We start from the raw sequence: 72,089 nt of genomic DNA, 5'->3' as shown, positions 1-72,089 counted from the left end.
TCCCTGTACAAACATCATATATATATATATATATATATATATATATATATATATATATATATATATATATATATATATATATATATATATATATATATATATATATCGATATCATTTCATCACACATTTTCTATGTAATATTTTCAAATAAGACAAATAAAAATAAATAAGCAATGCATGCTCGTTGTTATTGTACATACCCTCACAAAGCAATCATGTAATTGCATTCGTAGCAAAGCAGCAACAAGAGAAGGAGCACGATAAATGTAGTTTGCTGTTGTCCTTTTTACAATAGCTTTAGCTCTGGGACACGTCTTTTGGTAGAACCCTAATTTTAGCGGATAGCCATTGGCGATGTCAAAGACAAGAGCAACAAAGAAAAGTTGTAGAAGAAGTGCAATGTGCTTTTGGATCGCCATATTGCTTAGAGACGCATGCACAGAGGGAGAGATGATTAGGAAGTTGTAGTGTCTTCAATTTATAGCTTTGATGATAACTAAGTCATCTGTGAATGCGTCTATGGATGAGCTGTTTTAGAGTTTATTTAAATCCAAACTTTTTTTGATGACCTTTTAATTTCATAGTCTGTCTTGTTTTACATTGTCAACCTTAGCTCCATTTACCAACTATATTCCAATCAAACAGGGCATGGACCTTCAAACGGTGAATGTGTATTGTATGTGTTGGCACAATATCTTATTATTTTCAAACTCAGTAATTACAAAAGGGCTTCCAAGTAATTACAAAACGAATTCAGCTACAAATTATATAATTATCGCTCTATATGTTTTCCATGGGCAATCTTCATTTACGAAATTATGCTGGTTAATTAAATAATCTTTATAAAAAACCAAAGGGTGTGTGGCTTAGTGATCCCCGAAGTTATTGGACCGATAGGTGTCCTCAGCAGATAGGTTGATGGTTGAGTCCGCTTGAATAGAGGTGTAGATTTCAAGCATATTTAGGTGTGTGTGATTTTTCCTTCAAAAAAAGGATCAAACAAAAGAGAAGAGAGTACTGTTTCTTGTATCTGGCAATTAGAACATTTTCAATATCATAAGATGGAAACTGAACAATGTGGTTGGTTTACATTTTCTGTTGGCCCGTTTGGGTACATCTAATTATGGAGAATCTTAGTCCATTTGACCAATTCTGATGAATAATAGTGAAAACCAAATAAGAGATAATCTATGCAGTCACATGGAGGCACGAAGGCTTCCACTTGGGTTTATTTAACATCTTCATCTGCATATGAATATATAAAAAATAAAAAATAAATAAAAAAACAAGCTGAAAATTAAATATAATTTAAATGATTAACAATCATTTGACTGACTAGTTCTTGTACCTATGTCCTTTTTCCCTAATATAAGGTCATTCGTTGGGTTTATCACGTATATCAACAATCGTACTCTCTGTACTCTCTCTACTTGTAGTGACAAAGAACATGGTTTAGCATGCGGAATTAAATCTTGCACAATTGAACATGATGATTTGTGTGTTTAAGAGATATATTGAATGTATATGGTGTTACACAAAAAAGATCTAGATCTAGACTACATAATTAACACACACTTACACACTCACTTCTACATCTCTCAAAGCACACCTCTACAAGTGGCCAAACCCACTATTTATAGAGGTGTTTACATGTCTCTCTGTCACTCTAATTACCAAATAGGTCTAAAGGCTATTGCACCACATGCAAGTGGCTTTTACAAAAGTCAAACATTTACAAAGTCATGAATGAATAACTTTGCACCCCAACATTCTCCCCCTCAAAGTTAGGAATGAATGACCCACTTCAAATCTTCCAAAATCAAGCACTATGCGGTTCGAGCCTCAAAGGTGACACATGTCAAAACGAACTTCAATCTTCAATTCTTCCATGACTCTTCAATTTGGGCTCTAGGATGTGAGACCATACAATCCGAGCAACAACGAATGATTAAGAGTATTCCAAACTCCAAATAATCACCCAATAGTTGCATATAAAAACACACCCCAAAAATCTTCAATAAATCCAAACCCATTTCGAATACATTACTTCTGAACTTTCAATTGCATCATCTCGTGGCTTCAAAACTTCAAGATCACTTCGGTCTTCAAGTCCGCGTAATATGAAAAATTCAAGTTCAAATTTCCATATACAACTTCTCCCCCTTTTTATAATCGAAATTTGATTATAAAACTCCAAAGGAAAAAGAACGTGCTCGGAATTTTTCGTGTCAAAACTCCCCCTTAACATGTGGCATAAACTTTGTGCTTCAATCCGGAAAACACAAAAAAAATTCAATTTTTATTGCCGTTCACGGATCGCCTTTGACAAAATTTCTCAAAAATGGGTAGAAATTGTCAATTTCAAAATTCTGCAGTGACCCGGTGCGCCCAAAAAAGCAAAATATGCAAAACTCTCCCCCTTTTCCAAAGCTGGGTAGAAAGCGTCAATTTGCACAAATTGTAGGGGCCTGAAATGCATAATCTTCATTTTTCAGCAAAAAATAGTCATTTTTCGAATTTGGGTGAAAACTGCCAAAAATTCGAAGTTTCAGGGACTATCATCGTAAATTATGCCCTTGTGCATCAAACATACGAAACATGCTTTAATTTGCGAAGTGTCAACAATTCGAAGGTTTAGGGGTCTTTTTCGAAACTTTGTCATTTGCACTATTCTTTCGAAGCACGAAGATTCGAAACATACGAAGATTTTTCAGAATTTATACGAAGGCCAATCATACAAAGAGTTTTTTTTTTTTTTTTTTTTTTTCCGCTAAATCCAAAACGCCCCTTCGAATCTTATTCACCAGCACACCCTTCGAATCCTTCAACCATTCGAACATTAAACCCAACAAATCCTTCGACTTCAAATTTCAACACCTTCGTATATTCAAAATCCAAAAACCAAATAACAGATCCTTCGTGTTTGAGACCTTCGACTATCTAACTCAATCCTTCGATGAAATTCTTTATACACCCTTCAAACCAAAATTCTCAATTACATCCTTTGAATTAAAAATCACAAGCAGCCCTTCGAATCAAAATCACAGCCATTGACATCGACTCTAACCTTTCGAAAATCAAAATCAATACTTCGTTCTTTACAATTCAACCATTCGGTTATTCATTCACAACCTAAGGTTCGTTCATCCTCAAATCAAACCTAATTTTGTGCAGTCGACTCCGATTCAACATCCCTTCATTCATAAACATTCCTAGTTAACATACCAATCACAAATCAATAACCCTTAGACAAAATTGCATCCTGCATCCAATAATCACACTTGACTTCAAAGCTTTTGATTCCTTCGTTCCCAATCACACGAATCAGTTAACATAGATTTGAGTCCAAAAAGTCAACTAAAAAAAAATTCGCTTCTATACCAAAAATATATCTCGATCTGAATCCATTCATAACATGTTCGAATTACATAAGAAATTCTAGATGTGAAAACAACTCCAATCTATCAATTTTGATCTTTCTTGCTGTCAAAAGAAACCGACCTCAAGAACTAACGACATAATCAGATATCGACTTTAGTATATACTAAAATCGAACTCAATGAAAGATTGAAATTGAAGAATGAAATCACAAATCGACTTCAAACAATCCTCAATAAATGATTAGTAATCAAAATCGAACATGATTTCAATTAGGTATAAGTTCCAGTTGAAATCAATTTTCTTTAACCATCGATCGATAAGACTCAACCAACAAAGTCTAAACAAACAAAACTTCAATTATGATTTCGATAAACATATCATATGATAGATTCACAATGAGATGAAACAAAATACCAGAACTTGACCTTAAAGAAATTCACGAAGAGATGAAACGTTAAAGCGTATGAATCAATCAACGACTTATATGAATTGGAAGAATTTTATCATCTCTTGGGCTTTGAAATTATGAATAATGAACAGTGATTTAATTGTCAAGTTGGGCTCGTGAACAGTAAATTGAATTTTGATTGGGCTAGACATGAATTTATAATCAAAATCGAATGAACGTATATTAGATTGAATTGGACCTTGATCAACAGAAAAAAAATTATTGGATCACAACAAATGGGTTCTTCAAAGAAAATTTGATCCAACGAGTCAAACGATCACCAATCAAAAACGAAACGCACGAATTCAAAAAAATTATGAGAGATCATAGAGAGAGCCTGACCAAAATTGATCAAATTGTGACAAAAATTGCCAAACCGAGAATCGTTCTTCAAATATCACCTTGATCTTGAAGACCCACTCTGATACCAATTGTAGTGACAAAGAACACGGTTTAGCATGCGGAATTAAAGCTTGCACAATTGAACATGGTGATTTGGGTGTTTAAGAGATATATTGAATGTATATGGTGTTACACAAAAAAGATCTAGATCTAGACTACATAATTAACACACACTTACACACTCACTTCTATGTCTCTCAAAGCACACCTCTACAAGTGGACAAACCCACTATTTATAGAGGTGTTTACATGTCTCTCTCTCACACTAACTACCAAATGGGTCAAAAAGCTATTGCACCACATGCAAGTGGGTTTTACAAAAGTAAAACATTTACAAAGTCATGAATGAATAACTTTGCACCCCAACACTACTGTGTTTAATTGTTTCTCCCTCTATCTTCTCACATGTCCCTCTCTGTAACAAGGTTCCCACACCTAGTGTATGGCAATGAACTACACTTTGTGTGGAATACATCTGCATGGCGAAAGAGTGTTGTTCTTGTGGCACTACTCATTCCATCCTTAGGCCCAGAATTTTGAAGTTAATTAGCGACCGGATGATGCAAAATAAAACCTAATCTAGCATGCACCAAGTAATGATACATAAAAGAAAAGGATATTAAGTAATTTAACATGGGGTGATAATTAATGACACGACACGACAAAAATACAAGACACGAAACAAAAATGAAGGGAAACTGAATTTCGAATTCATGTTCATGTCGTGTTCGTGTCAAATTTAAAAAAAAATGTGTCTTGCTCATGTTCGAAATTCGACACGAAATTGTCACGATTTAATATTTGTTTGTCATCTTTTTCGTATTTGCCATGTTATTTTTGTTGTGTCGTGTTGTGTTTCTCGTTTTTTAATTGGTTCGTTTTCGTGTTATTTAAAAAAAAAGTACACGTCATGTCGTGTCGTGTTCGTGTTACATAAAACATTATCGTGTCGTGTCATGTTAGAAAAAAACACGACACGATGACTCTATTTACCACCCTATATGTAACATATATAAATGAGTTTTTTAAAAGAAAATAAGAGCTTCTATTATGTTTTTGAAAAACAACAATTTTCTTCCGGACTATTGTTCATATTTTGGAGTTATTCTTTCACGCTTTTGCACAATGGTAATTTTACATATGTATAAAAGTGTCATGCATAGTTATAAAAGGTGCGGAAAAACTTGTCCTTACAATGCAATTCAAATGAAAACTATGTTATTACATATTCCTATGTAATTTATCATAACTTTCTAAGTAGCAGTTCCGAAAATCCGATCATCGAATCATGCGATCGAAATCCATTTCTTCACGATCAGATTCAGCTCACTTCTTCCTTTAAACTTCTTCTATTTTTTTTTCAATCCTACAAAACATCAAAATGTAATCTTATCACATCATGTATTAAGAATCTAAAATAGGAACTTAAGAGACATAAATAGTGGATTCTATACCTGAAGTAGAGCCATAAGTCTTGACTCTCCCATCTCTTAGATCTCTCAGGTAGTCAGGACAACTTCATAACCAATTCCCCCTCTTTTGGCAGTACAAACATATGGATTCTTCTGGAATGGTACGCAAGACTATCTCAGACTTAGTCTTTCTCTTGCGAACAAAAAACTATTATGGACTTTCAATGTGGTCATTGCCCATAGAAGGTTGGGATATTGATTTACCAGACAAATTTACTCGATCGGTGCGCCAAATCATTTCTAATTCAATAGTAATAAGCAAATAAGTCAAATCAATGAGAGCCACATCGTGTTCCATCATATACTACTCTCTAACGAACTTACCATATGATTCGGGAAGTGAGTGAAGAACCAAGTCAACAACCAACTTTTCCAAGACACCAACACCCGACATTCCAAATCTATAAATATGCAACTACATATCTAAGACATGAGCACATACTGATTTTCCATCTTTGTGTCTTTTCGCCAATAGGACTTGAGTGACCTTGAACTTATCAAGTCTTCGAACACGTGGGTCAAGAAGAATTATTGGAGGAGGTGGGGGAAGTGAAGAATGATTTCCATTTCCACAATCCAATCGTGGAACATCATCTTCAAGTGGAAAATTTTTTCCAACGGATTCAGAAAGCCCATAATTGTTAGACTTTGAAATCTACAAAACGGGATAAAACTCAAGTTAGTTAATTGAGTCCTTAATAAAACACCCAAATGAGATATTAAGGCTAGGACCCAACACAATATTCTACAATTTGGAAGAGGGATGCTGAAATCTAAATTACATAACATATGAAGGTAGGTAAATGACAATTTACCAATTTCCATCATAAAAAACGAAAATGAAATTTAAGTTTTAAATGAATTGAAACTCCTAGATCTTTTGACATTCATTGAACTTTTCAATTACATGTTTAAATCCTGATTGTGCCCTTCATTTGTGATTGGGATGCCGAGGATCACAAACAAGGTGTGGATAACCAAACAAATTAGCTTGGTACTCTTGATGTTACAAATTACCTAATCAATGTGCCGGTTAATATTAGCTGTGACTATTACTGTTGGTGACCAATTAAGGAAGTATTAGCAATTTAGTTCTACATCTACTAATTATTAATCAATTCATGTAAATCTATTTATGGTCATACAATAGTTAACACATAATCAATTATTAAATAAGATTGGAACTATGAAATATTGATTAATCAAAACACAATTACAGTCATAAAATGAGTTCTCTAACAAAACTTGCTTTAATAATTCAATTACTAATCTAAGATTGGTTTGATCTTAGCTCCGATAAACTAGTGTTCACTATATTATTAGGTATTCAAGTTCATGCAGATTTGTGTTCACTAACTACACAGAACAAGAATTCAAAGCAATCAAATGATTAATTCAAGCATGCTAGCTAAAATCAATCAACACAAGCATATCACCAACAAGTAAAATCCTGTCTAATGCATTAAACCATGAGTTCCAGCTTCATCTAGCTAACAGAAGCAGCTAGATTTAGCTGGACATATTAACAGCTAAACAAACAAATACTATATTCAGAAAACATGTTTAAATGTACCAAACTAAAAAGACAAATTATGAACTCCTCTTTCCTTGGTATTAAAACCATTTTCCAGGGCTTCTTCTCCTCTGAATTTCGTCTCCAGGCATCCTCCTCAGCCAGTCAAAAGTCTTTCTAATCGGAATGGAGAAGTATATATATATATATATATATATATATATATATATATATATATATATATATATATATATATATATATATATATATATTCTCCAAAATCACTATTCACATTGTGGGAATTCAAACCTCACATCGTGAACTCGAAGTTATTGTAATCGCCAAGGATTTCTCTCCCCGGATGCTTATCCTCTATCTTTCTATACTCACGTCGTGAACCATCAACTGTTCACGTCGTGAGTACGTATTTTTTAGGTGGTTTTCTTGTCTTTCAAGCCTTTAACCTCCAAAGTTCCATCCTTTAACGCTTTTAGTCCATTTCTTCAAAATGCCTTCTTTTTTGCTGCAAAATATAATTTAACCTTATAAGTATCATTATTCTATGCAAATGACCAAAATATATGTATGAATGCACTTAAATATTGCCTAAAAATATGTATAAACATGGCAATATCAAAATACCCCACACTTAGGCTTTGCTTGCCGTCAAGCAAATCTACTGATTTAAACTGCAACTTTCATCACTAGCATTTCATAGAACAATCGAATTCCAGCTCTACCATAATGCCAAGACCTCAACGCATGCATTTGTGTCTAGATTTTTCCTAAAGTACCGCCATACTTTAAATACTCACAATCTTCATAAAGACTCGCCCACTTCTTCCGAACAATGCTCATTTTATGCATCCCTCCGAATCCATCCGCAGAAAACCTCCTAACCTCAAGGTATTTTTGGTTGAGCAACCCAAGCATAGATAATCTAGACAATTACAATTTATGATACCACTATGGAGCTCTTTTGAAATTCTTCACTTCTTTGATATTTGATCTTCGATTTTTGGGTATCTTCAACTTTTAAATTTCTTTGGAATTTTGATTTTTGTTCTTCATACTTTGACTTTTATGCTCCAAACATTCCTCAAACTTTTCTTGTAATTCTCTCTTTTTTTAAACATGTAAGTCACTTTTTTTTCCACTCAAAACCCTACATGCTTAAGCATGGGCGCTCAACTTCAACCTTTATTGGTTAAAGATAATAATTTTTCTGGATACATTTCTGCTACACGATGCTAAACATATTGCATCATTCAAAGAAAGCAAGGTTATGTTTTTGTTCCATGATTTCACTAAAATAAGGGAGGCCACAAATGCACTATAATGTGTATTGGCTCAACTAAACATTGAGCTCTTATCGGATCATCCCATATAACACTGGCAACTATAGTTCAAATTATTATTACTAGATTCAATTATTAAAAATTTCAAAATTTTCCATTATCTAGTAATTTACTTTTTCTACCCCATACCCCACACTTATTTCATACAATGCCGTCATTGTATGCCTAAATTAATATAAAATATTAAGATAAGGGAGAAAAAGGAATAGACACCCCTAGGATAGTGGCGTGATCATCTCCAAAAGTGTGGATGGAATGTGCATCTTGAATATAGACTTTGAGAAATATAAACTTGGATCTTGAACACGCGAGATAATTATGTACCGGCAAAATATGGATTCGAGTCTTCAATCTTCAACAAATATGGTGCAGAAAAATGTGCACAAGGGAACAAAACAATGTGGGAAAGCTAACGCCACATTGTTTGGTAGAGAAAATTAGCCAGTATTATCTTCATAATATTCCCAAAAAGAATAGTGGTGAACCACATAAGGAATATTTAAAAATATGATTCTTTTTGTGAAAAGTACATAGTCACGACGTGAGTATGTAAATGTTCACGTCGTGAATTTGATTTGAAGCGGGTTCTGGAAAGTCACCATATACTGACTCACGATGTGAACACCAAAAGAGTCACGACGTGAAAACTGGAATCTCAAAAATGTATTTCGTTCCCACTTGACTCACCCCACACTTAAATTAAATTATGGGTCTCGACTCTCGACTTTAAACACTCCCGGCTAAACACATATGCACTCATATCTTGACATCATTTATATGCGCTCCTAGTAATTCTGAAAAAAAATCAACCAAGAAGAGAAAAGGTAACATAATATCTAAATAGTTTTACAATCCCAAACAAGTAAAAATAAAAACAAGATAAAAATAATAAACGATCAATCATCCTCGTCATCCTCGTTCACCCCGCTAGTGCCCGCTCCATCGCCTCCATATCCTCGATACTCTGTCCACCTCGGGAAAATTGGGTAATGATACCCAAGGTGAGGCGGCTACTCCACATGGAAATGTTAAACCATGCTTTACATAGTACCCCCAATCCAGTTGACGCTCAAGGATGACTGATCAAAATACCTAGCCATATCGTCCCTAATTTGTGATCCTACCATAGGTGCGGGTGGATGCATTGGTTGCCCCCTTTCTCGTCTTCCTCTCATATTCCTGCGTCTCGGATGTGGATGTGGTTGTTGTTCTGGTTGTATATCAGGCTGGTCATCACCCTCATTACCCTCATCATCAGAAGGTACTATTTCCCAATGCGACCCAAAATTCCTGACAACCCGCATGGTCTCCAAATACCCCATGCCAAAATCATGCTCATCCACACAAGTCATGGAACGAGTAATATCAGGCATAACCAAATGATACAAGCGGGCCAAACACGTAATAAATTGCCCTCCACAAATGGAGCTACGAGGGCGAGAACTAGCTGCAGACCCGGCCAGAAAACGTGCCAGAAAATAAGGAATATTGCAACACACTTCAGGCTGCAAGATACACCATAAGAAGAACAAATTTTGTTTTGTTACTTTATTTCCATGCCTCCTATGATTGATGGAGAATGTGATGAAACGGTGGAGTAAGCGATGAATAGGGGACCAACTATTGCTCTTGGGAGACACTCCAGAATTAAACATTCCGAACGCAATATTATGCCAAAAAACATATCTAGTGACACCCTCCGTGTATCCTCTAGCTGCCCCGCTCAAGAACATACCAAATTCGGGAGTCATTGCCTCTTGTTGATCATATAGTCCAACTCTCCAAGCAAATTTAACGAGGTTGCACTCCCGGTACTCACCCCCCAACTGGAACACCAAAGCTTGCGGCCAATGTGGGTCTTGAACAGTCTCCTGGAATGTTACTGTTGAGAAGAACTCAACACAAAATTACTTATATACGCGCTCTTGGATCCGAAACAGGTTGCGCCATCCAGAACAAGTGAATGAATACCCATTTCCAATAAACATTTTCGTCAAAAACGGGGACAACCGGTCCACGATCCTGACTTCCATCAACGTCGTCCAATTAATTGTAGGATCAATAACAATCTTGCAGTTGTAGAGCCACCCTAATATGTTGTTCCATTGAGTCAAGATGTCGCGAGACATTGTCATGGGAAAATTATAAAATGGGTGTAAACCCGCAACTCCAAGGGGTGCCTCCCTTCTAAGACCCATTTCTGCAAAAACAAACAACAAACACACAAAAAAGAAACAACCCACAAACTTAGAAATTAATAGACCTAAAAATGTCCAGTGTCAGTATTCACATCGTGAATTCGCAACATCAGCAAGTAGAATCGCTAAAATCAGGGGCAAAATCAGGTCATAATATTAATGTGGTTTACTCTTATACCACCTCCAGGCAAAAACCATAAACATTCCAAGGCTATTATGGGAATTTTAAGAAGTAAATTCGAAATTTCATCTAACTAACAAACCCTAACCCTAAGTTTAACTATTAAAGAAAAATTAAACTTAAAAATTAAGAATCATTACCTTAGATTGTAGTATGAGGAAAGCAAAAACAAAAATTTAATGTTATCGGCCAAAATTGGAGCAAGGGGGGACCAGATCTTGTGTTTCACTTCGTGGGGAATAAAGAAAAGAGGGTCAAACTGATTCTTATCCCCACAATCTGTGGTCCCGTGTTTTTCAAAACTCACGTCGTGAATCCTTAAGGATTCACGTTGTGAGTCCTGGCTAGGCTTAATGTTGGGCCACGCATTCGTTATCGATAATGGATTAGTTTTAGGCCAATTAGTTTAATAGAAAATGGGCTGATATGCATCATTTTTATAATATCCAGCTTATTCAGAATTTTTTTATTATTAAGTCAAGTATGTCTATTAACTAAATTCTTAATTGTCACCACTTAATTTTTAGGGACCCCTCACTCGGTGAATAAAGAGAATTTGATGATATGATTTATGTATCTAAGACTAAAATGAAAAAAATAAAAAGATAGAAAAAATTGCAAACCAAACTCGGGTTGCCTCCCGAGAAGCGCTTCTTTTTCTTGGAGTCATGAGATGGACTCCGTGCCTCCTACGTTGAGTCCTCTGAAGAATCCACCACTAGGATCTTTTGTTCCTTGAAACGCCTCTTGTAAGTTGGAACTCGTCTTTTGTATGCCTTCTTCGAATTCTCCTTTTTAGCCTTTACCCCTTCTTCATCAAGCTTGCATTTGGTCCCTTTAGTTTCTTCCTTGCACTCCATAGTATTCTTCTCTTCTTTCATCACTGGAGTTGTTACTTTTAAAGTAACCTCCTCTTCATCACTTTGCATCTCATCATCTTCCTTCCTCACCCAAGAAATTAGACTCGTGTAGGCAATGGCTTAAACTAAATAGGGAACAGATGCTCTTGGTTTTGTTCTTTTGACTTGATGAATTGTCTTGATCTCTTCTTCCATGAGCTTCTCTAATTCTTCAAGTTCATTGTCTTCATCAACATTGAACACCTATTCTTGTGCATGATCCTCTTGAAAGCCATTTTCTATCCCAAAAACTTCTTTTTCATTTCCAACACTCAAGGTAAGCTTAGACTCGCGAATATCGACAAGGGCTCTAGCAGTGTTAAGTAACGGGCGACCAAGAATAATCGGTACATCGGGATATTCTATCATATCCAATACCACAAAGTCTATTGGAAAAATGAATTTTCTAATTTTTACTAAAATATCTTCCACAATGCCCCTGGGTTGTGTCACTGAACGGTTCACCATGTGAATAGTCATTGTTGTAGCCTTCAACTTCTAAATATCCAACTTCTGAAAAAATGAATAAGGCATCAAATTTATGCTAGCCCCAGAATCGGTTAAAGCATAAACCTTCGTGTTGTTCCCAAACTCACATGAAAGAGTGAGGCGTCCACTATCACCCATCTTCTTAGGTATGTCACCCAATATAGCCCTTGAACTTTGCTCACTTAAAATAACTTTAGAATTCTTCTTTAATTTCTGACGAGTGTCTATAAAGTCTTGTAAATTTTTTTTTTGTATTCGGGAGTTTTGGATAATGACTCGACAAAGGGAGTATTAATCGGGATACCCTTCACGTGCTTAATAAACTCTATATGCTCTCTTTCTGGTGGGCTAAGGGTAGCTCGGGAAGGAAATGGAAAAGGTGGTTGATAAGCTGAATCAGGGATGGAATTTTTCTGTTCAGACAAATCCCACGACGTGGGCATAGCGGGCGCACGTCGTAAACTCGGTGTTCCAGCAGTTTCTTCATTTTCGAGTCTTGGCTTTTTTGGCTTTGTATCATGCTATTGTGGCTCTACTTCTAATGCTTCTAGGAACTCAGAGATGGCCTCTTCTTCAGTATATATGGCCATTACGTGAGATTGGGTCTTCTTTTCAGGATTTTTCAGGAACATCTTCTCATGAACCAAAGAAGTTAGTTGACCAAGTTGCACTTCAATATTATTGATGGAGGATTCTTGATTTTTTATTAAAGCCTGCTGTTCTATCATTAATGCATGATGATTCTTCATCAAAGTTCTTTGTTCATCAATAGCATAATCAGAAACCTCGTTTCTCTTTTCTTAAGCTTCCATAAAGTTAATTAACATGGTCTCTAGATCGGGTTTCTTCTCAGTTGGTGGTTGTTATTTTTGGTAGAAGCATCTGCCAGTTTGTCTATAATTTTCTTCCTTGTGCTTCTTGTATTCATCACAAGGCAACCACTCTATCTTTGGTTTCCTCCAATCTTCATCATACTTGTTCCCACTCGAATAGAAAACTTGGGCTTTCTTGTTTCCATATCCACCCAAGTTGCAATCTTTTGTCAAATGTGGACCGCTACATCTCTTGCAACCAACTCTAATTGCATGAATTGATTGGTTCATTTGTGTCAATCTCCTCTCCATAATGTTAAGCATTGCCATCACCACATCCATCTCTTCAGGTTGTGCACCCCAACTCCTTTAATGCCTTCATTCCTTGGACTATGATATTCACGAGAGTGTTTTGCGAATTCTTCAATTAATTCCTTGACTTCGCTTGGATTTTTCTTTGTAAGTGGTCCTTGAGAATCAAGGAGTTGTCTTGTCATCACATTTACCCCATCATAAAATATGGACACCTCTTGTTGAATGTTAAGGTCATGTTGAGGACAATTCCTTAACAACCCTTTGTAACGTTCCCAAGCTTCGTAAAGTGACTCTCCGGGGTTTTGCTCAAAATTAGCTATTGCCTTTTTAACTTTAGCAATCTTGGATGGTGGATAGAATTGGTCTAGAAACTGCTCACGCATTTGAGCCCAAGTAGTTACTGTACTGGGTGCGAGTGCTTTTAACCAATCCTTTGCAACTCCTTTAAAGGTAACGGGAAGCATCCTTAGCAAGACGGTGGCTCTGTTAACATTTGGGACATTAAAGTAATCAACAATGTCATTCACTTCATCTAAGTGTTTGAACGCATCCTCATGATCCTTTCCATAGAATGGGATATCGTTTAGTGCGAACAAGATATGTCCCTTCAGCTCGAATGTGGCAGTGGAAGGGATTGCAGGTTGTATTAAGTCTGGACCAACATCATCTCGAATTCTCTTTCTGTAAGCTCCCATGGACATTTCTCCAATATTTTCCATCTCGTTCCTTGGCTCGTTCTCGGTTTCACTCGTATGTTCTTCAAATTCAGGCTTGGTATCGTATTCGGATTCGGTTTGGACGAGTATTTGATCCAAGTGTTCAAGCTTGCTCTTGTTCTTCAAGGATGAACTTGACTCCCCCGTTTTCTTCCCCGATTTCTTTGAGAACACTGATTTGAATTCTTGTAAGGGCGTCTTCTTCTTATGAATTGCAGACTCAGGATCTTCAAGCGGTATCACCAAAAGGGTGTTAGAGCCTTTGGTCATGAACTCCTATAAAAAAAAAGACGTAAAACTGAACTAAGAAAAACAGATTAAATAAGCAAAACTAAGGCAGATAGAATTCACGTCGTGAATCTAAAAGGTTCACGTTGTGAATCATGTAATGCATAAAGTAATAAAAATAAAACAAAAAAGTAACTTCTTGTAGGTTTTACACTATAAAAAGGATCGATTACTTTAAGGCAAACAAACTAATAATTAATTAAGCTGTTCCCCGGCAACGGCACCAAAAACTTGATGTGCACGGAAGTACCCACTAATTTTAATATTTCTAACCTAACAAACTTAGACTATCTATGCACATGTAGGTAATGTACCTACTCAGATTACAGTATAGCTATGGTAAGTCGGGTGTCGATCACAGGGAACAGTGTTATTAAGTAATCTATTCACTACTAAATTACTCTAACTATTAATAAGCTAAAAGGGGTTTTATCTAATTTTGCAAGTTTAGATGAACTTAATTCTTTAACAAAAACTCAATCAGTAAACAAACACTTCTGTTAGTTCGAATCCGCTTTCACTCAATGGTTAAACATTAGCTGTGACTATTACTGTTGGTGACCAATTAAGGAAGTATTAGCAATTTAGTTCTAAATATACTAATTATTAATCAATTCATATAAATCTATTTATGGTCATACAATAGTTAACACATAATCAATTATTAAATAAGATTGGAGCTATGAAAGATTGATTAATCAAAACACAATTACAGTCATAATATGAGTTCTCTAACAAAACTTGCTTTAATAATTCAATTACTAATCTAAGATTTGTTTGATCTTAGCTCCGATAAACTAGTGTTCACTATATTATTAGGTATTCAAGTTTATGCAGATTTGTGTTCACTAACTACACAGAACAAGAATCCAAAGCAATCAAATGATTAATTCAAGCATGGTAGATAAAATCAATCAACACAAGCATATCACCAACAAGTAAAATCCCGTCTAATGCATTAAACCATGAGTTCTAGCTTCATCTAGCTAATAGAAGCAGGTAGATTTAGCTGGACATATTAACAGCTAAACAAACAAATACTATATTCAAAAACATGTTTAAATGTACCAATCTAAAACTACAAATTATGAACTCCTCTTTCCTTGGTATTAAAACCATCTTCCAGGGCTTCTTTTCCTCTGAATTTCGTCTCCAGGTATCCTCCTCAGCCAGTCAAAAGTCTTTCTAATCGTAATGGAGAAGGATATATACATTCTCTAAAATCACTATTCAAATTATGGGAATTCAAACCTCACATCGTGAACTCGAAGTTATTGTAATCGCCAAGGATTTCTCTCCCCGGATGCTTATCCTCTATCTTTCTATACTCACGTCGTGAACCATCAACCGTTCACATCGTGAGTACATCTTTTTTGGGTGTTTTTCTTGTCTTTCAAGCCTTCAACCTCCAAAGTTCAATCCTTTAACGCTTTTAGTCCCTTTCTTCAAAATGCCTTCTTTTTGGTTGCAAAATGTAATTTAACCTTCTAAGTATCATTATTCAATGCAAATGACCAAAATATATGTATGAATGCACTTAAATATTACCTAAAAATATGTATAAATATGGCAATATCACACACACGCTCCACTAATTGACCAACAAGGTGCAATGTGCAACTTCATGGATTAGCACTAATTCCATATTTTTCCTAAAGTAACTAAGATTTGAGAATTTATAAAAGTGTTTAGTTGATTCATATTTCATTATACTTATAATGGAAGGTTGCGTCCTATCCTACCCGTTCGGCTAACGACCCTCTATAGTCAAGAGTGCGGTGGGTAAGAGTGGATATTCATTCAATTGCTATTTTATAGGCAATTTTCCTAAACACCCCTTAAATATCAGCTTCGTGGATGACGCCTACTAACGGTAAGACTGACTCTTTACTCATACATATATAATATTAAACTTTTAATTTTATATATAGTATAAGGGTGTATTTTACACTTTTAAAATACTAGGTGGTCTAATTAAATAAATTATACATTTTAATTTAATTAAATATAAACCATATCATTATTGTTTTATTAACTCTCTTTTCATTATACATTTAATTAACTTAATAAAACCATAAGGGTGTAATTTGAACTTTTCAAACTACTAGGGTTTTAGAAATTAAAATTTTCAAAATTAAACTTTTAATCAAAAAATTTAAATTCCAAAACTTGAGGACAAGTTTTAAAACTTTTCAAAACATTAGGGTTTAGAATTTAAATATTTCAAAATTAACTTTTAATCAAAAAATATAAATTCCCAACCTTGACGACAAGTTTTGAAACTTTTCAAACATATCTTGATCAAATTACAAATAATTCAATTAATTACAAATAATTGGTGATTATCTAAATATGATGTAATTCAATTTCATGCAACATAATCCATCAAATAATTCAAATAAATCAAGTTTATCATATAAGACAATGATTATCTAATTAATTTAACAATTATCTACTATTTTGGTACAGATAATCACATAATATCAATAAAAATCGGATTTTATCAATAAAAAACGTTTATGGTAATTATTCCACAGCCAAAACAGTAAAAATCCCAGAATTTTTCTGTCTGACCCTGGGACTCGTCGAGTCAGCCTGACTCGCTGAGTACATCAACTAACTCGCCGAGTCAGTTAGGCATAGGACCAAAAACTTCGATTTTCAGGCAATGAATGATTAAACAAGCATCAAATATATCAAACAAATAGCCTAGGCTCTAATACCACTGATTGGTTTTGAACACTATATCAATCAATGATGTACATGCAAACCCTAAAGTTTTGGATCTGGTTTATATAATAAACATGCAACAATCATCCAAAACTCATAAACCTAGATCTAGCATACAATAAATGAATTAGGATTTGAATTAGGGTTTAGATCTTACCTTTCAATGGTTACAAGAGTACTTTGATCTTTAAGAAGCTTAGTGTCACAAGTAACACACCTCTAATGGCTCACAAACAACAAGAGCAAGAGAATAATGTAGAGGTGAGAGGATGAAAGGCATAAAAACGTCCAAGAAGCCTTAGGGATTACTTCCACATGTTTTTGCGGCCTTAGGGGTTCCTTATATAGTTAGGCTATTAGGGTTGTCAAACAAGGAAACCCTAATTTGACTACTTAAGCTCCAAGCAAACCATGGACTCTCTTCTTAGAAGCCTTGGACGAATTCTTATGAGTTTCCCCATAGATTTCGTCCACTCTAACTTCCATGGAGTCCATTAGCCCATTTATGCAACTATCTTATAATTACAATTTCAGTCCCCATTATTTAATTAATCTCTTTTAGCCACAGAATTAATTCTTGTTTAATATTAATTAAATTATATGATGTCTCTATTAATATATTATTCATATAATATATTAATAAACCATAATAACATCTCTCTTCATAAATTATCCTATCAAGTTGCTTTGTTGAAGGCAACCCAAAAAAACCCTACACAACTAGGTAAGTACTTACTAAATATAGTTACGGGCTTAGACATTAATCCAACATATATATGAGTGTGTATGTAGGTGTGCATCTTTATAATTTTTGTACAGAAAATAACATTCATTTATACAAATAAAAAAGATAAAAGTTTGAATGATTAATGGGTGCTAATGGTGCATATGGTTGTATGTGCGTTAGTCAAAATCATGTAATCAAAATATAACGATGTTGTAAAAAAATGAAACAAAAAAAAAAAAAAACGATAATTGACCATCGAAAAATAAAAAGTGCAAAAAAGATAGTAGGTAATTTATAGGTAAATACGTATGGATCACCTACAAATATCCATTTACAAATATCCATTATCCGTAGGTAATTGCCTACAAGTTACATATAATAGCTTTTCTATAGTTGTTTTTGAATGATTAAACATTGTTTTTTGGCTTGATTATTTTTCAGAACAATATTACATTTTTTTCTTCAACAAGTTAGACATCATATAAACATACATATAATCTCATATACAATCAAAATTTATGATTCTTTTCATGTTTTGTCAATTTTATATATAGACATGCATAGACATGTCAATACATATATAAAATACAAACACATATACGCATACATTGAAATATATCCACATAAATACACATATATACAATATATATCACAATAATAATAATAATAATATTAATAATAGTAATAAATATTATATAGTATAATACGAAAGGATAAAATAAATAAAATAAAAAAATATTAATTATAAGTGTATCAATAATTATAGTAATAAAAATATAATAATTTATAAATGTAATAATACAAATAAATTAATATTATATTTATAACATCAATAATAACTATAATATATTAAATATTAGTAATAATTTAGATAATAAAAAAGGGAATTCAAAGCTTACTAAGGATTATCTACTAAATACCAACAAAATTATTATATGTTGCAATTTATTAAGTGTTCTGTAGCAAATTACATACCTACACGATTATAATTTATAGCTATCCTATAGGAAATCTATCACTAAATTAGGGCAAACATTTTTTATAGTCAATATTTCGCTATTCTGTATGAATTTTCTACTGGTTCTGTAGGTATCTTTTGTAGCAGCTAAACTAGTTTTCTGTTAGGGTTGCCATTCATTGTTTATGATGTCTTTTAACTATAGCTTTTTGCTATGACATGAACTTAAACGATTGTTTTTTTTTTTTTTCATGGTAGTGTTTGTACAATAAATTATGTACTCCATAATAACGTTAACATCACCCTTTACAGAAAGAATACATTATGTGTCTAAGATAATTGAATTTTACATATCACCAACATTCAAGCAACAATGAATTGGAAACGAAATAAGGTATTTTGTGGAAGTAACAAGGATGACTTACCTCGATATCTCTTATTAAAATCAAATCACTCTTCAATTTAGTAAGTTTTAAGGGAAAACACAATTAATTACTTCAACTCATTTAGTTTATTAGAGCGCAATGTCTTCTGATCTCACCGGCCTTGCCAGTTAGAACTCCAATTTGTCCCATTTTCACCATTGATGCTTGAAAATCTTTAAAGAATGTGTACCCATGAGACTTAGCTTGAAGCTTGACATAAGCACTTGTAGTTTTATCATTTAGAAGTGCAGCATCGGACTGAAACAAGCCTCTCCTTTTCAAAACAACACTGTAGTAATCCTCATCGAATGTTTTTGAACTCCCTGGATCCATTGCAAGGAGTGTGGTTGTGTCGGTTGGAAAGCATATTCTTTTCAGTTCAGGTACATACCTCGGGTCTAGGGATGGATCGGTGTCACCTTTGCCTGTAAAATTGTACAACCTGGTCGCAATGGTAGAGCAGTGTGAAATCCCGATGGTGTGTCCTCCTTTAAACAAATACAATTTCAAAAGTTATATTGGTTAGTCTTTATATAGGGGTGTAAGTCCAGAAAAAAGTTAAAACTCTTAATTTCTAAAGCCAAAATCCGTGTTTTTTTTCCTACCATAGAAAAAGATGCATTTTTCATATATACTGCTCAATTAAAAAAATTATTTATACCAGGTTTGGCAATTGTCTTTTTTCTTACGTATTACAAAAGAGAAACGAAAAGAAAATGCATGGTATTGAAAATAATTTAACAGGAAAATCCGTTTTGTTTGCACTAGTTATTGCAGTTAGAAGTACTGATCAAATACCTGAAAGAACTGCCAGGTCTTTAACGCTGAGACCCTTGGAGACAAATTGTGCTTTGAGTTGAGTAATGTTGGCAAAAGGAGCAGGAAGTGTAAAACTCTCGGATGCTATTGATACTCTTCCATCTCTTCTCCCTAATGGCACTGGCCAATATGGGCCCTTAATCTGAATTAAAAAGAAAAAACAATACGTAGGTTTTTTTAGAAGAATGTAAAAGACATAAACACGCCATCATTAATGTGCCCTAGTGAAGGTCTAGGAGTGAACCTCAGATCTTTGTTTATTATACATAGGAAAAAAAATAGATTTTTTTTTTTCATGCAAGTATTTACTCTGACAATTAAATACCTGGTGGATTGCATCTCGAGCTACCAAAGATAAGATGTCTGCACAAGAGACAACACCAGGACATGCGGCTTCTACAGCAGTTTTTGCAGCGTCAATAACTTGAAATCCTCTGAGGGAAAGATTTGGAATTCCGTCTTTCTCCGCTTGGTTTTTTCTGGTAGAGTTTATCAACACTGAACCATCACATCCCTGTACAAACGTCATATAAAATGTCATATTACACATTTTCTATCTTAAATTACAATTCAGAAGATTAATTAAAATAGATAAGCAATGCACGTTGTTATTGCACATACCCTCACAAAGCAATCATGGAATTGCATTCGTAGCAAAGCAGCAGCAAGAGAAGGAGCACGATAAATGTAGTTTGCTGTTGTCCTTTTTACAATAGCTTCAGCTCTGGGACACGTCTTTTGGTAGAACCCTAATTTTAGCGGATAGCCATTGGCGATGTCAAAGACAAGAGCAACAAGCAAAAATTGTAGAAGAAGTGAAATGTGCTTTTGGACTGCCATATTCCTTAGAGACGCATGCACAGAGGGAGAGATGATTAGGAAGTTGTAGACTCTTCAATTTATAGCTTTGATGATAACTAAGTCACCTGTGAATGCGTCTATGGATGAGCTGTTTTAGAGTTTATTTACATTGTCAACCTTAGCTCCATTTACCAACTATATTCCAATCAATCAAGGCGTGTGACGTATTAAACGGTGAATGTGTATTGTATGTTTGGCACAATATCTTATGTTCTCAAACTCAGTAAGTATATATTCAAAATAAGTATATTTAGGTGTGTGTGATTTATCCTTCAAAAAAAGTATCAAACAGAAGAGAAGAGAGTACTGTTTCTTATATCTGGCGATTAGAACATTTTCAATATCATAAGATGGAAACTGAACAATGTGGTTGGTTTACATTTTCTGTTCGCCCGTTTGGTTACATCTAATTATGGAGAATCTTTGTCCATTTGACCAATTCTGATGAATAATAGGGAAAACCAAATAAGAGATAATCTATGCAGTCACATGGAGGCACGAAGGCTTCCACTTGGGTTTATTTAACATCTTCATCTGCATATGAATATATAAAAAATTTAAAAAAAAAAAAAAAAAAAAAAAAAAAAGAAACTGAAAAATAAATATAATTAAAATGATTAACAATCATTTGACTGACTAGTTCTTGTACCCATGTCCTTTTGCCCTAATATAAGGTCATTCCTTGGGTTTATCATGTCGATGGATACTCTCTCTTTCAATTGTTTCTCCCTCTCTCTTGTCACCTCTCCCTCTCTATAACAAGGTTCCCACACCTATTGTATGGTAAAATAACCACACTTCGAGTGGAAGACACCTATGTGGCAAACGAGTGTGGTTCTTATGGTACTACTCCTTCCATCCATAGGCCAAAAATTTTGAAGTTAATTAGCGACCCGATGCTGCAAAATAAAACCTAATCTAGCATGCACCAACTAATGATACATAAAAGAAAAGGATATTAAGTAATCTAACTTTGGGTGATAATTAATGACACGACACGACAAAAATAAACTATACGAAACAAAATTGGGAGAAAACTGAAATTCGAATTCATGTTCATGTCAAATCTAAAAAAAAAAAATTTGTCTAGTTTGTGTTTGAAATTCGATACGAAATTGTCACGATTTAATATTTGTTTGTTGTGTTTTTCGTATTTGCCGTGTTGTATATAATTAAATATTATTTAAATAAATCAGTTGTTATATTATATTATCTTTGTCGTGTTGTGTCGTGTTTCTCGTTTTTTAATTGTTCATTTTCGTATTAGTTAAAAAAACATGTATCGTGTCGTCTCATGTTCGTGTTACATAAAACATTAACGTGTTGTATCGTATCAGAAAAAACACGACACAATTACTCTATTTGCCACGCTATATCTAACATATATAAATGATTTTTTTTAAGAAAATAAGAACTTCTATTATGTTTTTGAAAAGTAACCACATTCTTCCAAATGTTTTATTCCAGACTGCTGTTCATATTTTGGAGTTATTCTTTACGCTTTTGCACAACGGTAATGTTATATATGTATAAAAGTGTCGTGCGTAGTTTCAAAAGAATGTAATTGGATTTAAGACTATTTGTAGGTAGATAACATGCCCTACAATAAAAATGTCTTAAAAATGATGACATCTTTTTGTAAAATTTGACGATGTTACGAAAGACATAATTGTATCATATTTTGAATAAATCTACAACATATAAAATATATATCATGTTTTAGTGCCAAATCAAAATAAAAAAATTGTGAGATGCTTTATATATTTTTTGTATGTCGATCTTAAAAGTAACAAATTGTTTTGTATTTAATTTCATCGTTTATGGCCACAAGAGTGCATCCCATCGTCGAAAATCACAACCACCATCGCTCCGTGGCTTCGTCCTCTTATGTCAATTGGTTCCTCCGCTAGCCCATGCTCTTCTTTACCATGCTTTCTCTAGAAACTCCTCCTCTTTTCTCGGTCGCTCCCCCATTAGTCGCCATACAAAAGTCGAAATGCCAAGGCCAAAGGAGTCAGAGCTACCAATTCAACTTGGTATGTGTTCATGTTACTCTTCCAATATCATTTCCTCGTTACATCTCCCGTTTCGTAAACCTAAGCCTTAAAGAATTAAATTAAATTTCAGGGATTTTTTCTGGTCTTCTACCTTTATTTTGTATTGATTTGGAACATAGGGTTCATATTTTATGGAATCATATAGGAAATTTTAAATAAGCTTCATTTTATGTTTTGATGGATTTTTAATTTGATTTTTGCAATAACATATATAAGTGTTGTAGGAGTAAATGGTTGTGATGCTTTCATAGGGACAACTTATAATATAAAAGTTTTTCTCTGTTGTTGTTAAATCTGTTTGGGTTTTTAATAGGGGTCTATACTCAAACAATGGTGAAATCCAAAGGGCATTATACAATGAGAAGTATGATGTATACTCAAACAATGGTGAAATCCAAAGGGCATTAAACAATGAGAAGTATGATGTATCAAAAATAGACACTATTCATGCCAAACATTAAGCAAATGTTTTCACTTCATGATATTATAAGTAGATATCCTAATAAAACAAGTCTACTAAGAAGAAAAGACAACTATAATAATATAGTAGTATATGTAGGTGGAAGGAGCCACTGTCTGCTTCGTAGTGGTGGTGGTAGATGGTTTGCTTTGGGCCACAACAATCAAAATCTTTTTAAGTGGATGGTTTTGCTTTGATAAAGATACAAGTAATAAATTGTGTTCTAGTTCTGTTATCTCTAACTCCAGTAATATGTGCATCTTTCCATTACAGTTGTCCGTGATTTAAATGGATGGTAACCACTTCAAAATTCTTATACATACTAATGGTTAAAAGTATGAGCTTTAGGAAAAAAAAACATTAGTACAAATATTATATATGAATATGTCTATATTTTGTCTATATTATTTGTTGAATACATGTCCATCTAAATTCTATGTTCTATGGAGAAGCTTAAACACGATTTGTATACAATCTTACACGAACAACAACATTATTTTTCATGGTCATCTTAGGAGGACTTGATTTTTAAATGTAACATCCTAAAAATACAATTCGAAAATTTCATTTTAAAACATTAATAAAAACCATAATTGTTAATCATAAACATAACTCGTAATATCAAATCAGAGTATCATCTCAAATCATATTTTTTTTTATCAAAGTAAACATCTCAAGCTAAAAATTCTTAGTGTGTGCCATGCAATCATCCCAAGCTCTTCCCTCCGCTACTGGAAGTACCTGAAGCCAAAATTGAAAACAATAAGCACAAAGCTTAGTGAGTTCCCCAAACTTCCAGATACCAAACATAATCACATACTGCAAACATTGGGCCTAGCCCATTGCATCGGGCTTCGCCCGACATCGGATGGATCCGGCATCAGGCCCCGTCTGGCATCAAGCCCCGCTCGGTATACAGATCTGTTTCTACCAAGCCCCGCCCGCTACACATATACAACAATAACATATAAACATGCTAACACAATTAGTATACTATAACTACCAGTCTCAAGGCCCCACCTATTTTGGGCTCCACCCTTATTCTGCTACTAATGAGATACGGAACCCCGTCCACCCTCAGCTAGTGATGAGATAAGATCGAACAGTTAAGTTCGCCTTCATCACCAAGTAAACTAAAGATGATATGTAGGGTTATGTTTCGGTTTCGCATGGAAAAGTTAGTTATATACTTCAAATAAGATTTTTTATGCAGTATTTGATTCAAGAGCTAACTTTTTTGTCACACGTCATATCGACTATTTTTATGATGTGAAGGTCCACAAATATAAGCATATAATGTCTGAAAATCACTTTCTAATGCTTCCTTAGGATAGATATGCTATTTTTTAAGTACTGGAACCATTTTTCTTAGAAAAGAATATTGTATTTGATTTTATTAAAGAAAACGTCGTCATTCGAAATTTTCCAAAAGCCTGTCATCTAGGTTGGAAAAGAAAAAGAATTCTTGTTTAAATCTAAACCATTATATCAAATTCATTTCGGGCCATTGGATTGAGAGGAAACCAACTATAAATTAGAAGGTCCCTTTCCTTAGAAATTCCACGATTTAGCTCCCAAATCCCTCCCTCCCTCCCTCCCTCCCTCATCCATCTCTCTCTCTCTCTCTCTCTCTCTCTCTCTCTCTCTCTCTCTCCGGATCTCTCCTCCTCCCGGCCACTGTCAAAATCGAAGGAAACCACCACCGTCCGCCAATCTTCGTTGCACCGAAAAACTGAGAGCATGTCCGTGGAACAGATACTTCCCTCCATTCTACGATACAGTAGTTGACAAACCCCTTTCCAACCACCAACCTCTGATCAGCCACCTACGACAAGCCAAATGCTACCGAAAGCCGCAACTAGCCGCCGATTATCGTTTCTAGAATATTTTCAGTCAGTATTTAGACAATTTCGGATCAAACTCCATCCAAGTACTATTCACACCAATCAATATCACTATTTATTGGTTAAACTTACTATTCATCGGGCTGTAGAACTGTCATTTTTCAAAAAATCCTAATATCTTATGTTTCTCACATATGTTTCAAACAAGCGAGTGTCACAACCCCAAGTTAAATCTTTTATCGTTTTCCGTGAGTGGGGGGGGGGGGGGGGGGATGGGATTGGATACTTGCAATAAACAATATTACTTATTTAAGACTTATGGAAATCTTAATAAAACTATATCAAAACCGTGTTTAAATTATAGATATGGTGGAGTGATATTATACTAACTCTAAATGAATACCAAATACATAATTAATGTTGTGGAACTTTGCATTAAGGAATAACAGAATATTGTGTATTCGTGTAGAAAAAATCACATTATTCTTTTTACAGTAGGAATAATACTCGAACACTTGTTTCTGAATCTCTAGTTATTAATATGTTTCAAATTCATGTGAGATTTTTTTCATCAAATCGTTATCACTAAACTAAGAAACACTTATGGCTTATAACTGTTAATTCATAATGAGCAGGAGAATTATGTATAGCTCTATATTGCCCACCTATGGTTGCTAGTTGCAACCTTGATGCCCGAGTCATACAAATTGATAATTGTCTTTTATTATTTTGATGTCGTGATGATGCGTGGGAAGAGGCAGATTTGTCTAAACTAGCACGTACAGTTATAGCACCACACAGTAAATATAAAGTATGTATAGGAAACTTGAAATACCTTTATACATACAACAATTTTTTTTATCAAAAACTCAGGTATAGAAACTCAACATGATAAAGAAACATTATATATATATATATATATATATATATATATATATATATATATATATATATATATATATATATATATATATATATATATATGTAGGATATGAAACTATATGCATATCTAAATAATACTTTTCGTTCTCGAATATAGTTATTCTTTTGCGAGAAAGTATATTTTTGTTAAATTATTACAAAGCTATGAACTCACTAACTTTTTAGTTGATACTTCTTTAAAACCCGTATATTCTCAAAGAATTAGAGCGTTCGAAGGCTTGCTAGAAGAATGATAACGGGATTGCAACCGATTTTCGGATTTCAAAATTTCTTTTGTTGCCTGTTGTTAAGGCTTGTTTTGTACTTTTCAGTTTCCTATACCCTAGACTAGGGGATATTGCAATCTACTCTTTTCAATGAATAAAAGTAATATATTTACTACCACGTTATTGTTTGTTGATGTATACTTAATTACAGTGATCCATGATATCATCTCATCGCTGGACGTTTCCACCACCGGATGGTGTGATGACATTCGGTGCTACCATTTCACCTTCACTAAATCCATCACCTTGTTGCTCAGGTTCTTTGTATTTCTATCTAAAATAAGAACCGGTCTCCACACATTGTTCGGGCGTTCATCAACCTGTATGTCATCCAATGAAACTACTATGGAATCATCATGAAACACTATGATTTTCAGCCAATTTTTTTTAGTTTTAAAAGAATTATTTAACATAATACATTAGCGAAAGTATTCTTTTGACTTTTTTGAAAACATCACCAATTTTACATTAATTACCAAAACAAGTTCATCAAAATAAAATTTCTCAAAAAGCCACACCAAAGTATGATCTCAAAGCCAAATGTAATGAAAACTCAACAACATGTCGAAAATGGTATCATCTCTAAATAACACAAATACAACTGCCTCAAAAGATCCTAACCTCCAAGCCATTAAAATCAAGCTACATGTACCAATTTATGCCAAAACAACAAACAAGAAAGAAGTTACAACATCAGCACATTAAGTTATTCCAAATACATGAATAAAAAATAAACATACTTCATACAAATAGTTTAGTCATGCACACAATTCAACATACATCAGTTTTTATTAACATATAATGCATATATTAATTCGGACATTCTTATCATTGCAGTAAATAATAACTATTATATTCATCTCTATAATTACTTTTAATGTCCCTCACAACATGGATCTAATACATAACTAACATCACCTAATGAAAGACCATGTTCGCTACTAACATGACATGGCGATCATGTGCACCAAATGGGGTGCGACTCCCACCTGTAACTCTTCCCTTGGTTATATGTGTTCACTACTCCAAATTTCCATGTATGTACATAATGTTTAGTCATTATAGGGTGGTCAAATGGTACTTCCAAACGCATACCTACACCTAACGTGATGCATGATTCGACATCTCCAAGTAGCCAACATTACTCAGGTTCTCGTACACCAAGTGCACTAGTACCATGTTTCGAAATCGTTACCTAGAAAACCATTCGACATCGACATGTCTTAATCTCTTTTCATCCAATCATATCCTTCCACCGTGATATCCCATAGTGTACGTACCTATGTATAGGTTTGTACCCTCTTACTCCGTTATATGTATTTCTTTTTAATTTTAAATAAATTTAATACTTACCTAATCCAATTACATGGGGAATACACACACCTCACCAATAATCATTATGTAGTCATGCTAGTTTATTATTATTAATTCAATACATATTACATTTATTTTATATATCAAAGGTCCAGTATCAAAAGTACAACATACCATCGAACTGTAGCTTAGTGAAATACACCTTTTAGAAACTGACTTCTAATATGCGTTTCCTAGTTTCATTCAAGTGTGAAAAAAAAAAGAAATATAACAAGAAAAAATCATCACCTTTTAACATCATGAATAACCTCACCACTAAGATGAACCTAAAACTCTCTTTTGTACCAAATAGCAAATTTAATGATTCTCTCATATCAAAAGTTTCCTAAGTCATTTGTTTAGACAATAACCACTTATTTTCAGCTAGCATACATTTCATATAATCAACACATACCATTACTTAAAACCAATTAGAAGAATCATACATACCATAGCTTGAAATTTTTCGTACTTGTGCTTAAACAATTACAAGAAATTGACTCGCCTTTTTCAGAAAACACATTTTCCACACTTCAATTCTAGTAGTACTTGAAATATCAAGTTGTCCCCTAATACAAAACAAATAAGTAGATTACTATAAGTCTACAAGATCAAAGATATCTATCATATACCCAAAACATGTAAACTAGTTATTAGGCTAAATTATCGGATTTTGACCCAAAACAACAGCCTTTTCAAAACCACTTTAGAACAACCAAAGGTTGCAAACGTTATAACCCTCTTTCATATTGTAGTATTTTGGACTCTTTAATTTTTAGAATAGTGCTCACATGTGTACATAGTAATTTTCTAGAATTTTCTACGAATTTTACAAAGGTGCATATTGTGACATCCCCTAATTTCTCGGCTAGAAAATATCGATTTAATTTATGCTTGTTATAAATCAAATCAGAGAAATCTTTATAAAAGATATTGCGGAATTGGTCCCCAAAACAAAATATGATAAAAGTTTGTCAAAACCTTTCTTTAAGAAATATATCATTTCCTTTTATATCAAAACCTCGGGATGTCATGTTCCGATTAAGTTCAAAAGCATAAACAAGACATTATAAGCCTTACGACAGTTATTTGTAACTACTGGCCTAGAATCCAAAATTCCCTCATCATCATCATCCGACTATGCTCGGGGTCCTCTACCTGTAATAAAAACAACTGAGTGGGTCAGGCCTAGAAGCCTAGTGAGCATATAGGGTTTTCAACCCAAAATACATAAATTTATTATGTTTAAACATCAATCAATCAACCGAATTACCCCAAACCCCATTATTTTATTTATTTCTTAAGGGTTTACCCTGAGAATCAACTATCACCCCTTCCTAAGGATTCATCCTAAGGAATAGACACAAAGTCACCTCGTGACCGGGGGTTATACAACGGGCACTAATTCCATAGCTGCCAAGGTTTATTCAACATGTGCTAAGTCCATAGCTCTCATTTATCGATAGGATTATTTACAGATATTCTATCCTGCAAAACATGTCAATGGGTTTTTAGAGTACAACAAATGAACATATAGTTCATTACACATACAGGTTGCGGGCCTGCTAGTGTTCCATAGACTATCTAGAATAGTCCATGGTTGTCATCCATACTATGCGGAATGACGGTAGCCAACATTTTGGGTAAGTGATTCTCTCAAATTTCACCACTCTCCCTCAACTCATGATCAATATTATTGATCATCTCCTTTATCCAACTCACCTTTCATCATATCCATTTATTCATCTACCCATGTGTTACCTAACTTTTTTCGTAGATAAAAATACATATATAGTTTAAATTATTTAAAAACATGTATGAATATTTCCTTCAGCACCCATCTCAAATGAACAAACAATATATATTCACACAACACGTATTTTATGTAAAATACTTCATATCTATGTGTACGGTGGAAGTAACTACACACTCACTTGATTTAATGAAAACTGGGCAGCAATTCGTTTCCTAAAACGATCGTTTCTAATAAAACCGAGAGTTTTATTGAGAAACCAGGCTATGCGAGGGTCAGGCATAAAATACTTCATATCTATGTGTAAGGTGTAAGTAACTACACACTCACTTGATTTAATGAAAACTGGGCAGCAATTCGTTTCCTAAAACGATCGTTTCTAATAAAACCGGGAGTTTTATTGAGAAACCGAGCTCTGCGAGGGTCAGGCTTCGAAACCGAAAAGATAAATTTCCTTGGATTTTCGGGCACTTCGTGGAGTATTCCAAGGCTTATAATTGATACCGGGGCTTTGGGGAATGTTAAGATGAAGAAAATATGGAAAATGGGGTTAAAAGTGGCAAAACTCCAAAACTACCCGAGAAGGCTCGCATACCCATTCTACTATAGGGTACGAAGGTCGGCTAGGGAGGTGGGGTCCGTAAGAGAGGGTGCACAGGTGCTCGTACATGGCTTGCGCGTGCGAAGGCCTCGCTGGAGGCTTCTGATTGGACTGCGGTCTATTGGTCCACATGCGAGGTTCGGAGGATAGGCGGTGCGAGGCTCGCTCCAGCTGCGAGCTTTGGATTGGGCGTCCCTTCCGTCGAACTAGCAGAGGACACAGGCCGACACGGGGCAGTCTCGCATGCGAGGTGACTCATTAGAATTTCGGACACGTGGCAAAAGCGTGAGTATGCGAATTTTCTCGATTGTTGTGCAAAAACTTCTAAAATCCATAACTTTCGCATACCAGCTCCGTTTTTGATGTTCTTTATATGCACGCGTAGCTAAAATTACGCTCTAGAACTTCCGTTTAGACTTCATCGGCTAATTTTGAATTTACTTTTTATATTATTATTTTTAACAGACCGGGATAGGAAATCGGTTAAAAATTCATAACTTCTTCATCTGATGTTCGTTTTCATCAGACTTTTTACCGTTGTGATACTAATGACGAGACCTTCAGTTCTCGTTTAGGTTGTGTCGGCTAAAAATTTCTCGATCTAAAATTCGAGTTTTTAGCTGTCTACTGCTAAGCGGAAACTTCGAAAAATCATAACTTCCTCATACGAAGTCAGATTTGGGCGTTCTTTTTATCGAACTTCTCGGTTTAACAAATACTACGAATTTCGTTTAGATTACTAAGGCTAAAAAGTAGTTTATCAAAAACTCACTTTTTACAACATTCGGCATCGTGCCGGTTTATCGTGAAACTTCTACAGGTCATAACTTCTTCGTTATAACTCGGATTTTGGTATTCTTTATATATCCCCGAAATCCTTGTTTCAACCACTACAACTTTATGTAAAGATATCAACTTTATCTAATATTTATATTTGATGCTTATTTTTATTCTTAATTAATTAAATCCTAATAATTAAGTATAAAACTCATAATTCACATAATTCCTTTTCATTTCTTCTAAATGAGTTAAAAATGTTAACCAAGACCATTATGTAAATATTAATGCCTAGCCTAGAAACACGGGCGTTACAACTCTCCCCCCCCCCCCCTAGGATGATTCCGTCCCCGAAATCACACAACGACAAACAACTACGGGTAGCAACTCATGATGTCACTCTCCGTTTCCCAGGTGGGATTTGGCCCATTTATATGTTTCCAACGTACAGGCACTAAATCGACTATCTTACGTTACAACTTATTAGTCTTACAGTTAACGATTGCGTCAGGTTCTCCAATTAACGTCTTATTCTTGTCCAACCATAATTTAGAAATGGGAATTATGTCGGGTACACCTCCCGTGAACTTTCTCAAATAACACACATGAAAGGTCTTATGAATACTCTCTAGTTCTTCCAGTAATTGTAGCTTGTAAGCTTGATTCCCAATCATCTGAAGAACTTTAAATGGTCCAATAAACCTTGGACTCAACTTTCCCCTTCTATCAAATCTTATAAGTCCCTTCCACGACGAGACTTTAAGTGAAACCAAATCTCCAACTTCAAATGATATTGGTTGTCTTTTCTTGTCAGCATAGCTCTTTTGAGCAGCTAACATCTTTTTCCCTAATCACTTACAACTTTTAAGCAATTTAATGGACTATATCAATTCCCACAAACTGCTTTTCCTCAGCTTCCAGCCAACATGATGTCATCCGACACTTTTCCCCATACAAAGCATGATTAGGTGCCATCTTGACGCTTGAGTGGAAACTATTATTATAGGTGAATTCTACTAGAGATTAGTGTTCATCCCAGTTACCTTGAAATTCTAGGGTACATGCTCTCATCATATCCTCCAAGGTTTGAATCGTTCATTCACTCTGAACATCGGTTTGCGGATGGTAAGCTATATTCAAACACAACTTGGTACTCAATTCCTCTTATAGACTCCTCCAAAACCTTGATGTCAAACGACTGTCACGATCAGATAAAATCGTTAACGAAACACCGTAAAGCCTTACACTTTCCTTCACATAAGAATTCGCAAGTTTATCCATATATAATTTCTCATTGGCTGCTACGAAATGCGCACTCTTAGTGAAGCTATCAACGACCACCCAAATCATGTTGTGATCGTTCCTTGTTCTGGGCAATTTAGTCACAGAATCCATAGTGATACCTTCCCATTTACCCATGGGTATAGGTAAAGGATCTAAACTCCCATATGGTTTCTGATGGTGTGCCTTAACCCTAGCATAAGTTACACACTCAGCCACATACTTTAGAAACTTCGAGCTTCATCGTCGGCTACCAGTAATAGGGTTTTAGATCCCCATACATTTTCGTATTGCCGGGATGAATTGAGTACATGGTCTTGTGAGCTTCTTCTATCAGAAGACCTCTTACTCCTCCCGCCTTAGGTACCCAAATCCTATCTTTGAATACCTCCAGTCCTTGACCGTTTGTATCAAACACCAACGTCTTATCCCAAATGTTCCTTCTTTCGGTCATTTTTCTCTAAAGCTTCCTCTTGAGCTTTCTTTTTGCTTTTTACAATTGTCAAGACAACTTTAATTCTCAACGCTCTTGGCCTTTTTCTTTTCAAGACTTACCTTCCGACTGAGAGCATCAACAACAACATTTGCTTTACCAGGGTGGTAAAGTATCTCACAGTCGTAGTCCTTGAGTAATTCTAGCCAGCATCGTTGCCTCATGTTCAATTCCTTCTGATTAAAGAGATATTGAATACTCTTATAATCAGTGAAAAGTTTGCATTTAGTACCATAAAGTTAGTGCCTCCGTATCTTTAGTGCGAATACTACTGCTGCCAGCTCTTGATCATGAGTGGGGTTGTTCTTTTCATGCTCTTTCAATTGCCTCAATGCACACACTATCACTTTATCCCTTTGGGTCAGAACACAACTTAACCCAACTCCAGAGGCATCACTTTAAACAGTGAAGTCATAAACTCAGTCAGCTGATGAAAGAGTCAGTGCTTCACAGGACGTCTTCTTTAACATCTCAAAGCTTCCTATGCTTCTCATTCCAAGTATAGACAACTCCTTTGTGGGTCAAAGCTGTCAATGGAGTCGCGATTGAAGAAAAGCCTTGGATAAATCAGCGATAATATCCAATTAATTCTAGAAAGCTTCAGATCTTCATAGGATCTTCAATTGTAACCTTTGAGTTACAAAACAAATCCTTATTGAGGAGTCCTTCTTCTTCTTGGAATAAGTACTTTCGTTCATTTATTGTAACAGACCGATGGGTCATGTTCTAATGATCTCTCATTGTATACTTCACTACTTAGACTCAGATCTTCTAGGGACAAATTTCAGAACAAATTATACCTTCCTTCATGTTCTAATGTGATACAATCATAGTTCAACATGTATCATTTCTAACTACCAACTTCTTTACCAATGAGTGCGATACTTCTATTGATCGATTTGACCATCTTTCATTTCAATCTTCTAGCTTAAGTCAAATGTTACATCGAACTTGGTTCTCTGAACCATATAATTAACTCATCATAGTCGGACTCAATTTGATATGACCTCTAAGGTCGGAATAACAATCATCTTCTTAGTCATTACCGAAACGATGGTAACGACAGACTAGAACAAGACGGAATCAATTAATAGCTTATTGGTAACCTTGTGACATTCCCTAATCCAAGTGCGAGTCCTGTGCTTCCAGTAGTATAGATCTCTAATAATATTCACACCTAGTCATACTCGTCCTAAGTACTGTCTCGCAGTCCCCAAGTCCTAAAATCACAAAACAATTTAACAAATACAAATGTGTCCAATTAATCATAAATTTTTCCTAGACTCTACTAGGACTTCTTTCACGCGTATCTTTCAATGATCATTTCTACTTCAACTTGGTTGGTGATGGAAATTCCAGATGATTGGGACAACTTTAAAAATTAAACGAACCATTCTCTTCATCAGACGAAAAAACCAGGGTTTATTTTATTTCCTTGAAATGATTACATAAAGGTTTAAGTTTACCCTATACTATGCCTCTCACAGGCTAAACCACTTGTTACTATTCACATTACTACTTCGTAACTTGATCTTCGGGTATGAAGTCTTTACTCCTACTTCCGAGTGTTATTAATCGCTTCGTCAAGGATATCCTGGAATTCCTTTGGCGTTGATGGTGCACTTGGCCTTGTTAGTTCATTGTTCTTCGGACAATTCTTAGAAATATGGCCTTCTTCTTTACATCCGTAGCACACCTCCTTGGGAATTGTACACTTATTGGCGTAATGCCCTATTTCTCCACACTTAAAGTACTTCACCTCTCCTGTCACAAATCCCAGAGTGTTTATTTTTGCACTTCCCGTACCATTTTCCTTTATTTCTTCTTTTTCCAGACTTTGAGGATATGTTGCTCTTGTTGGGCCTTGAAGACTCCTCAAATTTCCTCTTCTTGCCAACTTCAACTTTGTTGGCAGTTATGTCATTGATCATTTCTTCAATAAACTTAGCAACCCTAATAGTTGCTTCAAGAACAGATGCCTGACGTACTGGCACAATAAGTTCATCCTTACTTTGTTGAAGTAAACGTTTTGTTTCTTCCATCTATTCACCTAACATCGTACGCACCATTTCCTGCACTCCAGTCATCGTGATTGGCTCAGGCTGTGGATTATCACTTTCGAACCCACTTTGAGTACTCTCTATTTCGATCTATACACTAATCGTAAGTGAATTTAGATCTTTATTTTCGTTAGATGTTAAGTCTTCAAAATGTTTATATGTTAGTTCCAATATCGTAGTCATAGGTTTAGAATCCTACACACTTAAGGGTTCCAGATCCGGTCAACAACAGACCATAGATCCGAACAATTAATAGCATCATTATAGCTATAACATAAAATATTTAGCACATAAAAGCATTTTAGGCATCCTACCTAAAATAAACTAGTGCTCGTGTCTAAATTATGGTAGACACTCATCTCACAATCATCACTTAGCATTCTAAGTTTAAGTCTAGAAATCCTACAATTTCATAGTTCGTTTGAACTAACGCTCTGATACCAACTGTGACATCCCCTAATTTCTTGGCCAGAAAAAACTATTTAATTTATGCTTTTTAAAAATCAAATCAGAGAAATCTTTATAAAAGATGTTTTGGAATTGGTCCCCAAAACAAAATACGGTAAAAGTTTGTCAAAACCATTCTTTAAGAAATATATCATTTCCTTTTATATCAAAACCTCGGGATGTCATGTTCCGATTAAGATCAAAATCATAAACAAGACATTATAAGCCTTACGACAGTTATTTGTAACTACTGGCCTATAATCCGAAATTCACTCAGCATTATCATCCGACTATGCTCGGGGTTATCTACCTGTAATATAAACAGCTGAGTGGGTCAGGCTTGAAAGCCTAGTGAGCATATAGGGTTTTCAACCCAAAATACATAAATTTATTATGTTTAAACATCAATCAATCAACCAAATTACCCCAAACCCCATTATTTTATTTATTTCTTAAGGGTTGCCCTGAGAATCAACTATCACTCCTTCCTAAGGATTCATCCTAAGGAATAGACACAAAGTCACCTCGTGACCGGGGTTTATACAACGGGCACTAATTCCATAGCTGCTAAGGTTTATTCAACATATGCTAAGTCCATAGCTCTCATTTATCGATAATATTACTTACAGGTATTCTCTCCTGCAATACATGTCAATGGGTTTTTAGAGTACATCAAATGAACATATAGTTCATTACACCTGCAGGTTGCGGGCCTGCTAGTGTTCCATAGACTGTCTAGAATAGTCCATGGTTGTCATCCATAATCTGCTGAATGATGGGGGCCAACATTTTGGGTAAGTGATTCTCTCAAATTTCACCACTCTCCCTCAACTCATGATCAATATTATTGATCATCTCCTTTATCCAACTCACCTTTCATCATACCCAGTTTTTCAACTACCCATGTGTTACCTAACATTTTTCGTAGATAAAAATACATATATAGTTTAAATTATTTAAAAACATGTATAAATATTTCCTTCAGCACCCATCTCAAATGAACAAACAATATATATTCACACAACACGTATTTTATGTAAAATACTTCATATCTATGTGTAAGGTGTAAGTAACTACACACTCACTTGATTTAATGAAAACTGGGCAGCAATTCGTTTCCTAAAACGATCGTTTCTAATAAAACCGAGAGTTTTATTGAGAAACCGGGCTCTGCGAGGGTTGGGCTTCGAAACCGAAAGATAAATTTTCCGGGCTTTTCGGGCACTTCGTGGAGTATTCCAAGGCTTATAATTGATACCGGGGCTTTAGGGAATGTTAAGATACCCAAGAAGGCTAACATACCCCTTCTATTTATAGGGTCTGAAGGTCGACTAGGGAGGTGGTGTCCGCAAGCGAGGGTGCGCAGGTGCTCCCACATGGGCTGCGCGTGCGAGGGCCTTGCTGGAGGCTTTTGATTAGACCGCGGTCTACTGGTCCACATGCGAGGTTCGGAGGCTAGGCGGTGTGAGGCTCGGTCCAACTACTAGCTTCGGATTGGGCCTCCCTTCGGTCGAATCAGAAGTGGACACGGGGTGATATGGGGTAGTCTTGCGTGCCAGGTGACTCATCAAAATTTCGGGCACGTGGCACATGCGAGGCGAGGACACGTGGCAAAAGCGTGACTATGTGAATTTTCTCGATTTTTGTGCAAAAACTTATAAAATCCATAACTTTCGCATACGAGCTCCGTTTTTGACATTCTTTATATGCACGCGTAGCTAAAATTTCGCTCTACAACTTCCATTTAGACTTCATCGGCTAATTGTGAGTTTAGTTTTTATATTATTGTTTTTAACAGACCGGGACAGGAAATCTGCTAAAAATTCATAACTTCTTTATCCTACGTCTGTTTTCGTCGGACTTTTTAATGATGTGCTACGAATGATGAGACCTTCAATTCTTATTTAGATTGTGTCAACTAAAAATTGCTCGATCTAAAATTCGAGTTTTTTGCTGTCTTCTACTAAGCTGAAACTTCGAAAAATCATAACTTCCTCATATGAAGTTAGATTTGGGTGTTCTTTTTATCGAACTTCTCGGTTTAACAAATACTACGAATTTCGTTTAGATTACTAAGGCTACAATGTAGTTTATCAAAAACTTACTTTTTGTAGCATTTGGCATCGTGTCGGTTTATCGTGAAACTTCTACAGGTCATAACTTCTTCGTTATAACTCGGATTTTGGTATTCTTTATATCCCCTAAATCCTTGTTTCAACCACTACAACTTTATGTAAAGATATCGGCTTTATCTAATATTTATTTTTAACGCTCATTTTTATTCTTAATTAATTAAATCCTAATAATTAAGCATAAAACACATAATTCACATAATTCCTTTCATTTCTTCTAAATGAGTTACAAAGGTTAACCTAGAACATTATGTCAATATTAATGCCTAGCATAGAAACACCGACGTTACACATATACATGGAGATAATTTTTGACTAGTCACTGAAAATGACAATTTTTACCTTGGTTATGGACAAAAACCGATCCTGGGAAAAATTTGACTCCCAATGAGTTTTGTATATTTTTTTTTACAAAAAGGAGGGCAGAATAGCCATTTTCCTACGATTGTTAGCTTTTAGTTTTAAGGGTTAATTGATAACTTAACCCATTAAGACATAACCAAAAAGGACTATGATGATAGAAATTGAGTTCTTAATAGTAGAAACATGTTAGGGATTCAAAAGGACAATTTCAATCTCAAACAATGACTCAAAGCACATTGCCTTTTTGGGAAAAAACAAAGTACATTTCTAAATGAGAAAACACCATTTGAGTTTTGTTATCATCCACCATTAAGCCACATATCAAGACACTTAGGACATATTTTCAAAACCTTTTGGATGGTTCAAATCATGGTCATTATGGAGAAAGAAATCACACATGAACAATACAAGATTAGGTGATACAAGAGAGAAGAAACATATCTCCAAAAGGAGGTAAATTTCACTCATGATTATTTTATTAAGTAATTTGAAAAAGAACACAAGAGAATGGTGACTCAAGAACTCAATGAAGTTTGGTTGATCAATTTTCCATCCATAATCAAAGCCGTATAGAGTCACCAAATTTGAGTTGAAAGTGCACAAGAATCTTACCACCATTACAAAGCAATTTAACTTCAAAGATTCAATTTCACAAGAAATCCCATGTGGAGTTGACTGCCATAACTACTGTTTTCATTTCTCTCTCGACTCATGTTCTTCCCTTTGTCCTCATACATATATTTTTTTCCCTTGGTTCCAAGTAGAAGTTAACTTTATTTATTAATCAATCACATCCTTACTCTCCCTCTGATGCTCGTCTCAACATCGACCTTCTCTCTTGTCAATCATTGCATGTCATAGCCCAAAACAATTTGGATTCATTCTCTTTTTATTTATCGACACATACATATGATCAGGAGCCAATATGTAGACTTGGGTTGGCTCTTAATTTGATAGGAAGAAACCTGATGCATAGGAAGGAGGGATCAGACTCCTTGGAAGTTATAGTCGATTTTTGCCTATTGGTCCCTTAAGTTTTTGCTTTAAATCCCTTTCATTCCAACCCTAGAGAATATAAATAATTAAGTATCTTTTAATGCCACTTTAGCCCCCCTCCATTACTTTTAAACCTTTTAATGAATAATATCTACCTCAAATTCCTACAAAAACATTTAATTAAATTATATTCCCATTAAATATAAATTACTTCGTTTAGATATTAGTAATATATTTTTTTAAATTTATTTCAATTCATACTCTAATAATTAAAACAACTTAACCACCACTAATATTCAAGTAATGGAACGCTAATGTTGTTTACGAAAGTATTTTTCGAGTCGTTACAATTTTTCCTTCCTTCAAATAATGTTGTCCTCAGAATCAGAAACAAGTACAATCAACTTAAGGTGGCGAATCTTCATGTCTTCTTCAACCACCTAGGTCTCTTCTAACCTTTACCCATCCTCTTGTTGGAATTTAATGAGTTTGACTTGTTTCATCAGCCGCGGGTTCGCCTCTTTCTAAGCATGATATCAACCAGCTTTCATATCCCGTACGTAAACTCATCGATACACCACTTGTATATCACCAAGTTACTCATATCTTAACTTACTTTTTTGCCAAAATGAATAATTTTCAATGAAGGAGAGTCTTTCGTTATCACTCTTTGTCCATTGGGGAGCATACACAATCACATCCGCTAGCTGCATCTTCTCAGGCCCCAAACCAAAATACGAGGTAGATTCTTTTATGCCTTCATCTTGATCATATTTAATCTTTGATAATTGATACCAATCACCATGTATAGTCTTTCTTTTAACAAATTGGACAAACGCTTCCAATGATGAGGAACTTGGTTAAATAACTAGCACTCAAATTGCTCATGAAGCTACGACAACATTTCCTTCATTAACGAACGAACCGGCTTAAAAGGTACTTTGGCTTTAGAAACCACAATTGAAATAAGGTCACACTAGAGCTTTACCTGATGAAGTGTTTATAAACTCGACAACTCATCAGGAGAAAATATCTTTACATTAACTACCAAGCTCCATATCGAAGAGACTCATCGTCTTCCTTGAACTCTCAATCACATGAGTCAAGAAGACCTCTTATTACCTCATTAGGCACTTTTGTACCTTCATCACATAAATTTTCGAAATAGACTCTAGAATTTAACTTTCTCCCTATAAACATACCCTCCCTCGACAAGCAGAATACGCAGACACTTTTCAACACAAAGAATTTCGGCTTGATTGATGGAAAGTCAAACCATACTGATGAAAATATTGAACGATTAGTTTCCATAAGAAATTCAAAGTTAACGAAAAATATGGTCATTCACAAGTATTCCTTAGACGTCAAAAATTTTCCTACACCGAGACAAGATCTCCCACAACCGCATTACTATCTAATGTTGAAATCAATCGACTTAGAAGTACATCAAATCGAGCAACAAAATAACAACCAGAAAAAATGTCAACAACCACATGACTATTCCAAATCAAACTAGTGGCCATAATGTCCTCTGTTTTATTCGTGGTTCCTCCCATCAAAAGTATATATGATTTTTGTTTATGACACTATTGGGCGTATACTAACGTTCACACCTATATATCTACTACTAGAATTATCATGAAATCTCCTTCTCACTGACTTGGGTTACAAAATTTTAGACACATTTTTAATTCAAAATCCATAACCCGTTAACATCCTTAGACCAATTAAAGTTTCTCCTTCCGGTCTGTCAGTGACCATCGATAAACCAACAACTTACAAGGATTATCGAATACATGTAGTCCAATCATGTCCCCTAGATGATCTTCTATTTCCTTGATACATGTAATACTATTCGAACTATGAACCCTATAGGAGAACTAAGCTTGTGGGTTACGAGTAATTCCATTAACGTCGAGTGATATTAATTATAACATGATCCATGAGAAAGAAGTGAGGATGTTTTGATATTGAAAAGTGTGACAACCCGAAATTTGTTCCGTCATTGTAACCCGTTCCGTTAATAAAATTTGTCGTTTTCGAATTGTTTCCGTTTCGTTATTAAATTAAGTCATTAATTTTAATACTTCTATTATGACTTAATTGTTGGGTTATGAGCATTCTAACACTCCTAAGTGTACATGAAACCCTAAATACCTTGGATCTATGTTTTCTCTATTATACATGCAAATATGAACATCCAAGGTATTATCCTAATCTAGCATACAATATTATCAATATAACAAGATAGAATACATACCTCTTTGATGGTGCTTGTCTTCATGAAGCTTGAGTGCTTAGTGCCTCAAGTGTGACACCTCAAATGGTTCACACAACACCAAATACACTTGGAATAACTTGAGAGAAACTAGAACACTTCATGAAATCGTCTAGCCCTCATACACACACATAGTGTTAGTTATATATTCACGATTTCTTGAGCCATGGGTTTCTTTTATATGGTGGCTATTAGGGTTACACCATGTAACTCATGACTTTACCCATTCCTTATGCTCCATGGATTTTAACCTCCATGGAGTATCCATGGGTCACCCCATGGACTTAGTCCAACATAAGGAATCTTGGATCACAAGCCCACATATATAAGAATGAATGATTTACACAATCAACCCATATATTTAATTAGTCTTCTTTTGATCACTTAATTAATTCTAGATTAATTCTTGATCAATACTAATTAAATAATCTCATTATTCTTATTATTAATATACTAGAACTTATAATATATTAATAACCGTAAGTGTCTTATTTCTCTCATTATAGTCTATCCAAGTGCATGATGCCATGCAACCCAAATGGACCATGCCGGGTCGGGTCAAGTCTTACCAATTATAGTTATGGACTTAGACATTAATCCAACAGTCTCCCACTTGGATAAGTCTAAAACTATTATTGCGTATGACTTCAGGAACCAACTAGCAATCGTAGCTCTCAAAAGCTTCTGTCGAACTCTGACCTTGTAGATGAACTCTGATCTGGTCAATGACTTGTCCATTAGATAAGGGATCATATATTCCTCCATTCTAGATATCATATGGACTGAGACATGGATTATAATCATTCTCTCTGTCCATTAGTTGTTTCCCGATTTCCGATTTATGACGACTGACTAATTGAACAAATCAAATCAGTCCTGGCCCGGCCGAGCACTTCCATTTGTCATCATCAAATCATCGAGGGGCCCACAGATATCGCTTTTATCCCGAAGGTAAAAGGAATGGATAAACTTCGACTCATATGGCTTGTTCTACTACTTATTGAATCATACACAAAGACACGTTTTATAACATCGAGTTACCAATGCGTTTCGTGTAATCAATGTACTATCAACTCATAGTAACAACTCATATCTCTAGGTTTGAAGAATATAAGATATTATCGTCTCATGATCACTCGTGATAAAACCCATGAAGTGATTCCAATGAGCGCGGGTTGAATCCAATACTCAGAACTTATGAGCACTCATGAGTGTTGTAGCCCTTTGTCCAACAACTTAGACCTCTACAAGCCAACCCATGACAGTCTTAATTCATATCTACTTCCAACATATGACCGACTGTGGATGGTTTGAATAACTTAGTCATTCCGGAAGAATAACCTAGCTTATTCGGGAAGTCAAAACATGCAAAGTGAAACACAATAATAATTGAATCCAATATGGTCTCAGAACTTATGAATATAAATAAAACACCTTTTATTTATCACCATATGATTACACATTATTTATTGTATACTGTTTCAGCTATCAACATTATTCTTGAATTTAAAACAATAGTTGTCCCATGCTCCAAGCATGTACACTATGTTTTCTAAACATTAGTCATGCCATACACCAAGTATGCATACTATGTTTGTCTATGATCTTTACTTTGTGAACTAGATCAATTGAACATAATCTTCAATGATTCTCTTTTCACACTCCCAAATCCTTACTGCAAATGCAAGAATTCCAAATTCATGTCATTTACTGAAATCTGTTAGATTCTAAACTTATATGCATTGATCCTCTTGTAATGATTATGCACAAAGTTAGAAAGACTTGGCAAAAATCATTACAGAGTATTCCAAAGCAGATCAAATCCTTGGAAACATCCTTCTTGCATTAAGTTTCCTAAATCTTACACAGATTGAAAATTCTAACTTTGAAACAATTTCCAGATTCCATTTCGACTATCACTTCTGAACAAGAGTTGCCTCCTTACAGATTATGTCAATATGGTCCTTCCAGAATTATTACTATACTTCCAACTGTCCTTGAGAAACCAGTCTTTGGTAAACCTTAGATTGTCCTCGACAATTGTTTAATCCTTTTAGTCATATCCAGTTCTAAACCTTTTCCCTTCTTAATGCCCTAGACATTTGGAAAATTTTAGAAAGGATGAATATAGCACATGTAATCGATCCTATATCCGAAGCATATGGGAAACGATTCATGATGTCTCACATAAAGACTAAACCAGTCTTTTGCTATAACATTTCCATTTCAATTTGCCAAGTTCTCATAATTCAGATTATGAAAAGGGATGCCGTTTTCATAATCGAATTTAAGAACGCAAATAATGGACCCATATACAGAATTTCCTTATGTTGAGCCATTCCAACATGAAATTCATATATATCCTTGACTAAATGATTAAAACCTCACGATCTAAGCTTATAGATTTGAGATGAAGTATAATTTCCTCTCCCTTAATTATAGCAAAACAACTTTTTCCCAGTTGAAACCTTTTGTTTTCTATAATTAACATTGCTAGCTTGCAATACTTATCGTAATTATCATGCTCCCACTAACATGATGATTATTAGCATAACACTTATGCTCCCACTAGCTTTGACATATACTCAGAAAGCTCGACTTCTAGAAATCAATACTTTATTGACTTTCTTACCAAAGTTCAGATTTCTGATACTAGATTGTTTTGATAAGACTTTATCAAAAACATACACCTTCCCTTAGATAGCTCATGGGTGTGTCAAAACAATTTTAAGAACTATGAAAAGGGATGTCGTAATCATAGTCTTGACCGTTTTGACCTTTGCCATTTCTCACAAGTCCAAGTTAGTGTGCCGGTAAACCACACACGCTCCACTAACGACTTTGACAATGCAAATATCACAATTGCTATCTAGCTAAAATCTACTTAGTGGAAGTGTTTCCTCACCATCATTTTCATGAATCGGAGAGAAACCTTATGGCACTTAGATTTAATGGTGTATGAGTTCCTACCCATATGAATTTGTCAAAACCATAATCACAAGACACGGATAATGACAAATCCAAAACCATATGGATTGAACTCAATCTTAATTTCTTGCCACCTGGCAGCTCAAGGGCCTACCATTGCTTCTAAGTTGTTGTGCAACACATTGAGAACTCTAAGAACTCATATGCAAAGCCAACTTTAACTAGAATGGGCACAGAATATGTCAACACAATAGGTTATAAACCTTAAGTCGTGTGCTAGTGAAGAACTTCAGGTTTTATTCTTGATTAGTTCTTGAGAATTTCAAGACCTTTAAGACTCCCACTGTCCTCTTGACCTATAAGACTCCCTTGTCAAACATCCAAGAGATAGTGTGGATTCTAATCAAGACAAACACTTCATACAATTGGCCTAAGTTGGTCTTTGTTTTATCCAAAACATCACAACTTACCAATTTCGAATGTACAAGAGTAGAAAACTTTTACTCTTACATTTGTCAAGTGTTTTAAACCTTCTTTAAGACATGTCACTCAAATTACAATCTTGGAGTATGACTCTAAGACTTGTATTAGAACGAAGTATGACTCATCTTCTTGATTTAACCATTTCAACAATTTCAAGATCCCTTCTTCTTAGTCATAAGAATGCACTAAGACTTCCTTAGAGAACTAATTTTGATATGGTTTCTTAATCATTAAGATGATCACAAAACTGATACTAAAGTACTCTCCCATCTTTTCAGATTTGAAAGACTTTTATCCTTCTGCCTAATTTGATTCTTCTTATTCGCTCTGCCATACGTTGGAACCTTTTTTCAATGTCTCAGAGTTATACTTACACTTGTAAGTATAATCATATTTACTAAGCTTTAGTAAAGTATGACGAATAGCCTTATATCTTTTGTGGTGGACTTAATCAGTGCACATGACTATGTACTCGATCCCTTAGTCCATTACTTGACTCACACATCCATGTGAACAAGTAATTAGTCTTAATTTTTCCAATACTTGGAAGTTCTCATTCATCATGCTATACAACTTGCATGATTCCAAGTCCCGGTCCAATTGAGACTTTGGATGATGAGAGTCTTTCCTTATTTGGTAAATTTAGACATTACCACAAATGAAAGAATCAATTTCATATTTCCACTCTTGCTATTAATGGAATCATATAAGCAACAATTTTTCCTCAGATGCCATTGTAAGGATATTTAAAATAAATAAAATCAAAAATTTTCTTTTATTTTAAAGCTATGCGAAAAAACTTATCCTTACAATCCATATGAAAACTTGTTGTTATCTATTCCTAAGCAATATCTCATAACTCCACGAATCCGATCTTCAAACTACGCGATAGAAATCCATCTACGCGATCAGATTCAGCATATTCTTTCTTTAAGTTTCTTCACTTTCCTTTGATTCTTAAAACATCACCATGTGACCCAGTCACAACATGTATCAGGAATCTCAGAATAGAAACTTAACAGAGTTAGAGTAGTGGACTTTTACCTGAAGTAGAGTCAATCTTATTGACTTTAACATCCTTAGGTAAATTTGGCTGCTTCGCAAATAATAACCCTTACTTTGGAAATATAAACATATGGACCCTTTGATAATGGTACACGGGACTATCATAGACTTAGCTTTTCTCTTTACCATTTGTTCAACCGAGTTGATTATGGCCGATCCCTTTCCATTGGGAAGAGAATGCTTTTTCTGTATTTCCAGTGTCACCATTGTCAATGTCCATAAAGTTTCAGGAAGTTGATCTTAACAATAGATAAGATCATTAAGGGTCTTGTCATAGTCTATTTCATAGGTGTCCCAAAGGAACTCACTATGTGACTTAGAAAGTGATTGAACCACCAACTTTCTCAAGACTTCGACACCCTTCTCTCCCGGCTTGTCAATATGTGACTACATCTCCAAGATGTGACCACACCTAGACCTTACCTTGCCATTAGGGCTCGAGTGACTTTAAACTTTTCAAGAACTTGTGGGTTAGGGAGAATAATTGGAGGAGGAGAAAGAAGTATGATATCCATGGGACATCATCTTCATTAGGAAAGCTTGTTTCAAGAGATTTGGGAAGATCATAAATGTCTAAACTAGACATGTTATGGGAGATATTCAAGATAGTTGATCTTTGAGTCCTTAATATGACACCCAATATGAAAATATTAAGGCTAGGACCCAACAAACTATTTTATAACTTAGAAGAGGTATGCCGTAATCCAAGCTATAAACAATTTGAAGGTAGGTGAATGACGATTCACCAATTTCCACCAAGATAAACGAAATGTATTATTAGGTTTTAATTGGTTTTTGAAACTCCTAGATCTTTTGAGATTCATTGAACTGTTCAATGGCATGTTTCAATCTCGAGTGTGCCCTTCAGGTTTTGTGACTGGGATGCCGAGGATCACAAAACAAGGTGTGAAGTAACCATGCAAATTACTGGGTACCCTTAAGTGTTTACCCCTCAATCGATGTGCCGGTTAACCACACACGCTCCATCGATACTATGATAAACATTAAGTTACCCTTTGCCTACCTTGTTAAATACGAGTTAGTGTGCCGGTTAACCACACGCGCTCCACTAACCGACTCAAACAAAGTGCAAAGTGTAATTTCGTGGATTAGCACCTTATTCACATTTTTCTAAGTAACTAAGATTGGGTATTATTAAAAGTTTAGTTACTTAGTATTTATCATTAATACTTTTAATGAAGGGAGAATTATAGTCATGTCAAACCCGTTCGGCTAACGACCCTCCACCAGTCAAGCGAGCGGTGGGTGAGAGTGAACACCCATTAAGTCGCCATTTTATAGGCAACAACCTTATACCCACCTTATAGACCGGCTTCGTGAATGAGGCGTACTAGCGGTAAGACCGACTTTACTCTTATACATATAAATATTATTAACTTATAATACTATAAAGTATAAGGGTTGAATTTTAACTTTTAAAATTCTAAGGGCTAACTTGGAATTAAAGTATTCATAAGAGAAACTTTACAAATTCCAAAACTTGAGGGCAAGTTTTGAAACTATTCAAAACTAATTAATTCCATAACTTATGTATTTAAAGTAGTTTTAATCCAAAAACTCTTCAAGTTCCATAACTTGTGGACAAATTATGGAAGACTTTAAACTAATAAAGAATTAATCTTTTCTTTATTTTATAACTTATGGAATTAATTAAGGTTACATATTTTATTTATTTATTTATTAATGAAGTGACTCTTGAACCTCCATAACTTAAGGACAAGACTCTTCATCTTTTTGTAACCTTTGCCAACATTATGAGTTTTATGAGTCTTTAATGTGACTCTTCATGTAACTTAAGGATAAGTTACACAAACACATTTTATACTCAACTCTTAGATTAATTTGGATTGAAAACAACTTTTTCACTCAACTTTTCTATTAATCTAAGCAACTCATAAGAACAAGATAATTCAAATCAAACTTTTTCATGTAATTAGTCTAACCTTTAAACTAATACAAAACATGAATCTATTGACAATTATCTTTAAAAATGGATTAGCATGAACATTACCACATTTAAAAACAAGTTTATAGGTTCAAAACAACTTAGGGTAATGTTCCTAGTCCATTTCTAGCCAAAAACCTCGAAGATATGCTGTCTGGGGTCCAACTCATCGACTGCATGAACTCAACTCGGCGAGTTGGATGCATTTTGCCTTGGACTCGTCGAGTCCCTTTATGGACTCGGCGAGTCAGCTGGGCTGACAGTATCAAAACTCGATTTTTCAGCTTCTATTGCAGGTATAACAAGAAAACAAGCCTAGGCTCTGATACCACTGTTGGGTTATGAGCATTCTAACACTCCTAAGTGTACATGAAACCCTAAATACCTTGGATCTATGTTTTCTCTATTATACATGCAAATATGAACATCCAAGGTATTATCCTAATCTAGCATACAATATTATCAATATAACAAGATAGAATACATACCTCTTTGATGGTGCTTGTCTTCATGAAGCTTGAGTGCTTAGTGCCTCAAGTGTGACACCTCAAATGGTTCACACAACACCAAATACACTTGGAATAACTTGAGAGAAACTAGAACACTTCATGAAATCGTCTAGCCCTCATACACACACATAGTGTTAGTTATATATTCACGATTTCTTGAGCCATGGGTTTCTTTTATATGGTGGCTATTAGGGTTACACCATGTAACTCATGACTTTACCCATTCCTTATGCTCCATGGATTTTAACCTCCATGGAGTATCCATGGGTCACCCCATGGACTTAGTCCAACATAAGGAATCTTGGATCACAAGCCCACATATATAAGAATGAATGATTTACACAATCAACCCATATATTTAATTAGTCTTCTTTTGATCACTTAATTAATTCTAGATTAATTCTTGATCAATACTAATTAAATAATCTCATTATTCTTATTATTAATATACTAGAACTTATAATATATTAATAACCGTAAGTGTCTTATTTCTCTCATTATAGTCTATCCAAGTGCATGATGCCATGCAACCCAAATGGACCATGCCGGGTCGGGTCAAGTCTTACCAATTATAGTTATGGACTTAGACATTAATCCAACATTAATGGGTGTCCAAACACATTAGAAACTCATGATAACACCCCAATTTAATAATTTGAATATTTTTAGACTAGACCATATCGGGTTACGACAACTTAATCGGGTGCGATCAAAAGCCTCATCTAACGTTAGTATCGGGTAGAATTCCACCATGTCCCAAACCTGAACCATATATAAAGTTCAAATGACTTCATTTTAAAGCTTTTGCACTCTCTCTCTACAATTCAATCTTAAGTCCAAAATCATCCAATTTAAGCTCCAAATCATCAAGCTAACTATCCTAACTCAAGTATAACCTTTTCAGGTTTCAAATCCGTGTTCAACCTATAAAATAGGACCATAAATATGTGTTTATGGCCCTAGAACACCCATAGGCCATAAGCACACATATAAGGGGTTTTTGAGCCCCAAAACTCTCTCAAAACACTTTTGGAGCTTGGAATCGACTTAAGGACTTATTGGAATGGACTTGGAACAGCTTGAACTCAACATTTAGGGAGTAAACATGAGTTTATGGCCCAAGAACATGCTTCGACCATAAACACCATTTCATGGGCAGTAAACTCATTTTAAGGTGTTAAGATGCCTCTTAAACACCTCATAAGCCTTTGAATAAAGTCTAGAAGCAACCACAAACGAGTTAGGGGCCTTAAACTTGATAAAAACCACCCCCATAAGAGCTTACGGCTATGAACCTCCCTAGGATAGGTTCCTAGGCCGTAAACTCCTAAAACTTGGTCAAATGATGCCCTAAATTCCATTCAAGGCTTGTAAAATGACTTAGAATCACATATGATTAATATAGGGCCACCAAATCATGAAAGGAAAGAGTATATAGGAGCTTACGGCCATAAACTCGTAGTTCACGGCCTTAAAATCCATTTGATGGTCCCTTTGGTGGTTTAATGCATTCCTATGCCTTAGATTTGATCATAGCATCACCCCTGATGAGTTATAAGACCATTAGGCAACCAAAAACATCCACACCATGAGTTTACGGCCGTAAACTCATAGGGAGTTGGTCATTGGTTCGAAAACTCCATTAGGAGTTTACTCTTGAAGACCAAACTCCATATCTATGCCCTATACATCCGTAGATGCCACTCGGGTCACTCCGAACACTTGATTTGAAGTGTTTTTGCATCTTGGAGTGTATATTCATATCTAATTAGTGGTTCAAAGTCTAATTAGATACAATTATGTACCATTTCATATTACATAGGAACATCACGTGTAATCAAGCCCCGAACTGACACTTAGCATCCAAACCGACTCGTTTCTCAACTGGTGAGTTCATACCCCTACGTCTTTTTCCGTGTTTTCAATGTTTTTTTTTTGGGGGGGGGGGAATACAAGCAAACTATAAATGTTTTCGAAAATTAAAACTGATGAAATTCTATAAATATCTGGCACTCTTTTAGATATCTTTACCCCTTATGTATTATGCGGAGTATTAGGGATGTTTTATCGAATATAGTCACGTGGATTTCAATTACAGTAAAGGAAATAATCAAACTAATCAAATTATTATGGGAATAATTTGGGATCTTCATTTCTTGTTTTAAGGACATAGATTTCATGCAAACTTAATAGATAAACTATGTCTGATTCAATTTATCTCTACCTAATTTAGAATATCAACCAGATAATTTCATTTTATTAAACTATTTTACTATATGATGTTTGATAACTACCGAGTATACCGTGAATAATTTAATACTAGCTTGTGAGATGTCTGTTCATTAAACCCTTCGGGTTATCAGTAAATCCTACCCGGAAGTGTAACAAGAGTCTCCTGGAGGGAGAGCGTGGAATTTGTGAATAGATCTATTCGGGACTGACAATCCCACACCTAAATTGCTAGCTACAGTTAGGCGGGCATGCCTGGGGTGACAAATTTTGGATATCGTCCGACGCCTGAAGAACGTCATGGAGGTCTCGTGGTCATAGTAGCATGGTTACCCGACTCACAATACGTATTAATATAAAAGTATAAGTTTATTCATGGAATCTATATCTTCTTTAATCGATAGTTTTACTGGATGGTATTCCCAGTGGTTCTAAATCTATAGTTTTATATATTAAAACTACCTACTGTTGTCCTGGATGGTATTTCCTAGGGATCTTTCAATATATAGTTTTATGTACTAAACTATCTACTGTTGTATTGAACAGAAACTCATAACTTTAACCAAATTGTTTCTATAAGAAAATATGGGATCGTTTTACATAAACAAACAGCTTATGAACTCACCAGCTTTATGCTGATTTTCAAACTGATTGTATTCTCATGTCCGCATTAGACAGGTACCCACAGTCTTTTGGAGAAGACGAAGCATTTTAGAAGACACGTCTAAGTTTTGTTCAAACTTTTGTATAGATAAACATGTATCACTTTACTTTTAAGCAAATATAATTATTCATATGTAATGTAATGTTTCGTGTTTACTATGCTTACTATGTACATTGGTTGTGATACTTACTTGACGTCCTCCGCCCCAGAACGTTTTCACCATCGGTTTCGGGGTGTGACAAAAAGAAATAAGAATCCTTAATACATTAGCAAATAACATACAATTCTCGTCACACACTCACCCCCCCCCCCCCCCCCCCCGGCCCCACACACACACACCCCTCCTAAGAATCTATAGTAACCTAATTTAGCTAGTCTACATTGCGAGTCTAAAGAAGTGAGGATGTTTTGATATTGAAAAGAAATAAGAGTCATTAATACATATAACAAATAACATATGATTCTCGTCATATACTCCCCCCCACTACACACACACACACACCCCTCCTAAGAATCCATAGCAACCTAATTGAGCCAGTCTACATTGTGAGTTTGAACACTGATGTTTGTATTTAGTTCACTGATAGAATGGATCTGATACCAACTTGTAACACCGTGTTTGTTCACCTATTTTTTTTTTTTTTTTTTTATGTTTAAAACAATTATGTAACAGTATATAATAAAGAAAATATTTTTTGAATTTTATGAAAACATCACTATTGTTACTTTTCTTACCAAAAACTTGTACATAAAAATAAAAGTTCTCAAAAACCCACACCAAAGTATGATATTAAAACCAAAAGTAATTAAAATTCAACAGAATATCCATCATCTCTAAATAACACAAATAAAACTACTCCAAAGGATCCTAAACTCACCAAGCCATCAATATTAAGCTAAATGTACCAATGCAGGCCAAAACTATTGGATTAGGTATCTAAGCCCATAACTATAATTGAGATTTACTTGACCCGATAGTAGCATGATCATTTTAAGTTGCTTCACCATAGCAATATGATAGGATAAGTTTTGGAGAAAGAGGTTAATTAATGGTTTGTTAATATATTATAAGAATAATATATTAATTTGAGAAATCATATTATTTTAATTAGTATTGACCAGGATTTAATTTGGAATTAATTTAGTGATCAAAGGAGAGTGATTAAATGAATGTGGAGTGATTATGTAAATCAGTAATAGTCATATTTGGGCTGTGGAGAATTAGGGATGGACTAATTCTATGGTTTCTAGAAGGGGTGGACTAATTCTATGGGAAACCCATAGGATAATTCATCCAAAGGGAATTCTAGAAGGGTTCCATAGATTGCTTAAGGCCTAAGTAGAGAATTAGGGTTTTAGTTTAAAACCCTAGTAACATAACTATATAAGGACCCCTTGGCTAGCTGAAATCGACCCCTATTCTGCTAAGAGAACCGTAGACGATTTCAGTAAGCCTCTATCCTCTCTCTCTCTCTCTCTTGTTCATCCATTGCTAGTTAGTGTTTGTGACTCCATTAGAGGTGCAACAATTAAGGCACTAAGGTCTTGAAGGTCAAGATCAACCAATCACCAAGGAAAATGTGTTATTCTAGCTTTGGTTTAAACATTAAATACAAAAATACATATGCTAGATTGGGGTTTTGCTTTGAAAAATTAATTTGCGCGTATAACTTGAGAAAAACCTAGATCTGAAGTAATTAGGGTTACATGTGCTCCATAGGAATGTTGTAATGCTCAAAACTCATCGATGGTATCAGAGATTTGGGTGGTTTTTTGTTATATTTGATGCAATTGTAATGTTTTTTGAGCTGAAAATTTTTCGATTTTGGTCTTTAATTGGTGGACTCAACGACTCCTATGAAGGAAGTCGACGAGTTGTACAAACTTGATGAGTCCATGCGCTGACTCAATGAGTTAATTCCTCAGATGGCAGATTTTTTGGATTTCAAGCCTAAATTAGATTAGGATCATTACCTTAAATTGTTTTAACTGCTAAAATTTGAGTTTTTTTTATGATAATGATTATCCTCATCTAATTAAAAGATAATTGTCAAATTTTAAGAAAATTACAAGATTACGTCAAATTTCATGATAAGGGTAAAATTATATGATTAATTTGATTATTTTAAAATTTGATATAGAAGTTTTGAAAAGTTTCAAAATTTTCCTTCAAGTTTTGGAATTTAAAATTTTAATTATAATGTTTTAATTTTGAAGTATTAAATTCTAAAACACTAATTTTTTAAAAGTGTAAAAATACAACTCTTATACTATAATAATATAAAAAGATTAATACTTATATATTTGCATAAGATGAGTTTGTCTTACTATTAGTATGCCTCATTCACGAAGTTGGTCTATAAGGGGTGTTTAAGGAGCGGCCTAGAAAATGACCGCCATTGCGTATCCACTCTTACCGACCCCACTCTTGACTAGTGGAGGGTCGTTAGCTGAACGGGTAAGATAGTACGTTAATTCCTCATTAGTAAGTATAATGCACATTATCAAGTAACTAAATGTTTTTCATAAATTCTCAATCTTAGTTATTTTAGGAAAATGTGAAAATGATGCTACTCCATGAAATTACGTTTTGCACCTTGCGAAGTCATTAGTGGAGTGTGTGTGGTAACGTGCACATTAACTTGGACTAACAAGGGTGGCAAAGGGTAGCTCGAGAATTATCATAGACCAATGGAGCATATGTCGTTAACCGACACGTTAATTACGTTGTAAATGAATTGAGAGTGCCAAGCTAATTTGCATAGTTATTCACACCTTATTTGTGATCCTTGGTATCCCAGTGGCAAACTTGAAGGGTATAATCAAGATTAAACATGCCATTAAAAATTTAAATGAATCTCAAAATAATCTAGGAGTATCATTTCAGTTAAAACCAAATTCTTTATTTTGTTTTTTGTGGTGGAATTGGTAAATTGTCCTTTACCTACTTTCAAATGATTTACAACTTGATTACGGTATCCCTCTTCCGAATTATGAGTTATTGTGTTAGATCCTAGCCTTAATATTTCATTTGGGTGTTATATTAAGGATTCTTTGTCTAAAATAAAATTTGTTCTTTTTCTTTTTCAGATGTCTGGCTCAAAAAATGCTTTTGGCTCGAAGTCCAAATCCTCAAGCTCCATCTCTCACATGCACATTTGTGCGAGGATCATGTTCGATGGGTCAAATTTCAATGATTGGATCTGCAACATTTGAATGGCCTTACGTTACAAAGACAAGGAATACATTCTCGACAAGCAACTCAATGAGATTGATGAATCAAAATCTACTCCTGAATAGATAGCTGAGTATGGGGCTCACGAAAAAGACGTGACAAAGGTGTTGTGTACAATGGTAGCCACTATGACTCGTCAGCCGCAGGGGTTCTACAAGGACTACTAGCCTTACGAGATGTGCCAAGATTTGATGGAAAAGTACCAACACAGTGCGTGTCAAGAAAGGTACGAGAGTGTTGCCTCGTTAATGACAACCAAGATGAAAGATGGAGTGTCCATAAAGAGCCACATGCAAAGAATGCAAAGGAATGTGGATCGGTTGTGCAAGTCGAATATCAACTTTGACAAAGAGCTGGCAATTGATATCATTCTCCACTCTTTACCTCCGTGTTATGATCAATTCAAGATAACTTATCATATGAAAAAGGAGAAAGTCACATTGATTAAGCTTCAAGGGTTGTTGACAACTGCTGGAAGTGGGTTGAAAGGCAAAGCTGTCACATCCACTCCTACTGTTGCTACCCCAGTCCTTGATATTGGACATGGGAAAGGGAAGAAAGGAAATCTCCCTCTAAGAATCACAAGGGAAATTCTCATGATGGATCTTCTTCAAATGGATCCAAAGGAAAATGTGATTCTGATGCACCTTCATCTGATCTAAAAGAAGCAGAGTGCTTCTACTCTCATGACAAAGGGCATTGGAAACGAAGCTGCCCTAAATACTTGCATGACATCAACGATGGGAAGATAAAGCCCGCCTTCGTGGGTTTTTACACTATTCAATCAAATAACTCACCACATGCTAATTCTTGGGTCTATGATATAGGATGTGGTTTTCACATTTGTTCTGATTTGTAGGGGATAAAAAGCAGTAGGGATGTGGAGCATGCGAAGATAAACCTGATAATGGGCAATAGGAAATGATCACCTGTCACCGAGATTAGGATTTATTCTTTAATGCTTAATAGTGGGTTAGGGCTAGATTTGAATGACTATTGCTACTCGTTACAGATGATGATGAATATTATTTCTCTTCATGGTTTGTACAGACAAGGTACCTTTCGATTAATGCTTTCTATAATGGTACCTTTTCTTTTGAAGCATTACGTATTAATGGTGTATATGAAACTTGAAGGGTTTTGAGCATTCTAACACTTCCTAAGTGTACATGCAACCCTAATAACCTTGGATCTATGTTTGTCTAATTATCATGCAAAGTTGAATTCCAAGGCTATATTCCTATCTAGCATACATGGGGAACCATTTTTAACTTGAATGATAGATAAAATAACTTACCTTGTTGTTGCTTATGTTCCTTGAAACCTTGTGAGCCTAGCACCCCAAGTGTGATGCCTCAAATGCTTCACACAACACCAAATGCTCTTGGAAAGACTTTTGAGAGAATGCACACTACTAGAAATTGGCGTAACCCTCTTGTTTCATATGTGTAGCCTATGTGTAGCCAATTTTGGTGGAGAATGAGATTCTTATATAGTGTTGACACATCTAGGGTTACACCATGTAAACCCTAATGTGTCATGACTCTTCATTTCCATGACCCATGGGTTTGTAACTCCTATGGAGCATCCATGGAGCATCCTATGGGTGGAACCAAACTTCATAATCCATGGAGCCTCTTAGCCCACTATACAAGATATGGATGATTTACATAATCAACCCATATATTTAATTAGTTATCTTTTTGATCACTTAATTAATTCTAAATTAATTCTTGATCAAACTAATCAAATAATATTATTAATATATTAGAACTTATAACATATTAATAATCTCCAAGTGTTATTTCTCTCAATTAGTCTATCCAATTGCATGGTGCCATGCAACCTAAATGGACCATGCTGGGTCGGGTCAAGTACATACCAGAAATAGTTATGGACTTAGACACCTTATCCAACAGTCTCCCACTTGGACAAGTCTAATAACTATTACTGCAAATATGACTTCAGGAACTGATCGGCAATCGTAGCTCTTTTCAAGGTTTCTCGGAACTGAGAAGATGATGGTATGCCATTTAAGATAAGTGATCATATAATCCTGTGTTCTAGATATCAGTCGGAAAAATACATGGAACAATGTCTTACTTATTGTGCAACAGTTTGTTTCCCGATTTCCGATTTGTTTGACAAAGAACTTAATTGAACACATCAACTTAGTTCTGTCTGGGCCCGATACATAGGTTAAAACAAAATCATCGAGGGGCCCAGATATCAGCTTCTAATCCAAGAAGGAACAGATAAACTTCGACTCATATGTTTGTTCTACCACTCACTGAATTATACACAAAAGCACGTTTTCTAACATCGAGTTACCAATGCGTTTTCGTACAATCAATGCATAACAAACTTGTAAGTAACAAATCATATCTCTAGGTTTGAAGACTTATATGATATTACCATCTCACGATCACTCGAGATAGAATTCCATGAAGTGATTCTAGTGAGCGTTGGTTCAGTCCAATGCTCAGAACTTATGAGCACTCATGATTGTTGTAGCCTTGTCCAACACCTTAGACCTCTGCAAGCAATCATGACAGTCTTGATTCATACCTACTTCCGACATATGACCGACTGTGGAGGTTTGAATAATATGTTATACCAAACAAAATTATTATGGAAGTCAAGACATGCAAAAGAAATATAGTAAACGATTGACAAGAGATAGCAACACTTTACTCATAAATAAAACACCTTTTATTCATCATCTAATGTCAATTACACTTTACAAATTTCGAGGTTATCTAACTACTAAATCTAATATCATGCTTCAGCCCTATGCTTCGAGCATGCTGGAGATGCTTAACCCGAGTCATTCCCTTCGTGAGGGTATCTGCTGGGTTCTCATCCGATGATACCCTCTTTGCTACGAGGAGTCCTTCTTCTATTCAATGTCTAATGAAATGGTATTTTCTGTCGATGTGCTTGGATCTCCCGTGATCCCTTGGTTCCTTGGCTAAGGTAACAGCGCTTTCACTATCACAGAAAATTTCCATTGGCTCTTTAATAGCTGGTACAACTCCAAGGTCTTTGATGAAGTTCTTTAGCTATATAGCCTCCTTTGCCAGCTCGCTTGCTGCAATATACTCTTATTCACATGTTAAATCATACACTGTCTCTTGCTTGGAACTCTTCCAAGAAATTGCTCCTCCGTTTAGGGTAAAGACCCAGCCCGATTGAGAGCGGAAACTATCCCTATCAGTCTGGAAGCTAGCATCACTATACCCTACAACTCTCAAGTCATCAGTCGCACCGAGGGTAAGGACCCAGTCCTTAGTCCTCGGTAGTTACTTGAGGATATTCTTTACCGCAGTCCAGTGTGCCTTGCCAGGGTTCCCCTGAAACCTGCTAACCATGCTCAGGGCAAAGGCTACATCAGGTCGAGTACACGTCATAGCATACATGATCGATCCTACAGCCGAAGCATAAGGTATTCGACTCGTTTCTGCTATCTCAGGCTCAGTGCTAGGGCTTTGTGTCTTACTCAATCTGGCGTTACTCTGGATGGGTAACTCTCCTTTCTTGGAGTCCTGCATACTGAATCTCTTCAGCACCTTATCCAACTAATTACTCTGACTAAGTCCAATTAGTCTTTTACTCCGATCTCTCAAGATCCTTATCCCTAGAATATAGGCATCTTCACCAAGGTCCTTCATAGCGAAACACTTCCCAAGCCAGGACTTTACTGTTGGGTTATGAGCATTCTAACACTCCTAAGTGTACATGCAACCCTAAATAACTTGGATCTATGTTTTCTCTATTATACATGCAAATATGAATATCCGAGGGATTATCCTAAACTAGCATACAAAACTATCAATATAACAAGATAGAATACATACCTCTTTGATGGAGCTTGTCTTCATGAAGCTTGAGTGCCTAGTGCCCCAAGTGTGACACCTCAAATGGTTCACAATCATCAAAACACTTAGAATAGCTTGAGAGAATTCTACACTTCATGAAATCGGCTAGCCCTTTCTTATTCTCACTAGTGGCCGATTTTTCCTCAAGAATAAGATGCTTATATAGTTATACAATTAGGGTAAACCCTAATTGTCATGACTTTCCATTTCCTTGGATCCATGGGTTCAAATACACCATGGAGCATCCATGGAGCATCATATGGGTTTTGGCCCAACTAGATAATCCATGGAGCATTAGCCCACTATACAACTATGGATGATTTACACAATCAACCCATATATTTAATTAGTCTTCTTTTGATCACTCAATTAATGCTAGATTAATTCTTGATCAATACTAATTAAATAATCTCATTATTCTTATTATTAATATACTAGAACTTATAATATATTAATAACCATAAGTGTCTTATTTCTCTCATTTAGTCTATCCAAGTGCATGATGGTATGCAACCCAAATGGACCATGCCGGGTCGGGTCAAGTCTTACCAATTATAGTTATGGACTTAGACATTAATCCAACAGTCTCCCACTTGGATAAGTCTAAAACTATTATTGCGTATGACTTCAGGAACCAACTGGAAATCGTAGCTCTCAAAAGCTTCTGTTGAACTCTAACCTTGTAGATGAACTCTGATCTTTGTCAATGACTTGTCCATTAGATAAGGGATCATATATTCCTCCATTCTAGATATCATATGGACTGAGACATGGATTATAATCATTCTCTCTGTCCATTTGTTGTTTCCCGATTTCCGATTTATGACGACTGACTAATTGAACAAATCAAATCAGTCCTGGCCCGGCCGAGCACTTCCATTTGTCATCATCAAATCATCGAGGGGCCCACAGATATCGCTTTTATCCTGAAGGTAAAAGGAATGGATAAACTTTGACTCATATGGCTTGTTCTACTACTTGTTGAATCATACACAAAGGCACGTTTTATAGCACCGAGTTACCAAATGCAGTTTCGTGCAATCAATGTACAACCAACTCATAGTAACAACTCATATCTCTAGGTTTGAAGTGATTCCAATGAGCGCGGGTTGAATCCAATACTCAGAACTTATGAGCACTCATGAGTGTTGTAGCCATTTGTCCAACACCTTAGACCTCTACAAGCCAACCCATGACAGTCTTAATTCATATCTACTTCCAACATATGACCGACTGTGGATGGTTTGAATAACTTAGTCATTCCGGAAGAATAACCTAGTTTATTCGGGAAGTCAAAACATGCAAAGTGCAACACAATAATAATTGAATCCAATATGGTCTCAGAACTTATGAATATAAATAAAACACCTTTTATTTATCACCATATGATTACACATTATTCATTGTATATTGTTTTAGCTATCAACATTATTCTTGAATTTAAAACAATAGTTGTCCCATACTCCAAGCATGTACACTATGTTTTCTAAACACTATTCATGCCATACACCAAGTATGCATACTATGTTTGTCTATGATCTTTACTTTGTGAACTAGATCAATTGAACATAACTTCAATGATTCTCTTTTCACACTCCCAAATCCTTACTGCAAATGCAAGAATTCCAAATTCATGCCATTTACTGAAATCCGTTAGATTGTAAACTTATATGCATTGATCCTCTTGTAACTATTATGCACAAATTCACAAAGACTTGGCAACAATCATTACAGAGTATTCCAAAGGAGATCAATTCCTTGGAAACATCCTTCTTGCATTAAGTTTCCCTAATCTTACACAGATTGAAATTTTTGACTTTGAAACATTTCCAGATTCATTTTGACTATCACTTCTGAACAAGCGTTGCCTCCTTACAGATTATGTCAATATGGTCCTTCCAGAATTATCACTATACTTCCAACTGTCCTTAAGCAACCAATCTTTGGTAAACCTTAGATTTTCCTCGACAATTGTTTAATCCTTTTAGTCATATCCAGTTCTAAACCTTTTCCCTTCTTAATGCCCTAGGCATTTGGAAAATTTTAGAAAGGATGAATATAGCTCATGTAATCGGTTCTATATCCGAAGCATATGGGACACAATTCATGATGTCTCACATAAAGACTAAACCAGTCTTTTGCTATAACATTTCCATTTCTATTTGCCAAGTTCTCATAATTCAGATTATGAAAAGGGATGCCGTAATCATAATCGAATTTAAGAACGCAAATAATGGACCCATATACAGAATTTCCTTATGTTGAGCCATTCCAACATGAAATTCATATATATCCTTGACTAAATGATTAAAACCTCACAATCTAAGCTTATAGATTTGAGATGAAGTATAATTTCCTCTCCCTTAATTATAGCAAAACAACTTTTTCCCAATTGAAACCTTTTGTTTTCTATAATTAACATTGCTAACTTGCAATCTATATCATAATTATCATGCTCCCACTAACATGATGATTATTAGCATAACACTTATGCTCCTACTAGCTTTGACATGAACTAAGAAATCAGCTGGACTTCTAGAAATCAATACTTTATTGACTTTCTTACCAAAGTTCAGATTTCTGACACTTAATTGTTTTGATAGAACTTTATCAAAATCATACACCTTCCCTTAGATAGCACACTTGTGTGTCTACACAATTATGAAGAGGGATGCCGTAATCATAATGGTTAGACCTTTTTTCCACTTCTCACAAGTCCAGGTTAGTGTGCCGGTAAACCACACACCCTCCACTAACGACTTTGAGAATGCAAATATCACAATTGCTATCTAACTAAAATCTACTTAGTGAAAGTGTTTCCTCACCATCATTTTCATGAATCGGAGAGAAACCTTATGACACTTAGATTTATTGGTGTATGTGTTCTTATCCATGTGAATTGTCAAAACCATAGTCACAAGACAAGGATAATGACAAATCCAAACTCATATGGACTGAACTCAATCTTAATTTCTTGCCACCTGGCAGCTCAAGGGTCTGTCATTGCTTCCAAGTTGTTGTGCAACCAATTGAGAACTCTAAGAACTCAACTTTAACTGGAATGGGCACAGACTATGTCAACACGATAGGTTATAAACCTCAAGTCGTGTGCTAGTGAAGAAATTTAGGTTTTATTCTTGATTAGTTCTTGATACTTTCAAGACCTTTAAGACTCCCACTGTCCTCTTGACCTATAAGACTCTCTTGTCAAATATTCAAGGGATAGTGCGGATTCTTTATCAAGACAAACGCTTCACACAATTGGCCTGAGTTGGTCTTTGTTTTATCCAAAACATCACAACTTACCAATTTCAAATGTACAAGAGTAGAAAACTTTTACTCTTACATTTGACAAGTGTTTTAAACCTTCTTTGAGACATGTCACTCAAGTCACAATTTTGGAGTATGACTCTACGACTTGTATTGGAACGAAGTATGACTCATCTTCTTGATTTAACCATTTCAACAATTCAAGATCCCTTCTTCTTAGTCATAAGAATGAACTAAGACTTCCTTAGAGAACTAATTTTGATATGGTTTCTTAATCATTAAGATGATCACAAAGCTGATACTAAAGTACTCTCCAATCTTTTTAGATTTGAGAAACTTTTATCCTTTTGCCTAATTTGATTCTTCTTATCCGCTCTGCTATGCATTGAAACCTTTTCCAATGTCTCAGAGTTACACTTAAGCTTGTAAGTATAATCATATTTACTGAGCTTTAGTAAACTATGACGAATAGCCTTACATCTTTTGTGGTGGACTTAATCAGTGCACATGACTATGTACTCGATCCCTTAGTCCATTACTTGACTCACACATCCATGTGAACAAGTAATTAGTCTTAATTTTTCCAATACTTGAAAGTTCTCATTCATCATGCTATACACCTTGCATGATTCCAAATTCCGGTCCAACTGAGACTTGGGTGATGAGAATCTTTCCTTTATTTGATAAATTTAGACATTACCACAAATGAAAGAATCAATTTCATATTTCCACTCTTGCTATTAATGGAATCATATAAGCAACAATTTTTCCTCAAATGCCATTGTAAGGATATTTAAAATAAATAAAATCAAAATTTTCTTTTATTTTAAAACTATGTGGAAAAACTTATCCTTACAACCCATATGAAAACTTGTTGTTATCTATTCCTAAGCAATATCTCATAACTCCTAAGAAGTAGCTCAAGAATCCGATCTTCAAACTACGCGATAGAAATCCATCTACGCGATCAGATTCAGCATATTCTTTCTTTAAGTTCCTTTACTTTTCTTTGATTCTTAAAACATTACCATGTGACCCAGTCACATCATGTATCAGGAATCTCAGAATAGAAACTTAACATAGTTAGATAGTGGACTTTACCTGAAGTAGAGTCAAACTTATTGACTTTAACATCCTTAGGTAAATTAGGCAGTTTCGCAACTAATGACCCTTCCTTTGGAAATATAAACATATGGACCCTTTGATAATGGTACACAGGACTATCACAGACTTAGCTTTTCTCTTTACCATTTGTTCAACCGAGTTGACTATGGCCGATCCCTTTCCATTGGGAAGAGAATACTTTTTCTGGATTTCCTGTGTCACAATTGTCAATGTCCATCAAGTTTTGAGGAAGTTGATCTTAACAAATAGATAAGATCATTAAGGTCTTGTCATAGTCTGTTTCATAGGTGTTCCAAAAGAACTCACTATGTGACTTAGAAAGTGATTGAACCACCAACTTCCTCAAGACTTTGACACCTAACTCTCCCGGCTTGTCAATATGTGACTACATCTCCAAGATGTGACCACACCTAGACCTTCACTTGCCAATAGGGTTCGAGTGACCTTAAATTTTTTCAAGAACTTGTGGGGTAAGGAGAATAATTGGAGGAGGTGAAAGAAGTATGATTTCCATTGGAACATCATCTTCATTTAGGAAAGCTAGTTTCAAGAGATTTAGGAAGATCATAAATGTCTAAACCAGACATGTTTTGGGAGATATTCAAGATAGTTGATTTTAAAGTCCTTAATATGACACCCAATATGAAATATTAAGGCTAGGACCCAACAAACTATTTTATAACTTAGAAGAGGTATGCCGTAATCCAAGCTATAAAACAATTTGAAGGTAGGTGAATGACGATTCACCAATTTCCACCAAGATAAACGAAATGTATTATTAGGTTTTAATTGGTTTTGAAACTCCTAGATCTTTGAGATTCATTGAACTGTTCAATGGCATGTTTCAATCTCGAGTGTGCCCTTCAAGTTTTGTGACTGGGATGCCGAGGATCACAAAACAAGGTGTGAAGTAACCATGCATATTACTTGGTACCCTTAAGTGTTTACCCCTCAATCGATGTGCCGGTTAACCACACACGCTCCATCGATACTATGATAAACATTAAGTCACCCTGTGACTACCTTGTTAAATACGAGTTAGTGTGCCGGTTAACCACACACGCTCCACTAACCGACTTAAACAAAGTGCAAAGTGTAATTTCATGGATTAGCACCTTATTCACATTTTCCTAAGTAACTAAGATTGGGTATTATTTAGAGTTTAGTTACTTAGTATTTATCATTAATACTTTTAATGAAGGGAGAATTATAGTCATGTCAAACCCGTTCGGCTAACGACCCTTCACCAGTCAAGCAAGCGGTGGGTGAGAGTGGACACCCATTAAGTTGCCATTTTATAGGCAACAACCTTATACCCACCTTATAGACCGGCTTCGTGAATGAGGCGTACTAGCGGTAAGACCGACTTTACTCTTATACATATATATATTATTAACTTATAATATTATAAAGTATAAGGGTTGAATTTTAACTTTTAAAATTCTAAGGGCTAACTTGGAATTAAAGTATTCATCAGAGAAAACTTTACAAATTCCAAAACTTGAGGGCAAGTTTTGAAACTATTCAAAACTAATTAATTCCATAACTTATGTGTTTAAAGTAGTTTTAATCCAAAAAACAATTGAGTTCCATAACTTATGGAAGACTTTAAACTAATAAAAGAATTAACTTTTCTTTATTTTTATAACTTATGGAATTAATTAAGGTTACATTATTTATATATATATATATATATATATATATATATTATTTAATGAAGAGACTCTTGGTCCTCCATAACTTGAGGACAAATTATGGAGTCATAACTCCAATTAATTAGAACTAGACTCTTCATTTTTGTAACCTTTGCAAATTTTATGAGTTTTATGAGACTTAAATGTGACTTTTCATATAACTTGAGGACAAGTTACAAAAACACATTTTAGAATCAACTCTTAGATTAATTTGGATTGAAAACAACTTTTTCACTCAACTTTTCTATTAATCTAAGCAACTCATAAGAACAAGATAATTCAAATCAAACTTTTTCTTGTAATTAGTCTAACCTTTAAACTAATACAAAACATGAATCTATTGACAAGTATCTTTGAAATTGGATTAGCATGAACATTACCACAACAAAAACAAGTTTATAAGTTCAAAAACAACTTAGGGTAATGTTCCTAGTCCATTTCTAGCCAAAAAACTCGAAAATATGTTGTCTGGGGTCCAACTCGTCGAGTGCATGAACACAACTCGGCTAGTTGGATGCATTTTGCCTTGGAATCGTCGAGTCCCTTCATGGACTCGGCGAGTCTGCTGGGCTGACAGCACCAATTTCGATTTTTCAGCTTCTATTGCAGGTATAACAAGAAAACAAGCCTAGGCTCTGATACCACTGTTGGGTTATGAGCATTCTAACACTCCTAAGTGTACATGCAACCTTAAATACCTTGGATCTATGTTTTCTCTATTATACATGCAAATATGAATATCCAAGGTATTATCCTAAACTAGCATACAAAACTATCAATATAACAAGATAGAATACATACCTCTTTGATGGAGCTTGTCTTCATGAAGCTTGAGTGCCTAGTGCCCCAAGTGTGACACCTCAAATGGTTCACAATCATCAAAACACTTAGAATAGCTTGAGAGAATTCTACACTTCATGAAATCGGCTAGCCCTTTCTTATTCTCACTAGTGGCCCATTTTTCCTCAAGAATAAGATGCTTATATAGTTATACAATTAGGGTAAACCCTAATTGTCATGACTTTCCATTTCCTTGGATCCATGGGTTCAAATACACCATGGAGCATCCATGGAGCATCATATGTGTTTTGGCCCAACTAGATAATCCATGGAGCATTAGCCCACTATACAAGTATGGATGATTTACACAATCAACCCATATATTTAATTAGTCTTCTTTTGATCACTCAATTAATGCTAGATTAATTCTTGATCAATACTAATTAAATAATCTCATTATTCTTATTATTAATATACTAGAACTTATAATATATTAATAACCATATGTGTCTTATTTCTCTCATTTAGTCTATCCAAGTGCATGATGGTATGCAACCCAAATGGACCATGCCGGGTCGGGTCAAGTCTTACCAATTATAGTTATGGACTTAGACATTAATCCAACATTTACATCCTGCAGGGTTGGGATGTCGTTTCCTATGAGTAGTATGTCATCCACATACAATACCAAAAAGCTAACTATACTTCCACTAGCCTTGACATAAACACAAGATTCATCTTCACTCTTAGAAAAGCCAAATTCCTTGACCTTTTCATCAAAGCAAAGATTCCATATGCGAGGTGCTTGCTTTAATCCATAAATGGATTTCTGAAGCTTACACACTCTATTAGGGTACTCGTTGCTGACAAAACCTTCTGGCTAACTCATGTAAACATCTTCAGCCAACTTTCCATTAAGGAAAGCGGTTTTGACATCTATTTGCCAAATTCATAATCATGAAATGCAGCTATGGCTAATACAACCCTAATAGACTTAATCTTGGCTACTGGAGAAAAATTCTCATCATAATCCACTCCAGGAATTTGATAGAAGCCCTTTGCGACCAGTCGAGCCTTATAAGTGTGTACATTACCATCCATGTTGGTCTTCTTCTTGAAGATCCATTTGCACACTACTGTCTTACGACCTGGTACATTCTCAACCATGTTCCAAACTTGATTGTCATACATGGATTGTATCTCGCTATCCATAGCCTCTTTCCATTTAGTAGACTCAGGGTCTACCATGGCTTCCTCGTAGCTGTTAGGGACATCCAGACCGACTAGTGTCCCATCACAAATAAGTGTCTCACCTTCTGCAGTAATATGGAAACCATAGTAATGCTCAGGTGCACTCCTAACTCTCGTGGAACGCCTCAGAGGAACAGATTCGTCAATTGGCTCAACAGGAATTTCCTCCTCAAGTTGAGGGATAGTGTTTGAAGTTCCTTCACTACATGACTCTTGAATTTCTTCAAGATCAATTTGCCTCCCACTGTCTCCTTGGCTTATAAACTCTCTTTCTCGAAAGACTCCTATTCTTGCTACAAAAACCACATTATCACTAGGTCTGTAGAAGAGGTAACCAAAGGATTGCTGTGGGTAGCTGATGAAAATACACCTCTCGCTTCGAGGTTCGAGCTTATCATGAGTCTCACGTCTCACGAAAGCCTCACAACCCCAAATCTTGATGTGGTATAGTTTGGGTACTTTACCAGTCCACATCTCATGAGGAGTTTTGGCAACTTTCTTTGTAGGGACTAGATTAAGGATATGGGCGGCAGTCTCTAAGGCATACCCGCAGAATGAGATTGGTAGAGAAGCTCGACTCAACATGGAATGAACCATGTCTAACAAGGTTCGATTACGCCTCTCAGCCACAACATTCAGCTGTGGTGTCGTGGGAGGTGTCAATTGTGAGACAATCCCACATTCCCTTAGATAGTCGATGAACTCTGAACTAAGATAATCACCACCACGATCGGATCGAAGCATCTTAATGTTCCTGCCCAATTGATTCTCAACTTCCTGTTTAAATTCCTTAAACCTTTTGAAAGTCTCTAACTTATGCTTGACTAAGTAGACATATCCATATCTACTGTAATCATCAGTGAAAGTCAAATAATAACGATTGGCATCCCTTGTGGCATGTTTGAATGGTTCACACACATCTGTATGTACAAGGTCCAACAAACCTTCACCCCTCTCACACGAGCCTGTGAAGGGTGAGTTTGTCATTTTTCCAAGTAAGCATGATTTGCAACTATCATCTGACTTTAGGTTAAACGACTCCAAGACTGCATCCCTTTGGAGTTGGCCTATGCGTTTCTTGCTTAGATGTCCAAGACGACAATGCCATAATGATGCTTTATCCAAGTTATTATTATTAAGAGAATCAATACACAAAACATTATTTCCTAAGTTATCTACAACAGATACAGCTTCATACACACCATCACAAGGTAATGCTTTAAAATAAAGAACATTATTAAAGAAAGCATTAATCGAACCAACTTCATTATCAAATGAAAAAGGGAAACCTTGTTTATACAATGCATTAAAGGAAATAATATTTCTTGCCATTTATGGTGAATAACAAGATTTATTCAAATCTAAATTTAACCCACTACTTAGCGACAAAGTATAAACTCCAATCTTGGTGATAGGTGTAACTTTCCTATTCCCCATAATTAAGTTTATTCTTCCTTGCTCCACATTCTCACTTCTTCTTAGTCCCTGCAAGTCACAACAAATGTGAATACCACACCTGGTATCACGGACCCAAGATTTAGAATGGGGTGAGTTATTAGAAATAATAGTGTAAATACCTGCGTGGTTGGGTTTAACTTTCCCATCCTTCACATCTTGCTGGTATTTTGGGCAGTTCCGCTTCCAATGTGATTTTTCATGGCAATAGAAGAATTCCGCCTCTTTTGGGTCAAAAGAAGGAGTGAGGAAACCTTTCTTGGTTCCACTTGAAGAAGAGCCATAAAGGGTCCGAACCTTGGTACCCTTCGAAGAACTCTTTCTCTTCTTCCCTCGACTTTTCCCGATTTCCAAAATCGGAGTGGAGTTTGGAGTAGGAGTGTTAACAACCGACTTCCCCTTAAGACCTGATTCAGTGGTCTTGAGAAGTCCCTGAAGTTTGCTGAGTGTGACCTCTTCCTTATTCATGTGATATGTCATGCGGAATTGATCATAGCACGATGGTAAGGAGCGCAAAATGATATCTATTGCAAGCTCCTCAGGGAAGTTCACATTAAGCTTCAACAATCGATCCACATACCTTTGCATTTTCTGCATGTGGCTCGTGATAGAATCCACGTCCTTCATCATGGTTGTTATCATGGAGCAGATGATTTCATACCTCTCTTGTCGTGCACTTTGATGGTATCTTTCCATCAAATCTTGGTGCATTTCATAAGGGTAAAAATCCTCATAGGACTTTTGGAGTTCTGCTGTCATCGTGGCCATCATGATGCATGCCACTTTCGTAGCATCCATTTCATGTGCCTGAAAGTCAGCGATCTCCTGAGGAGTTGCAGTGGTCTCATCAATCTCCTTAGGCTCCTTGTCAAGGACATATTCTTTGTCCTCGTAGCGGGTAATCATCCTGATGTTTCTGATCCACTCATTGAAGTTGGATCCATTAAAAGTGACTTTCCCACACAAGTTCATAAGGGTAAAGGAGCCATTAGGATTAGAGCCATAAGCATCATTGTTTGAAGACATCTGAAAGAAGAGGACAAGATTACTTTAGATATTAAGAGAGGCTCTTAATAAAACACCCAAATGTAATATTAAGGCTTGGATCCAATCACAATATATTATAACTTAGAAGAGGTATACCGTAATCCAAGCTATAACATATTTGAAAGGTAGGTGAATGACGATTCACCAATTTCCACCACGAAAACCGAAATATTAGATATTAGGTTTTTTTTATTCGTTCTTAGAAATTCCTAGATTCTCTGAGATTCAATGAACTTTTCAAAGGCATGTTTCAATCTCGAGTGTGGCCTCCATGTTTTGTGACTGGGATACCGAGGATCACAAAACAAGGTGTGAAGTAACCATGCAAATCACTTTGTACCATTAAATTTTATCACTCAATCGATGTGCCGGTAAACCACACACGCTCCAACGATACTATAATAAACCTTAAGTCACCCTTTACCTACCTTGTTAAGTCCAAGTTAGTGTGCCGGTTAACCACACACGCTCCACCAACGACTTAAACAAAGTGTAAAGGGTAATTTCATGGATTAGCACCTTATTCACATTTTTCCTAAAGTAACTAAGATTGGAAAATTTAATAAACATTTAGTTACTTTATAATATTCATCATACTTTTAATGAGAATTTATAAGTCGTTGTCTTACCCGTTTGGCTAACGACCCTCCACCAGTCAAGCGAGCGGTGGGTGAGAGTGGACACCCATTAAGTTGCCATTTTATAGGCAACAACCTTATACCCACCTTATAGACCGGCTTCGTGAATGAGGCGTACTAGCGGCAAGACGACTTTGTTCTTATATGTGTATATATATATATATATACACACACACACACACACACATATATATATATATATATGTATATATATATGTATAATTATGAAATTATAATAATATAAGTATAAGGGTTGAATTTTAACTTTTAAAATTCTAGGGGTTGGAACTAAAGTTTTAACATGACTTTACTTGTTCCAAAACTTGAGGGCAAGTTTTGTAAACTTTCAAAACTTTTCATTTCTTGTAACTTATGAGTTTAATAGAGTAATAAAAATGAAGACTCTTCATTTTTCTAACTTTTGTGTTTTTTTAATGGTTTTTATTCAAGTGACTTTTGGTTTTCCATAACTTGAGGACAAGTTATGGACTCCATTAAAACATATTATGATCATGAATTAATCTACCACAGAGGTTACAAATAATTCCTATGATCATCTAAACATCATAAGAACAAGAACATGAATATCAACACTTTCATAAATCAAAATTACACTTAAAACTTTGTAATTTTGATAACTAGTTGTTGTAAATGAATTAGCAAAGACATTACACCATCTAAAACAAGTTTTCAAGTACTAAAACAGTTTAGGGTAATGTTTCTAATCCATTTCCAGCAACAAAAGTTGAAAATCTGCACTCTGTCGACCCTACTCGTCGAGTGCATGAACCTACTCGAAGATTAGGTTGAAGATACAAGTGAACTCGATGAGTCCCCCCATGGACTCAACGATTCTAGCAGTCAGACAACAAGTTTTTCGACTTTTTTCAACTTTTTAGCACAAATAACAAACAAACAAGCCTAGGCTCTGATACCACGGAAGGGTTTTGAGCATTCTAAAACTTCCTAAGTGTACATACAACCCTAATAACCTTGGATCTATGTTTGTCTAATTATCATGCAAAGTTGAATTCCAAGGCTATATTCCTATCTAGCATACATGGGGAACAATTTTTTTAACTTGAATGATAGATAGAATAACTTACCTTGTTGTTGCTTATGTTCCTTGAAACCTTGTGAACCTAGCACCGCAAGTGTGATGCCTCAAATGCTTCACACAACACCAAATGCTCTTGGAAAGACTTTTGAGAGAATGCACACTACTAGAAATCAGCCTACCCCTCTTGTTTCATATGTTTAGCCTATGTGTAGCCGATTTTGGTGGAGAATGAGATTCTTCTATAGTGTTGACACATCTAGGGTTACACCATGTAAACCCTAATGTGTCATGACTCTTCATTTCCATGACCCATGGGTTTGCAACTCCCATGGAGGATCCATGGAGCATCCTATGGGTGGAACCAACTTGATAATCCATGGAGCCTCTCAGCCCACTATACAAGATATGGATGATTTACATAATCAACCAATATATTTAATTAGTTATCTTTTTGATCAATTAATTAATTCTAAATTAATTCTTGATCAAACTAATCAAATAATATTATTAATATATTAGAACTTATAATATATTAATAATCTCCAAGTGTTATTTCTCTCATTTAGTCTATCTAATTGCATGGTGCCATACAACCCAAATGGACCACGCTGGGTCGGGTCAAGTACATACCAGAAATAGTTATGGACTTAGACACCTTATCCAACAAAACTATGATGGTGGTTGAGAACTTAGGATATCATGTGTTGCATTTTGATTTTTCTAATGATTTAGACAAGGCATGCTTTTGGCGTTGTCGTCTTGGACATGTCTACAAGAGACCCATAGCCCAAATCCGAAAGGATGGAGTCTTAGAGTCATTTAACCTAAATTCAAATGACTCGTGTGAATCTTGTTTACTTGGAAAGATGACTAAATCACCTTTCACTGGTACTTATGAAAGAGGTGAGGGATTTTTGGATCTCATACACATAGATGTGTGTTGGCCCTTCAAATCTGCCACAAGGGATGCTAACACTTCTATGTGTCTTTTACCGACGATTATAGCAGATATGGTTATATCTACTTAATCAAGCGCAAGTCGAAAACCTTTTAAAACTTCAAAGATTTTAAGAAAGAGGCAGAGAATAAACTAGGTAGGAAGATACAGATGCTCAAACCCGATAGGGGTGGTGAGTATCTTAGTATCGAGTTCCACGACTATCTTAAGAAATGTGGAATTGTTTTACAACTGACGCCACCTAGGACAACATAGCTCAATGGTGTAACTGAGAGGCATAATCGAACCTTGTTGTGCATGGTTCGTTCCATAATGAGTCGAGCTTCGTTACCTATCTCATTTTGCGGGTATGTCTTAAAGACATCTGCCCATATCTTGAATCTAGTCCTAACTAAGAAGATTTCCAAAACACCACAACATATGTGGACTGGAAAGGTTCCCTTGTTGGCACATATCAAGGTTTGGGGTTGCAAGGCTTTTATAAGATGAGACTCATGAAGAGCTTGAACCTCACAGTGAGTAGTGTATTTTCATCGCTACCCACAAAAGTCTTTTAGATATCTTTTCCACAAGCCTAGTGACACCATTCAAGAGAGAACTCATATGCCAATAGGAAAGTGGGAGGCAAATTCATCTTGTAGAGCTTCAAGAATCAAGTAATTAAGGAACCTCTAACACTGGCGCTCATCCTAAGGAAGAGATTTATGTTGAACCAGTTGACGAGTCCTTACCTTTGAGATATTCTAGTAGAGTTAGTGT

At 35.4% G+C, this 72,089-nt stretch overlaps 2 protein-coding genes and 1 non-coding gene across 4 annotated transcripts in view; 1 reads left to right on the top strand and 2 right to left on the bottom strand.

The window, feature by feature from the left end:
- Positions 1 to 437, bottom strand: part of LOC145011246 (peroxidase 27-like) — a 1,940-nt gene extending 1,503 nt beyond the window's left edge. For both annotated transcript variants that reach the window (XM_078969923.1, XM_078969924.1), the window contains exons 1-2: positions 201 to 437; positions 1 to 3 (exon numbers count right to left, since the gene is read on the bottom strand). The exon at positions 1 to 3 is cut by the window's left edge and continues 186 nt beyond it. In XM_078969923.1, coding sequence (XP_078826049.1) covers positions 1 to 3; positions 201 to 419 — 222 coding nt within the window. In that variant the 5' untranslated portion in view covers positions 420 to 437. The remainder of the gene's footprint in view (positions 4 to 200) is intronic.
- A 13,259-nt stretch (positions 438 to 13,696) lies between these two features.
- LOC145013491 (small nucleolar RNA R71) lies at positions 13,697 to 13,803 on the top strand. Its single transcript, XR_013665047.1, has one exon. It is a non-coding gene; the product is annotated as a small nucleolar RNA R71 (small nucleolar RNA).
- Positions 13,804 to 19,175: 5,372 nt separating this feature from the next.
- LOC145010936 (peroxidase 27-like) lies at positions 19,176 to 20,999 on the bottom strand. Its single transcript, XM_078969529.1, has 4 exons — positions 20,753 to 20,999; positions 20,457 to 20,645; positions 20,111 to 20,273; positions 19,176 to 19,800 (listed from the first exon to the last, which is right to left on the bottom strand). Exons 1-4 carry the CDS (start codon positions 20,969 to 20,971, stop codon positions 19,394 to 19,396), a joined length of 978 nt encoding a protein of 325 aa, XP_078825655.1. The 5' UTR covers positions 20,972 to 20,999; the 3' UTR covers positions 19,176 to 19,393.
- Positions 21,000 to 72,089: the final 51,090 nt, after the last annotated feature.

The sequence above is a fragment of the Lactuca saligna genome, chromosome 8, assembly GCF_052625555.1.
Source record: "Lactuca saligna cultivar CGN05327 chromosome 8, ASM5262555v1, whole genome shotgun sequence".
NCBI classification, from domain to species: domain Eukaryota; kingdom Viridiplantae; phylum Streptophyta; class Magnoliopsida; order Asterales; family Asteraceae; genus Lactuca; species Lactuca saligna.
Note: the sequence above shows the minus strand (reverse complement) of the source record. Positions and strands in the feature narration are given on the sequence as shown.

What these genes read in the sequence shown, in the direction of transcription:
- LOC145010936 (XM_078969529.1), bottom strand. Translation starts at nt 20,971, where the DNA reads ATGGCAGTCCAAAAGCACATTTCACTTCTTCTACAATTTTTGCTTGTT. An exon ending in TCCATGATTGCTTTGTGAGG is followed by an intron (nt 20,646 to 20,752) that starts GTATGTGCAATA and finishes ACGTTTGTACAG; the next exon opens with GGATGTGATGGTTCAGTGTT. An exon ending in CTCGAGATGCAATCCACCAG is followed by an intron (nt 20,274 to 20,456) that starts GTATTTAATTGT and finishes TTTTTAATTCAG; the next exon opens with ATTAAGGGCCCATATTGGCC.